Source organism: Benincasa hispida, chromosome 4 (genome assembly GCF_009727055.1).
Source record: "Benincasa hispida cultivar B227 chromosome 4, ASM972705v1, whole genome shotgun sequence".
NCBI lineage: Eukaryota > Viridiplantae > Streptophyta > Magnoliopsida > Cucurbitales > Cucurbitaceae > Benincasa > Benincasa hispida.
The window spans coordinates 60,437,007-60,509,095 of record NC_052352.1 but is presented as its reverse complement, the minus strand read 5'-3'; positions in this window follow the sequence as shown (position 1 = coordinate 60,509,095).

Genomic DNA, 72,089 nt, shown 5'->3' with positions numbered 1-72,089 from the left:
GTTTAAATTAAATAACTTAATTATATGGATCCTATCCAAATGATTAATTAGTTGAATCATATTTAAATAAATCAATTCTCCCATTATCTATTTAATTCGAACTTTTTATTTAAATTAAATAATTTATTTATTTATATAGATCTCATCCAAATAAATAATTAATTATTTGACTCATATTCAAATAAATTAATTCTCCATATTATAAAGTTATAATTTGAATCTCATTAAAAAACATTATAATAAATCATGTAATTAATTATATCCAATACTATTAATATTTTCCCTCATAAAATTTAAACATTTCAAATTGTCTTTTAACATATTTGATTCGTGTTGGTCTGTGGTGAGCTAGCAAGGGGACCTTGTGAACTTACAAAATATAAGCTCCAATAAACCAAGATTAATTAATTAAACTCTTTAATTAAATTAACCTTCATTCATTAACTGTAGGGCAAACCACCATAGACCCATAGTTGAACTCTTTTGCACTGTAGGACAAATTGTATCCATGGATTTAATTAATATAAACAAGTTTACCTTTCCCGATCTTAAATGTTTGTTTTACCCTTATAATTACCTCTTTACCTTAAGTACCACTAATTCATCTAATGAACAATTTGTTTATGTTCCAACCATAAACTAAGTGTGTCTCAGGCTAGTGAGAGGTTGAGGCCCTTGTTCAAAGACTCGAAATCAGCACTTAAGAGAACTATTCATCTACTTACCCTATGCGGGAAGAAGTGAATTTCATCTTGTTATGTTCCCAGCTCCCAATTTAGTCAAGTCTCCAAAATGGTAGACTTATTGAGTTGTCAACTTTGATCACTCTCGCTCATGCAAATCAAAAGATTGATCTCACAAAAAAATAGTTCATAAATCACTCAGGATTAAGATCGAGTCGCACATGATCATCCTATGAAATATAAATCTCATCAATTAATGGATTTACAAAGAGAGATTAAATATTTTGCAGTCATATCTTATACAAACTTGGATACTCTCACTCACATATCTTCACATGAACGATTTGAATAAAACTATTTGTAACTATTAGCAAAATGGGTCGTATCCATAGTCTCATTAAGATAAAACACCCAACCTTATCTATATACTTTAAACCTTTTAGATTATCTCTCGAATATAATCCATCCTATATGTCAACTACATACTGTTCAATACTACATATGATAACCTTAGGTTTTACTGATTAATGGATAAATTAATATGGGGGATTTTCAAAAATAAGAAAATAAGGAAAACTATTTACACAAAATAACAAAAGTTTAATCTTCTTTGATAGAGGCTAATAGAGGCTGATAGAAGTCTATTATTGATACTATGTAATAGACGCTGATAGAAGTCTATCAGTGTCTAACAGTATTTTCTTCTGCTACTTCCATAAATAGTTTGAAATTTTTTCTATATGTGAAAATTTTCCGATTAATATTGCATAATTAATAATCAAATTAATAGACTAAGTAATTGCGAGGCTTTAAGGCACAAATCCCAATAAGAAGTATATTAATGATATGCTTCAACTAGCATATATCAGCGACATACTTTTGTTTCTCTATATAATTGATAATATCGGAGATAGACTTCTATCGCTTTGTATCAGTGATAAACCTATAACTGATAAAAAAAAAATGCTTTCTCTAAATATGATAAATAAACAAACATCATGCTACTCTCCAAATCTTATGTTATAGTTGTCAGTTCTAAAATGACAAATCCAAACAAACTCTATATTCTAATGAGCTATCCTATGGGAACACCATCCCAACATTAGCAAACCCCCCAAATAGTTTGGCTAAAAGAACTATGAAAAAATAAATGGTCTCGATTCAACTCATCCGGTGAAAATAACACCAACACTATGAATGTTAGAATATGATCTACTAATACAATCACACGTCTATAACTAATTTCGAACAACATAGCCATTCAACGAAAGTGTGACTGAAAATATTACTTCTAAACCAAAAGTAGACTAGACTGCGAAGATACCACAGGATGCCTAAGCCATAAAGACTTTAGCCTCGGTCATAAGCAACATAAAATACTCTAGAACACCAAAGGAGCTAGGTAACACGAGTAATCGACTAGATTTGTACGCATATCATTCGCTATCTTACAATCAACAGGTGGTTTATGCAAATTTTTTTCCGAATAAAGACATTTTGGTATGCTATTACTCATGTCAAAGTTAATAAGTTTTAAACAATGTTTTGTTTCCTTTGATAGAAAATAATATTAGTTATTGATAAATATTTTAGATGTTTAGGTTATGCAATTATTTATTTATTTACTTATTTTTTTTGTTATATTATAAACCTTATTTAACTAATTTCTTTTATGCAATCCCAAATACCAAATCTTAGACATGTTGTATGATTGGATTTTTAAATTATAATGTTTTCAAGGAAAATTATATTAAATACAAAAACTGTTGAAAATATTTACAAATAATAGCAAAATATCACAGTTTATCTATGATAGACCGTCATAGATTATTATCTGTGTCATGATCTATCTATGTCTATCGTGGATAGATAGTAAAATTTTGCTATATTTATAAATATTTTTGTTCATTTTCCTATATATGAAGACAATCCTTTATCAATTATAGAGGACATATCTTTAGGCTAAATTATAGTTTTATTTCCCTTTGTTAGAAATGTTGGGAATGTCCTAAAACTCGTAGTTCGTAATCATGGAAACATATTCTATTTATCAATAAAAGTATTATTAAAGAATCTATTCAATAAAAGTGTTATTGAAATTGCATTATGTTATAAATTCCAATAAACGAATCCATGACTATAGTATGAATACTATGACTTTATGTAGAGACATAAAAGTGGATCAAGTTATAGAATATAGCCAAAAAGATCTATAATTATATGGATGAGATTGGGTACCTCGTTCTGGAGACACTATGGTTGCAACCTACTTTGTATATTGATACAAACGACGTGATCTCAAAATCATTCATTTGGAGACATGTGAGTGGGGGCATCCTATGCGAAAGAGTTTTTGCATAAGACCGGACCATGAAATAATCACTTTTCTTTATAACGATCGTTTACTGTTAAAACTGACTATTTTAATTTGATGACCTAGGGTAACTTGATCTTAATTCTGAGCTAACTCTAAACTCCTGTTTATTTAGGATTATCCTTTGATCTGCATAGGTGAGAGTAGTTCAATGACACTACTCAACAAGCCTCCCATTTTAGGGATAAGACCGGATAGATAGCTAGGGACATAGTCCTATAAGATGAAACTAACTCTTACATATTTTAAGGTTAGCAGATAGGTTGTTCCCTTAAGTACTAATTCCTGGTCTTGAACAAAAGGGTCTCGCCCTTTCATGGCCGAGAGGGACATGGTTTATTAGTTGGACTATTAACCAATAGTTCAATAGAGGATCAGTGGGAATTTAAGGAGCAAGATGTATTTACAGGGGTAAAACGAAAATTTTGACCTAGCTGTAAAATATGAATGACCTGTTGTGATCGACTTACTGGTTATGGTTAAATCAAGTTGATAAAAATATATCTATAGTGAAGAGAGTGCAACCATCGAACTATAGTGGTATGTCTCAGTGGTTAATGAATATTGATTAATTCGGGTTAAAGAGTTTAACCGATTAATCTCAAATCGTTGGAGGAGCTCATGATATGTATGGACATCTTATTCGTCTGGAATCATTAACATGAAACTTCGCCATATCTAAAAACTGGGATACTCCTCTCTACTCCACTGATAACTTATTCCTTAGTTTAATCCATTCTTTATTCATCCTTAAAAATAAATCTTTTCTGACTAACTTGTAATCCAAAACAATAACTTGGATTAGAGGATAAAGTACAAAGTCTTTAATAAGTATGAATTTTTATTAATTTAATAAATAATTCCAAGTTTGCTCGGAGACTTTAAGAATTTAAATAATCTCTAATAGGTGATTTGACTTTTTTTTGCCCCTAAACTAAGTCCAAAATTAAGTAATAAGTAAAAAGATCCTTTTTTTGCCCCTAATGTTATTGATTTGATTTGAAAACCAAAGTATTTTTAGGGATATAGAGTTTATGGGTATAAAGTTCAATTTTCCTTCGTTAAGTTAGTTGAATTAACAAAGGTGAACACTATGTGATGTATCATTTTACTTATACATGTGTCAACACCGCACAAACATCATAGTAAATTTGAAATATATTTTTTAATTAGTTTTAGTCAAGCAAGTCACTAAATCCCTAACCTTAAGAATTAAAAGGAAAAAAAAAAGACTCAATCCACCAAATTGCAAAAATTGTAACATCCATAATCCACAATTCACAATAAAATCCACAATCCATAATTCATAATTCACAATAACATCTATAATATTAATTACATGTAACATCCATATTCCACAATTCACAATAACATCCATAATCCATAATAACATCCACAATCCACAAAATTGCAGAAATTGTAACGTAATGAAATGGGTCAATATCAATTAGTGCAACAAGGAAGGAAAAAAAGCCATATGCTAGAAACATTAGATTTAATTTAAAGAACAACAAATGAGATAGATGCTAAATGACAATAAATCAAAGCAATAGTAATCGGATTTAAAAGACTAATCGGATTTCAAATTCATGAGAAATTAAACAATGGCATGAATTCGAAAAATAAGAGAAAGGAAATGAAAGAGATGTGAGCGAACCTGTTGAAAGCATGCGAAGGACACCGGAGAGGCAAACGGCAAGCAATGGAATGACGGAGGAAATGGAGAAGAGATGTGAAGAGAAAAGGGGTTTTTAGTTTGGGTTAAATGAAAGGGTTAATGGGGAAGAAGAGGCCGCCGGCGGGCGGCGGGCTGCAGCGCGAAGAGGGAAGGGGAAGGGGAAGGATGCGGCAGTGGCGCAAGGGGGAAGGAAGGAAGGGGAAGGGAAAGGGAAGGGAATGGGGAAGGGGATCTGGCTTTTACCAGATGTGATCTCCCGACGCTGCCCAATGGACGTCGAGAGTTCCTTAGGAACTCCCGACAGTCCATTACATCGTCGGGAAGACCCTATCTCCTGACAACCGAGCTTCTAACGATCGATTTAGGCATCGGGGGAGCTCCTTTTTCTTATAGTGCTACTAGTTAGTAAAAGATTAAATTTTGGATTAGAAAATTGAGTGAATTTGAAGTGTTCAAATTCGAAATTAGGGTTTTGAATTTGAAAGGTTCAAATTCAATTTAGGGTTTGGATAATTATATATGATATACTTAACGTTTAAATTTATTGAAATTAAACGTGTTTGGAGAGTATAATGTACTTAAATATTGATTTAAATATTGATTACATGAATAGGGATGCATGTTTTGGATTAGGTGTTTTATTAATTTAATATTTGATATTAAATTATTATTATTTAATAAAATAAATAAATTTTTTTAATTAATTATTTAAATTAAATTAATCTCAAATTTAAAATTCGGTCTTAGAAATTGAGTTTATTATTTAAATTATTTTCAATTAATTTAAATAAAATTTGAAATTTAAGTTGTTATGGAAAATCTATATTTCGAGTTCTTTAGTGGTTTTTTTCCACATTTTCACACCCGTCCCATTAAACTCAAATAGAGTTTGAAGTGTCAATGTGCTGATACATAGTGCTTGCATGGATTGACTAAACAAAAGCTTCAAATTATCAAAGTATTGGAGTATATGCAATCTGATTTTATGAGTTTTCATGCATAAATTGTCTTTGCCTTCGAACTCTCTCAAACTCCATCAATCTCTCTCAAGTCTTTGTTTCCACCACTCAATCCAAGACTGAGAATAGTAGAGAAGTTCCTCTTGGTAGTCTACTAAGAGTTTGAAGATCCAATTCGTGGTTTTCAGCAAGGAATTGAAGTGAATCTACAAAGGTATACACTGTGAAATCCTCTTTTCTATTGAAACTGTTTTAAGCATGCTTTTAAACTCAAATTAAGTGTAATTAGAGTGATTACCTGGTTTATTCTATCAAGAAAAATAATATTAGTTCATGGCTTTTTTTTTTTTTTTTTTTTTTTTTTTTTAATTATACAATAATAAGAAGAAGAAAATTTGATGTTATCTCCCACTCTTAATGTTTGATTAATATAATTGATGGAATGCATTTTTTATATCGCAACAATCATTCACATATATATATATATATATATTTGCTTAATGCTTTTAATATTTTGGTAAAAGAAAACTTGATGGTTAGAATTAAAGTTTTAGCTCGAGAGAGTAAAATATATATTTGAACATAAATGCATAACTATTAGCTTATGGCACATGAAATATGCACAAGTAAACAATTCAATATAAATCTTCAAATTACAATAAAAATACACTATTTAATGAATTAATTCCATATGAAAAACACATAAAATATAGACAAATTATTAACACATTGAGTTTTGTTCAATTGGGAGGAATAGTGACTGTTTGGCGCTCGGATTCAAAAACACGATTTCTATAGATCCTGTCGATGTAATCTTTGGCCTTTCTATCAATACCAGGTTCAGCAACCCATTGATGAGCTCTGTCCTCATCACTCGGCCACACCTTGCTCGATCTCGGAATATCGTCTCCTTGCCCGCCTTTTCGACCCCTTCTGGATTTGAAAAAACTAAAGATCGAAAAAGATGAGTGAGCTTTCTTGTAGCTGTTGTTTCCTCCCATGGTGTAGATTAAATAGTTAGATATGTAAAAATGAATTTGGAGCTGTGAGTGTTGGTTTAAAGAGAGGGATGAGGATGATCTTTTTATAGTGAAATAATTGAAAGGGCATCACTGTTGAAAAGACAAGTCAAAGAATCTTTAGATTCAAGCTATGTATAACTATGCAAGAAACATAAATGTTTGTGTGTAGGGTAATTATTCAATAACTTTTCATTTCCTCCATTGCTTTAACAAACATGTTGACTAGAAGAATCATTTCTTAAGACTTGGTATAATTCCAATTCCACAACTGTGTTTTCCTCCCTTCTGCACATTTTGTGGGGGTAATTTATTTATTTATTTTTTTAAAGATATTGTAATTAAAGTATGGGATTGGAGAATCGAACCTCTGATCTCGAGATCGATAGTACAAGCACTATGCCAGTTGGCTACGCTCATGTTGGCTTTTGTGGGGTAATTTAACCATTCTCATTAACACTACTTTAATATCAAAATAAATTAGCATTATAATGTTAAAAAAGTTTTAATTAATCTAATAGTATGCTTAAAATTTTAAATATAAATTGGGAAAGTAACTAATTAAATATATTAGTTTGTGTAAAAATAGCTAAAATAATGAATGTATAAGATGGGAGCCTATATTTTGTTTACCACAAATCAGTTCTCAATCCGATGCAGTAATTAGGGGTTTGGTTTGAAAGAAAAATAAAAGACTAGAAGATAAAATAATTAAGGTAAAAGATTGAAAACCCGATAATAATCTATCAAACGATGTAATTAAAGTAAAATAATCATCTAACTACAAATTTGATTACAAGAACTCTACTCTAAATGCACGATCATAGGCCTACAAAACACAAAAAAAAAAAAGTCAAAATGAAGTGTCCAAATTTATTTGTTAAGAATCTTAATTAAACTAAATACTCAACTAACTGAGTATGAGAAGCATTCCATGCAAATTAAACATGTAGATTAAAATCTAAGAAGATGCACATGACTATTAGCTAATTAAAAAAGCCTAGTTGTCTATTTTCTCTATTATTCTAAAATTGGTCATTCTAATATGAATCTACCAGCCAACAAACATACATGCACAATTTAATTCTTGCTAATGGTCAGTTGAAAACACAATGACTATGTATTAGCGCGTCAATCTTATTATAAACACATCTTTAAAGTATTAAAGTCCTGGTTAAACATATTTGAAATCAAGATATCAAAATCAATTCAAATCCTTGCAAAAAAAAAAAAATATAATTTAGAAAACGATTGACCTCCGGTTCTCGAGACTATATAGTCAAGTCTCATCATTGTTCAACTCTATTACAAAGGAAAAAAAATTCATAAGAAAAACTAAAATTAGAGAAAGGACGAAAGAAAAATCGATTATGAGGACTTCAACCCCAAATGAATTTACCTACAAACAAAAAAGAAATATTTATATTACAGTTAATAACTTAACGACGCCCTTAGTAGCATTGCAACGCTTCCAAGGAAAAAGTTGGTGCATCGCAGTGTTGAGCAACGCTTTCTTGATCCTTCAACTCAAGAGTGTTGCGACACCAACTTTATGTTTGCAAGCATTGAGCGCAGCATTAAGGCAACATTGATATGCTATTAATAGAGCTACCATTGTGTTCTCACTCCATTCTTGCTAAGATTTGTTCTAATGGGCTCAAATAGTACTCTAATTTAGCACGATCTCAATGCATGAGCCTTTTGTACCTTTGAATTGCTCGATTTTCTACAAAACAAAAATTTATGATTTAGACATACAAATCACTCTAAACTTTCTGGACTTAGGCTAGAAAAATAGCATATTTAATGTGTTATCAAGTTCGTTTTGAAATTAAAGTTATCTAACACACAACTAAGTGTGAGTCTTTCTCTCACCAAGATGTTTATCTTTCCTCCTTCAGATAAAGAACACTCTGCTTGATGAACTTAGGTTTTCCCTGAGTTTGAAAAACTCTTCCCCTGATGAAGAAGAACAATTGAAAAGGATGATCTAGAAAACATTAAGATCAACAACAACACAACCTCCACAATTTCAAGATTGACACGTAATTGTGTGTTTCGAAACAACAACAAGAACAATGGCTCTAATATTCTTTAGATCAGCCTACCCTAATATGAGAACCAAATCTTCTTAATTATGCACGAAAGAAAAGAGGAAAGAAACAAAACAGAAGAATAAACAATCATGATTTTCTAGATAAAGTAAAATATTCTACAGGATCAACATTTTAATGAACATCACTATGCTCAGAACGACAATTGTTGGGATAACCTGAAGGATAGTCCAAGGGATAGGTGACAAATAACTTAGAGAACATCTGCAATAACATCCTTAAACAAATATTGTCACATCAAATCTATAATAGGTTTTATAATTACATGCAGACGAAAATATCCTTTCCTACCAACATTTTCGAGTTTCAAAACTAAAAAAATTATAAGATGACTCGTCATTCTAAGTACGGATGTTAAGTAGAAAGCAGAGACACGCATTATACCAACAAATAAAACTAACAACATGAGAGAAAATAAAGGCACATAGAAGTTGGTAACCCAATTCGGCGAAATCCACCTACGTTTGGGGGGCAATATTCCTAGGAAAGATAATTCACTAATATTAAAGAGGCAAGATATTACAATGTAGTACTTATCTGTAATTTAACGTCTACTATAGTGATTCATGTAGAGGCCAATTCACAAGTTAGCTAGGCTCCTCCTAGATGTGAGACTCTATCTCAATTGTACTTAGGCTCCCCCTAAGTGTGATAATATTAATGCTTAACACTTCGACTTCCAACAATATGTGAGATCGCTCTACTTGATTATCTTCCTCGTAACTCAGTGAACTCTCTTCACTGACGAATCTTAGTCCTCCCTAAGATGGAGAAATCCTTCTCGAGAATGAAGTCTTAGGCTGCCCCTAATACTGAGAATCCCTTCTTTACAGTGATGCCTTACGCTCCCCCTAAGACAGAAATATCTTCTAGTTCTTGAACATTTCAATCAATAAAGTTGCACAATGGAATACACTGAGTAAAGATCAAGAACACAATGTTGCACAAATCAGCCATCAAGAACAAAAGACTCTCTTCAAAATGAACAATTGCGGCAACCCTAAATGAAAGCCATTATTCTTCTTTTAAAAATCGTGGCCAATTAAGGAAAGAATTTCTAAAAATATTTCTCCTTCAGTCAAAATAAGTTGCAACATAAATAAGGAAAATATGAGACAATATACATCTGCTAAGAATTTCCATATTAGAAAAGAAAAAATATTCGGTAGGAAATAGTATTGTTTGAGGCAAATGTTAAGACATCATTTGTGACAACGTAGAAACCACCCTAAGATGCCTTAGAAAAAATAGGGAGCGGATGAACAAATCTCCAACAAAAACCACTAACCCAAAACCTACAAAGAACTAGAATCATAAACATGAAAAAAAATTGAAGTTTAACAAAAAAAAATGTAGCAATATTGAATTAAGTCTAAATATGTAAATTAACATTGTTTAAACAAAAACTCTATTCTCGATATTGCAAAACAAAATACTACAATAAGAGAAAAAAAATCAGCAACAACAATTACGCGCTAACTAAAGTGATTAAAATGACCATAAACTACATAAATATTGACATCTACCTAAAAGCATATAGGAGAACAAACATCTACACTGAATTTCCCAACTCAATTTAAATGTGTAAGGACCCATTAAGTCTTATAGGAAACATTATACAAAGTGAGAAATACCAATATAATATATGATGTACAAAGTAATCAATATTAACAAATACTTAATTTTTAAAGCTATATACTTATATTTTTTTTGAAAGAGGATAATTTGATAATTGAATGTAGATAACAATATGTGCTAGTGGTAGGATGGGACGAAAAATCATTGAAAAACTCACCTAAAAATACGGTAAATAGGATAATTTGAAAAATCATTTAATCATTATATTCTTCATTTTGTACTTTTTATCTTTTGGCTATTCATCCAATTCTCCAGTTAAATATTGCTTAATTTTAAAATATATCTACAATAGTATCAAAAATGTACTATCTTGCTCTGCTTAATTTGAGGTTGCTTCTAGAATTTATGTGTTTATTTCATGATTTTGTAGGTTTTGAACACCTAAGAGGTAAAAAGAAACGTTAGAGCAAAAGAAAGATAAAATTGGCAAAAATGGAGCTTAAATGCATCAACCGAGAAAGTGAAAGTGAAATTACGATTTTACCCCTGATGTACGACGTAGTTGTGCTGCTTAAGCGCCATCCTTGAGACTTTTTCTCGAGACCCATGTTTCCATGAATTGCAACTTGCGTCATGACGTTTCCCTTGAGCGTTGCAATACTCCGAACATGAATGCAGGCGTATACGCATTGGTGGCACTGTGGCAATGTGCTCCGATTGAAGGCACCAATCAGCGTCGCGGTGCATCCCTTTTTCTTTACAAATTGATGTTTAGATTGGCACTGCACGATGCGCTCTGATTCAGGGCACCAGTGCCACGGCGCTGAACCCTAGCACCATGGCACCATCTTTTTTTTTTATAAATTGATGTTTAGCCACCTAGGGTTTTTCAGATCCGATCTCAATAGATTTCTACAAGTTTTCTCACTATTTTATTTTGTTTCTTGTTTATTGAATGTACTCAAATGATTCATTGATGTCCATCATTAAAATTATAGGCTAAGATACTTGTTTTAGCTTAGGCATAGTGTCACACCCCTTTCCAGATTACACCTTAATTCGAAGAGAGATGTGAAGACAACAATTGCCAACCCTCTTATAATAATTACTTACAAAATACTCATAAAAATCTATGTCCTTAGCTCCTGTTAAACCCGATTAGTAATTTATAATTTTCTAGAACTCAACATATAATTCCAGCAATCACTTTAAACATATAGTTTATTGCTAGTTAGAAATATCAACATGAAAATACATAACATATTTAGAAACCAAACTTATATACAATACAAACTCCATTATGTTCTCCTCCTAACATGGATATGAAACTTAAATAGAACGTTATGAGCCACCTAAACTGCAATCTTCCTAAGGGTCTGAGGAGTGATTGATTGGTAGAACCGCTACGCCTCGGGACGTCGACCACTACCTGGTGAGGAAAATATTTTTAAAGAGTGAGTTGGAAATCCAAGTGACTGACTATCTTATGTAAAACATACTTTAAATCATAATAACATAACCATGCCTGTCAAGGAAAACATTTATAAAATCTTAATCAGGGTTTGGGAAATGGAACTGAAATCGTAAAATACATCATGTAGAACCCTGTAATAAAACCCATTAACATCATTCTGGAAAACTCCACTACTCCACTGTTTGAACATGTGGGAGAACCCTTTTGCTTAATCCTTAATCACCTTAGTTGAGAGAGAGCCCTTTTACTCAATTTCATGAACATCGATAATATAGTCATACGTGCATGTAAAACTAAAATGGATCCTAACCACCTTACTATACCTTCGATGTCAAGGATCCCTAGTATCATTGAAATCTGGATACCTTACCATACTTTCGGTAAGAACATTGGAGTAGGTTTTGTACAAGGAACAAACATTTAAACATTTAAGAACAAACATAGAATATGCATATTGAAAATAATCATTCCTCATGGTTTTTCATCAACGCATATTGCCTTGTAAAACATAGAGTATACTTGATCAATTTCATCATATGATAAAACATGGCATAGGCTACTAGAAAATACATGCTAAACTCTTAAATAATTTCATCATAAACATAGATTATGCGATCAACATTCATTTTCTGGCTTGCGTTGGAGAAAATCGTAATATAATAGCTTCATATAAAATGTCTATGTGTTGGAAATCATTCATAAAACTTGCGTTAGAAAACATTTATTAAAACTTGTCACTCACTGACTTAAGCTACTTATCCAAGGGTTTGTACGCCTGTCTTATTTGAAGAAAATCAGACATGAGGATTTTTATGAGCAGCGAAATGATCGTTTCAAATTCCATTCAAAATTGAACACGAACAATTACAGCCAAGAAATGAAAACTTACAGGCCATGCACAATATAAAATTACAGCATGCTTTATAAGATAATCAAGGGAAAGATTATGCATACCGCTGAAGACTCATTCTTCAAATTCCCTTGATTACGAACGCTCTTTTAGTCTCCGAGACAGCAACACACGAACGCTCGAACACTACGACCGCAACACAGCACGATCAACAGCAACCACGAACTCAACGATCTCCAAGATCATGAACATAACGAACGACCTCCAAAACCTTGACTCAGTCGAGTTGAGTAAGACACTACCACAATGGCTACCTTAGTATTCTTGGTATGAGAATCTAAAAGTGTGGGCTCTGTGTGAACTTGGTTAGAGGAAGAGACCGAAGGAATAACAATCGTGTAGACGATTGAGCAAGTGGGAGATATGAAGAGTCTATTATATAGACGAATGATCAATTGTTTAGAAGAAGTCAAAAGCCCTGTGATCGTTTAGCTACGACCAGTTGAGTGAACTATCGTGTAGTATCACTCCACGATCATTGAGTCTCTCTTTCAGGTATCATTTTGTGAAAACAATTCTCATTTGACAGAGATCCGTGAGTTCCTTTCTAAGAATAGTAACTCTAACAAATCTCAAATCTACTAAATTTAGAAAATATCTCATGATTATTATGAAACTACCAATAACCTCCCACTCAACTGGTTATTTGAGAAAAAGATATAATTATCCAATAATTAATATTATTAAAAATATATATGATAACCAACTTACCATATTATATTTATAACTTATGGTTTTAATATTTTATCTCATGAAACATATATAACATAGTTCTTTTTCTATTTCATTGTACTTAATATAAATCTCATTTACATTAATCCTTCACTTGGTGTATCTCATACATCACACCGATCATATCATATATAATCGAATTTTCTCTTGTCAATTTGAACATTGCAAATCAACACCAAGAACTGATTCTCAACTTGAATCTATTGAGCTACCAAGGGGATCTTATGAACCTGTAGCTTGAAGCTCTAACGGTATGTGAGTAATTGACTAAACTCTTTAGTCACGAGATCCACCATCCGTTAACTGCCAGGCACTCTACTAAAGAATGATAGTTGCATTATCCTTACTACATATATATTTTGTGTCCATATAAACCAATCAACGGTGCGAAAACCCTTCACAGATCACTCGTAAGTACAGTTGGGCCAATAGTTGTTATGCCCATGTAGGTACATCTAACTTCTTAAGCACCAATGATCCCTCTAATGAACATAAGTCATAGTCCTACTATGACTGAGTCTTCTCTTCCAAAGAGAAGTTGTGACCACTATGTTCAAGACCCAAAATCAGCCCTTAAGAGAGCAGTCTATCTACTTACCCAAACTTCGGGGAAGGAGTGAATTTCATCTTTTGTAATTGAGTTCCTAGCTCCCAGATCAGACAAATCCCCAAAAAGGTAGGCATGATGAGTTGGCAATTTAGCCATTCTTACCCATACTAATCAAAGTACTGCCCTCAAAAGCAGGAGTTCTCAAAACACTCAGGATTGAGATCATGTCATCTATGGTCATTTAGGTAAGATGTAAGTCTCAAGTATCAACGGCGTTATATAAAGACACGAATCATCTCATGGTCCGATCTTATACAAACTCTTTGTATAGGACACCCTCGCTTGCATGTCTCCACATAAATGGTTCGGATCTACCATCTGTAGTAGTTCAAAATATTTGCAAACCTCTACAAAGTGGGTCGTATCCGTAGTGTCATCAGGATCAGGTATCCCTCCTTAATCCTTATACTACCGACCTTTTGAGGTTATCACTTAAGACATGATCCACTTGTATATCTCATATACATGCTTAAGTTTACATACAATAACCATGGAGCTTTGATTATTGGATATGAGTAAATGCCAAATAAAATAACTCTTATTTTATTCATAACAATGTGTACATTTTACAAACAACGAGACTCCGGGAGAATTAGGATATGAATCCCAACACTATTGCCCTGAAAAGGAAAGGTCCCTTGTTCACTATACTTAACTCCCTTTTGAGCTTAACACATATCTTAGCATTATCACATATTTATGTTTATTGCATTATAGCTAAGTTCAACGCATCAAAAACATCCTTAATGCATGGACTATTCCTTAGTCATCTTACCTTATAACTTAAATGACAATTGGGAATCCCTTCTCATGATGCTTGGGTAAGCGTTGAAACACTTCTTAGCCTATGTGATGTACTCAGGTTGCCTTCGTTGTGGATTTTCTATGTTGTATAGTTAATGCATAACCTCACCGAGTCAGCTGCTTGTTTATTCTTTGTATGTAGCTGCTTGCTTATTCATCCACAACATCATCTCAAAATCAAACTTCCAGATTTCATAACTTTAATTCCAGCATTCGTTTAACTAAATTTCCTTTAAAGAAATGCTCATAAACATCTTTGCTTACCTTAGAATTTGATTATCATTACTTCCAAAACCGATAAGAAATTCCTCAAATTTTCCTTTGGTTGGCCGAAAATTCTTCAACTTTCAAATTCTTCAGATGACAGCAACTCTACCTTACTTAGGCATTAGGAAAATTTTGGCAAAACAGTCTCCTTCTTGGTTAAGCCTATTTATACTTGGGCTTGCATGAATAGTTAGCTTAATAAATTGCCACCTGTTAAGCTTATCCCTTTATTGACGCTTGCAAGGCTACCACCTGGCTTACTTATTCGTTAATTAAGTTGAATCCCTCAGCTTAAACTTGATCGCATAGCCTTGCATCCATTTAAGGCTTCTCTCTTCAACGCATGATTGTCTGCCACATCACTCGTCAGCTCAATCCTCATCAATGGCATACAAAGTTGGTCACAAAAATCCTTCATACCATTTGTCGTATTTAGCCATAACGTCCCCCTTCTTGGATCTCTGGCTGCATCATTCAACTAGGTTGGCCGCATGGTGCCTTATAGTTCCAATGCATGGAACCCTCTCCTCTCTAGGTGTTAAATTATTCCCACCTCACCTGAGAATCCAACGTTCCATGCTTAATATATTTTCTTTCCCTTTTCCGGCTTACCATTAATAGGTTTTTCCAACTCTCTACGCGTTAACCATGTAACATCCTGAACGCATATAGTTATAACACTTAGAAATTTTTTCTTCTCTTACATTTCAGACCCATCATTCACTATACATACTTAACTACATTTTTTTTTTTGACGTTAGCACACATCTTAACTCATAATCAAGAAGATTAAATTTAATTAACTAATAAAACAAGTTCAGGGGTTTACACATAGAGTAGTTTTCCTCATTTTTGCACACTTCGTGAGGTTTAGATCGTTTCATAACAATTTATTGTATTATCTTTCAATTCTTTCTTTGATTAGGAATGTTTTTTTTTTTTTTTTTTTTTTATTGTATCTCTTCTTGAAGATGTGTGATTATTAGCTAAGGCTTAATTTGCAATACGTGACACTTAATTGGTGATCAATCAACAAGTAGCGACAAGTAATATTAGTTTGTAAGTTGTGAATTGACTTCATAGAACGTAGATTAATTAATCTAGGGAAGAATTATATTTAATGACTAATTAGGCGCTTCCTATTAGAAACTCATCTTAGCAAATTCGTTAATCTTAATACGATTAGTCAACTAATTAGGATGCATCTGATCTATTGGCTAATTGGATAATTCGGACTCTCACTTAGCTTTTCTAGGTGAGTTAGCTAAGGTAGATGATGTAGGAATTATCTGATGGATTTATGATCGAGTTACAAATTGGAGAATTAACTCAAAGGCTTAGGTTAGATAATTTAATTATTCGAATTCAATCTCTCTTTAATTTTTCTGCAATTTACACTTTTGTAACCAACAAACTCAATCTTAAATCCCCCCCTCCCCCCGTTACATTGGGATTGTAAATAGTTTAATAGAGAAACTCAACGGTTTCTTGAGTTTGACCCGTGCTATCACCTCTACATTTTTTGTAGAAACTGTTAAGTTATTTGATTTAGATTTAGGTGACAAATTCCATCGATCAACTTGTAAAAAGTTTTACTTCCTTATAAATAATATAATAGTTTATTAAGATGATCTAATATATATTCAAAAATGATTCTTTAATCCATACATGAGAAGAATAGTTAAAGCTAATTTTCAAGGTAGAAAATTACTTAGATGCACCCATCCCATCCTATTATCCCATCACAAATTGTCACATGGCAGCATGATCTTTTTTAAAACATAAATAATTTTTATATTTGTTTCCTAGCGAGTGAAAGGGATGATGGTTGAATCCAAATATTACTCTGCAACGTATAGTCGAAGAGTGTTAGGCTTCTATCATCTATGGACCATTTTAATATAGTCTATTACTCATGACAAACAATTTTTTATCTATCGATAATAAACCATTCTACTTTTATAATTGATAAATGTTATTCACTTATCTATCATTTGTACGTCTATAATAGACGAACAATTTTAGTGTATATTATTGATAAATCATTACTATATATGTCCATTAGTTTTATTGTTGATGGACTGTTTTTATATTTATTAACTACCATTTTTGTATATTTGATAGACGATTTTTATGTCTATGTCACTCATAAAAAATTAAACATTTTCATGTTTAGGATTGATATATCATTTATATGCCTACGAAAGTGAACGGTCATTGTGAAGATTATCAAGTTTCAAGTAGAGCATTTCTTCTATGGCCGATACAAATATGTTTCGATTCTCATAAAGAAGTTTAGCTCATACTAAAAGAAAAGAAAATACACAAAATTAACACATAAAGACATTCATGTTAGAAAGATGAATGAAAAGAGTAAAAATTATACTTTAAAAAATATGTAAGGAACTAAACTACTAGTAATATAGAGAAGGGCATAAATGAGAGACTTCCATTATTCGAAGATCGTTTAGTGACAGTTTTATAAACTCCATATAGATCCTAAAAAAAAAAAAAAATAAATAAAGAAATCACTTTTTTAATGAACTAATACCGTATGAAAAAAAGGTAAAATATAGATAAATTATTTATTGGAATGCCTTGAATTTGTTTATTGGTGCTTTGAACAACCAAATATGGGGGTCTCGCTTTAACATATTTAGCATTCGGAATTATTTACGATAAACCTATTCAGAATTTGAGGCGCCGTTTGATGTAATTTTCTGAAAACATTCTTTCTCCCTCTATCCGTTAACGTAGCTAACATACTGTTAGTGAACCACATATATCTGTATGTCGATCTTCCCTCTCTCTACGTTCCTTTCTTGTGTTCCTTAATTGTCAATTTCGTAACATTATTTACACATTAGATTTTGTTCCATTGGAAGATATAGTGACAGTTTGGCACTTGGATTCAAAAATACGAATTCGATAGATCCTGTCAATATAATCTTTGGCCTTCCAATCGATACCAGGTTCAGCAACCCAATGATGAGGTTTGTCCTTATCACTCGGCCACACCTTGCTTGATCTCGGCATATCATTTGGCCAAGAGCCACCATGGTCGCACTGGTTGCCTTTCGACCCCTTCTAGATTTGAAAAAGCTAAAGATTGAAAAAGAAGAGTGAGCTTTCTTTTGCTTATTGTTGACTCCCATGGTGTAGTTGAAGTAATAAGATGTGAAAATGAATGTGGATCTATTAGTGTTGGTTTAAAGAGAAAAGGGATGAGGATGATCTTTTTATAGTGAAATAACTAAAAGGGTGTCACTTGTGAAAAGAAAAGTCTTGGGAAAGCAAAGAATCTTTGGATTCAAGCTATGTGAAATAACTATGCAAGAAATAGAAATGTTAGTATGTAGGCTAATTATGCAAACACTTTTCATTTCCTCCATTGCTTTTAACAAACATATTGACAAAAAGAATCATTTGCTAACTCTTTGAATATTAATTCCAAATTTATACATGTTGTGGGACATTTTAACCATCTCATGAACCCTACATAAATATCAAAATAAAGTAGCTTAATTATTGTAATGTTAAAGTTTTTAATCTACTAACATGTTTAAATTCTTAAATATAAATTTTTTATTCTTATTAAAAATATACAAGTTAAAGGTTCCATTTCCTAATTCATCATATACTACACTTTTGCAAACTTGATAAAAGAATAATAAAAACTACTTTTCCCTACCTAAGTAATTATATCAATGTTGTTACGATTTGTTTTGCTCTTTAAATAATTAAGTCTAACTAAAATTAGTATTTATTAAAGAAAGATATTAATATCCGAACAAAAAAAGATATTAGTATTTATTAAAAAGGTTGTAATGCCTTGAATTTGTTGTATGACATATGAACAGACAAGTATAAGGTCTCGTTGCCTCGAAACCTATTCAGAATTTATATTTAATATATTTAATTATTTATAGTTATTTTCGATTATGACCCTTGGGTTTACAAAAATGTACTATATAAACTCTCTAACGCATGTGACATTGTTCTGTATTCAAAAAACATTATCTCTAATAATATTATTCTCCCTCTATCCACATGTTTGGTCCTTTTTACATTTTTTTGTATTCTTTAATAGCCGATTTCATAACAAACAAAAAAAAATATTAATTTTACTTAATAAAATGGCACAATAATAAATAAAATGGCACAATAATATTATTGTGCCATTTTATTTAATAAAATTAAATTTTATAATGAGATATTTGAGAAGAACTTAGGTTGGGAATAGTAACCAAAACATACTTTTCTGTCAAAGTCACATATGTTATAATGGTCTAGAACTAGCTAATTCATGTTATTTAAGTAGGGTAATTGTTTTCGATCAGAAAACCGCTGGAAATATTTTCTAAAATATAATAAAATGTCATTATCTATCATTATTGATCATGGATAGATAATGACATTTTGTTATATTTATAAATAAGTTGACTCATTTTCTTATATTTGAAAACAACCCTTCTAAATAAGAAAATTAACTACACTTTCTTTCTTTTCTTCTTCTTTTTCTTTTATTTTAATATATATACAGATTTTGCACTATGAAGGTGAATTATCTAAGCAAAGCAAATAACTCCAAGCCTTTATTTTGAATTTTGAATGAATTGCAAATTCTAAGAAACTCAGCTTCATATATGTTTGTGTGGATCTCTATTCATTTCTTCTGCTCTGAAGATGAGATTTTGTGGAAGAAGAATCACTTGGAGTTGTGGAATGTGAAATTTTCCCATGCACTCCCCATATTGGTTTCCTTCTTGTTGTTATAATGAGTTCTAGAACAGATGGATCCATTGAAAGTTCTTCAAAACAAGTTCCTTCAAGAATTTCTTGTGTGATCACAACTCTTGCTGCTCCTTTTCCTGCCTTTATTGCTAATTCTTGTGTTATCTTCCATTGCTTTCTCTATTGGAAGCAAAGATTCTCCTCAAGAAAGCAATGGAAGATAACCAGTTTTCAAAATATTTTGAGAAGATGTATTGAACTAAGAAGATAATGAGAAAAAAGAGGATTCAAATTTGCTTATGTCCATTGTGCATGGAAGCTACACTTATTCTCTTCTTTTAGGGCATTCATATATTTGAATCCTAAAACGAGGGTAGTTCACACAATGAATGAAAGTGGAGACAAAGTAGTAAAGGAGGGTAATAACATAGTTAAAATAGAGAATTAAGACAAGATAATAGAATAGCTAAAGTTTAAAATGACGAGTTTTCCTTATTTATGATCTACTGAATTTGAATGAGGTTAACTTTTCCTTTCTTTCCACTATGCCTATTTAAGCACAAGATGTTGTCTTGCTAGGATTGTCGCTTTTGTATTGTGAGTTTAGTATAATTGTGTATTGTGGTCGAACAACAAAGTTTTTTTGTGACTTTAGAGTTCGTGAAGCAAGAATTTTAATCAATTTTTAATGGCAAACTGTATCATTATTCTTGAGGTGTTTGAATCAACATTGACGAGAGATCCTTGACTTTAGGAGGAATCTAAGGTATCATTGGTTGAGAAGGGATTCTCATGCTTAGGAGGATCTTAAGGTAACATTGACAAAGAAAGTGTTCTCAAACTTAGGAGGAGCCTAACTCTATCAAGTGGAGCAGTCTCCATTTGAAGGTGGAAAGATAAAGCATTGGAAAGAGAGTGTCTCATAATTTAGGGGAGCCTAAGTGATTCTTCACTAATATTCTCATACTTAAGAGGAGCCTAAGTTCAATTGAAAAGGAGTCTAACATCTAGAGGGAGCCTAAGAGATCAACAATAAGTTAGGCTCTATTTGTGTCATTGCAATTGTCATTACTTTACAGTTAAGTACAACGTTATAAACGCTTGACATTTCATATTAGTGAATTTACTTTTTTTGGGCACATTGCCTGTTTTCTCCCTAAATGTAAGTGGTATATCACCGAACTAGGTTACCAAACTCTGTGTATTATTTGCATCATTTGTTGTTGGTACGATATTTATTGATTTTGTGATTGTTACGACTTTCTATGGAACATTCATGAAGTGTAATAGATCACCTTTAATTTCATATACAAACATGATATAGTTATTTTGTGGTTACCGAGTAACAAAAATAAATAAATAAATTACACTAGTTTTGACTATTATTCACACAATGCATTAGTTTATGGCAGTTATATATATTAACTGCCTAATAAATTTATGAGTTAAAATTATAACTTAATAGTAACTATATATATATATACACACTCAACTTTAGAAAATATCTAATAAGTATGAATTTTTTATTTTGTATCTAATAAATACTTAAAACATCATATTTCCATCTAATTTATCTTAGCTACATTAAATTTAACATTGAGCTTAATAGATACGATTAGATGTCTTAAAATTATTGTATTAATTAGCTGCAAAATTCAAAATTTAAGGTTAAAATAGACCCAAAACTATCTTTTGTCTAATAAAATGGTTACTTTTTAAGTAGTTTTAGTATTTATAAGTTCTCTTAGATATAAAATTAAATTAATTAGTAGATTTATTAGATAATTTTAATGGACTAGAGTCAAAACAGAAAGTTTAAGTATTTATTATTCGCAATTTTCATATTTTAGAGACTAAAATTTTAATTTTTAACAATTATATAAAAAGAAATTTTCATAAACAAAAAAAAATGTTAAACTATTTACAGAAAAAACCAAAAAAAAAAAAAAAACTAATAGACAATGATAGATTTCTATCCACATCTAACAATGATAGACTTTTTTCAATTTTCTATCACTGATAGACACTGATAGACTTCTATCAGTCTCTATCAAAGAAGATTAAAATTTTGCTATTTTATGTAAATAGTTTTCCTTACTTTTCTATGTTAGAGAATTCTTGTTATATAGATATGATTTTCAATGCATTGATATATGATATTTTTATTAAATAATATTAATTACAAAATTATTATAAACTTTTATTGAATTATTTACTGGATAATACATCAACACAAAAATTATTTAATCGATTTTTGTCAGATAATTTTATAAGTTTTTATGATTTGTTTCAAGTGTTCTAAAAAACTAAATATTACATTTTTTTTCCTCAAAATATTAATTTAACCATAAGTACTAAACTTTTAATTTAAGAATTTATATCATTTTTAAATATTAAGAACTAAACTCTTAATTTAACCATTATATAAAAGCAATTTTAAATATACTGATATTAAAATATTATAAATATATATAATGAACAATAAATGTCAACACTTATTAATAAAGTTAGGTCCTATTTGGAATTGCTTTTTTAATCATAAAACAGGATTATATTAGAATCTTAAAGGCATAAATTGTTTGATAAAAAACTTATATATTAATCTACCCATAAGCACTTTTAAATTTGTTTAATGTGCTAAAGCTATTCCATGAAGCTCTTAGATTTTAACCTTCCTAAAAAGTTGGTATTTTCTCTTACCCATCTCAAAATTTATCATTATATTAGTTTATTCTCTAACATTTATTTCAAATATTAATTGGTACGATTTTTTTATAACAATTATTTAAAAAAATCTTTTATAAAAAGTTTTAGACTAAACAAAATTAGTTGCAATTCAAATTATATAATTTTCGAATAATTATATTTTAATAAATTATAAACTAAATATTAATAAAAACTAATTGAAATAATAATCTACTTTTATTCTTATAACTAAATTACACAAACTTAGTATTAATTTACTAAGTACCATATCTAGTTTTTTTCTAATTTAAAATTAAAATTTACCAAACATTATTTTACTTCTTCTTATAGCTATTTTTTCTAAAAATACAGCTACGAACAATTATTTTAAAAGAAAGATCAATCCCAAACTAAGTCTTAAATTAATATATAAATATATGCATTTAAAATTTAAAAATAAAAAGAAATTGACCAACTTAAAGATTGATCATATAAACGAAAGACCAAAACGAACTTAGCTTAATTGACATATAGTTCAATTGTTTTAGTGAATAAGAGGTATGTAATTCAAATTATCTCACTCTTTATTGTACTAAAAAAATACAAACGTAAAAGGATAACAAAAATATTACAAACACAACAATGGGAGGACATAACTCAATTGATATATGAATGTGTTAATAACCAAAAGACACGTGGTTTGAATCCCTCGACTTTTATTGAATTTTTTTTTTAAAAAAAAAAAAAGAAAGAAAGAAAGAAAAAACTTGTACAAGGAGGAATAGTAAGGTGGAATTATTCAAAGTCTTAGGAAATGATTCTTTTATAGTTCACATGACTTTAAAGCAATGGAGGAAATAAAAAGTTATTGAATAATTACCCAACATACTAACATTTGTATTGTTTTCTTGTATAGTGGTTTCACCTAGCTTGCATCTAAGGATTCTTTGCTTCCCCAAAGCAAATTAAAGTTGTCCTTTCATCTCATGCCCTTTCTTCTCTTCATGCACTTTCTAATCAATTCATTTTTCCATATCAATTTAATGGTAAATCTCCAAAACCAACCCTTTTGATCTCATATTCATCTCGATTCTGTTTGGTAGCTATTTCGTTTTTAAAAATTATACCTATTTCATTATAATTTCTTACAAAAGATTGCAACTTTATTTAAGTAATGGAGTTGAACTTTTAGCCAAATTCTAAATTCCAAAAAAAAAGTTTTTAAAAACTATTTGTTTTTAGTTTTCACAATTTCGCTCAACTTTTATAACATTAGTTAAAAATAAATAATAAAATAATAAATTCAAAGGTAAAACGACTATTTATAGGCTTAATTTTCAAAACTAAAAGCCAAAAATTAGTTTCAAATAAGCAAGCCAAATTTGAGAAAACTAAAAACAAATATCTCAACCAACAAATCTTTAATTATAAATTTTTAAAACAAAAACTGAATGAAATTAAAAGATAATCAAAATATATGAAATACTAAAAACAAAAACGAAAAACACTAAAGAAAAATAAAAGTCCCTATTTGGTTCATGATTTATCTTTTGTATTCATACATTCAAAAACAAAAAACAGAACCATGAAAACATTTTTAGTATAATTATTTTTAAAAAAATCCAAAAACAACTCCTAAAGTAGTGTCTTTTAAAAAACTATGAATTTTCTTCTTTTTTTTTTTCTCTTTTTTTTTTCCAGAAATTATGAAGATACAATTTGTGAAATACGTGTTTTCGTTGAACAATAATAGATTAAAAATTGAATATTACAATTACTTCTCTTTTTATCCTCAAAGCCAAGAAACTCGATTCTACCTACAAATTATATCTTTCATCAATTTTTAATGAACTTGTTTTATTATAAAATTAAAAAAATAATAATAATAACAAAGATCAACGAAACGAAGTAACTTAACATAGATGATGATGATTATATTGCTAATTTAAGTGATGCAACATCATATAAATACTAATTCTACAAATTTTCAAATCTTCCCTTTTGATAATTGATTTCTTTTCCTCTATCTTGTTGGAAATGATTTTTTTCTCTTGTTAGAAAAAAATTTTCTTTCATCTCCTATACATTTAATCACTTGAATTTCAAGAAACAAAAAATCTTTTCTCCACAACATATTCTCTATCCAATGTCTCTAGTATCTCCTTTCCTTTGCTAGCAATATAACAAGTGAGTTTATCATAAGTAAAATGGCTATATTAAATTATTTTTTGATTTACTATCTTGAATAATGGATTTTACCAAACATAAACTAATTTTCTCTTATATTTCAAATTCACAACTAAACAAAAACTATTTCGTATTCAAATTTCAAGTTTTAAAATTGAAACTAAATGTATATTTAGGTATAGTTAAAAAGAGAATTCACGACGACTGAGTTTAGGAGGGTACATGAACGAACCGAAATCACACACATTTAAATGAGAGAGATCCTGAAAATATGAAAATATGGTTAAAAAATACTTAAAAAAATTGGAAGTTACTGTCTATACAAATAAGGTGAATTTTCCTTTTTGATGGTTGAACTACATAGTTAAGTGTGTTTAGTTTGAAACAATTTTATGTTGCATGACTTCTTGGTAATTTTCCTCGGAAACATGTGAGTGAGGATAAAAAATGCTGAAAAGACCCATGTTGATTTGTAAAGATAGTCTTCACTCTTGAAAGTGGTTTAAGATAGTTGTATTCATTCTTGGAAGTAATTTAAGATTATTAAAGATGACATTGCCAAGTCACAAGGGGTGCTGAAGAATGTCAAGCCCATCAAGTGGTGGAACTGGATTTCAAATTTTGAGTCTAGGGCATTACATAACTTGTTTTTGTTTTAATGAATTCTTTATTTTTTTAATACAAATGTTTGGATCATGAAGCATATGGGCCTTAATTATCAACACCAAAAAGTAAGAATAAAACATAATCTAACATAATCCATAGAAAAAAAATAGATACAAAACAAATTGATTGAGTGGAAGATTACAATTATGCCAAATATAGTTGTAGAGGTCCACGAATACACTTTCTATGTATATAAATATATTTTATTCAGGAAAATAGTGAGATATAGTACGTTTAGATTTTCAACTTACAAAACTAGCACGTTTTTTGATAACTCGTAAAAAATATTTTTCTCGGTCCATCTCGGACGAGATCGGCCATCAAGAATTAGTTAGTTAAAAAATCAACTTTTTCCAACTTTATCGATTGTTTTGGGCCTTCTCAGTATATCTCGTCTGATTATATATCAAGATTTGCTTCTTTTTTCCTTTTTTTTTTTGCAATCTTCCTAAATCTTATACCAAATCTTATATTATTTTCAATTTTTTCTCCAAAGTCGATTATGTTTACAAAATATTATATCAAATTATTATGTATTTTTTAAAATTTTTTTAGCATAATTTATGTTTTCACAATTATATGAATTTCCAAATTTCAAATGGATTTTTTAATTATCAAATTAGATTTTCCAAATTGATTCAATATTTTTAAATTTTGGGAAAGATAAAATTTTTCCAAAATTTGGGTAAGATTTGGGATATATATAGAATCTTAGTGTTGATCCTGCCCAAGATTCCACAAAGAAAGCTCAAATATATGAATTTCGGTATTAATTATGCTCAGGATTTGACCCATAAAGCTTCTCGATGTTATTTTGTCCGAGATTAGCACCAAGATGCACATAATCTCGGTGTATATTCTGGCGAGATGTATCGGGAAAGCCTCAAACAATCGATACTTTAGAGAAAGTTGATTTTTTTTAAACTAAAATCAAAGTTGTTGAATGAACTATTTTCCTACTTAGAGTATCTACTACTACATTTGCCTTACCCGGATGATACAGTATCTCATAGTCATAGTCTTTCACCAACTCCAACTATTTGCGCTGTCTCATGTTTAGCTCCTTTTAAATGAAGAAGTACTTCAAGCTCATATGGTCTGTGAAGATCTATATTTTCTCCCCATACAAATAGTATTCCCAAATCTTCAAGGCAAAAATCGTAGTTGTCAATTCCAAGTCATCAAGATCCCCTACTAGCTCGTAAATGGATAAGTTTTATGGTAGCTTGAGAAATTAATTTGAAATGTTCAAATTAAATGGAACAAGAGAACATATATTTAAATATGGTTTAAATATATGAAAATGATTATTGTGCAAAAATTAATTTAATATTTGATATTAAATTAATTAATATTTTAAATTAATTTAAGAAAATCATTTTTGTATTAAAATGGTTTTAAAATCATTTTTTGTTNAATATTTTAAATTAATTTAAGAAAATCATTTTTGTATTAAAATGGTTTTAAAATCATTTTTTGTTTCAAAAGAAAATGAAAAATGGGTTTTGCATGGTGGCACAAAATGGATATTCAATTTTCTCCATTACCTTCATCTTCATGCTCACACAAAGGCATTTATCCTCTCTACATTGATTCTCCAAGCATGAGCTGCAAGCCATGCACTCCATTTCTTTGCATGTTCATCTACTATATATAAAGAAGATTGGAGTCATTTGAGGTGTAGCAATGCATAATTTTTTAAAGAAAATTTTCTGTGAGAAGAGACTGTCTTCTTCTTATTGGCTGTTGTGAACTCTTCTTGGGTCTTCATATCTTCAAACTATTCCTGAGTCCTAACACTCTGCCTAAAGCTCCAAGAGGATAGTAGAGAAGGCTTTGAGGTGGTTCACGGTGATATTAAGTGAAGACTACTGCTGTACACACATTTTTTTGGAGAGTTCATCAAAGTTATGATCTGAAAATCCACTTTTTAGAAGAGCATGCTTTAGTTTTTGCCAAAATTAGTGAATTTGAATGCTTATGGATCCTTGATACTTCCGCTGTATGTTATTTAACTCATTCATTACCATGGTTCATAAGCATATATCCCATCCTTTCCCCGATGCATCATTGTAAATCACAAAACTCTTCGATCCATTTGGCATTGTAAAAACTGAGGCAGAAACAAGTTTCTGCTTAAAGTCCTGAAAACTCTCCTTACAAACTTTACACCAAACAAAGGGGGTTCCCTTTTTAGTCAATTGCATCAAAGGTGTAGCTATGCGAGAGAAATCTTTAACAAACCATCGGTAATAACCGGCTAACCCTAGAAAACTATCTCACTAACTGTAGTAGGCCAAGACCAACTAGTAACCGCCTCAATCTTTGCTGAATCCACAGAAACTCTATATCTAGACACCACATGCCCTAAAAAAATAACATGCTTTAACCAGAACTCACATTTGGAAAACTTGGCATATAGCTTGTTCAACCTTAGGGTATCCAAGACTGTACGTAAATACTCATCGTGCTCCGTCTTTTCTTAGAATAGACCAAGATATCATTAATAAAACTATAACAAAAGTGTCTAGGAACCCCTTGAACACCCTATTCATCAAATCCATAAATACTACAGGAGCATTTGTCAATCCAAGCGACAATACAATAAACTCGTAATGTCCATATCTAGAGTGAAATGTAGTCTTGCCAATATCACTATCTTTAGTCCTGAGCTGGTGGTATCCCGAATGTAAATCGATCATAGAAAATACTGTGGCCCCCTACAACTGATCAAACAAATCGTCAATTCTAGGAAGAAGATACGTGTTCTTAATAGTCACTTTGTTCAACTCCATGTAATCTATACATAAACGTAACAAGCCATCCTTCTTCTTTACAAACAACACTCGTGCACCCCATGGGGACTCGCTCGGTCGTATGAATCCTTTATCAAGCAATTTTTACAACTGTAACTTAAGTCATTTCAATTCGACCAGAGACATTCTGTACGGAGCTTTAATATAGGAATGGTGTCTAGCTCCAACTCAATCACAAAATCAATCTTCCTTGGTGGTGGCAAACCTGGATGTTCCTCTGGAAACACTTCAGAGTATTCTCTCACAACTGGTTCTGAGGTTAAGGCAACCTCAATTTCTCTTATGTCAACTACACTAGCCAAGATACTTCAGATACCTTGGTTAAGCAACCTCTTGACCTTCACAACTGAAATTACCTTGGCAAGACCACGATCCCGGCTCCTTTGAACTCAAAACTAACTTCTATAGGAGCATTAAAAATCACCTCTTTATGAGAACAATCTATGCTGGCATGGTTGGCAGCCAATCAATCCATGCCCAGTATCACATCAAAGTCACGCATGTCCAACACTATTAAAGTTACATCAAGGGTACAGTTCGCTATTACTAACTGACATGCTTTTATCTTTTTGTTTGTTATCATAATTACTTCAGACGAATAGAAACTGATAAGACAAAATTCAAAGGCTCTAGAACTAACATGACATGTTTTACAAATAATGATGATATGAAAGAATGCGATGATCCAGAGTCAAATAATACCAAGGCATAATTTCCCAAAATTGGGAGCGTACCTGTCACTATTTTTCCAGACTTTTCAGCCTCTCGACGGTTGGTGCCATAGACCCGACTGTGTTGTTGTTATTGTCTGTTCGTATTGTGTTGGGCATTCTATGGCTGATTCTGACCACTTTCAATAGGAACACTGGGGCATTTATCTACCATATGTCCCTCATGCTTACACTTAAAACATACTCTCGTGCCAACAAGATATGTGGGACTTCCCGCATGATCTACATACAGGTTATCCTTCCAAGCTTCTTCCGTCTCAAGATTTCGTTGTTGATACTGTCGTAATGGTCAAAACATTCCTGAACCTTTTTATGGGGGCTCAGGAGCCTTCTGCTTTGCTTTTCTCTTCTGTCCTGATGAGGGTCTTGACCCTTAAGGTCTTGGGCATTCTCCCTCTTCTAAGGAGTCCATCTCCATTGCTAAACAGAGTGCCTCTGCATGAGTAGTCGGCTTGAAGGCCCACACAAAACCACATATCTCACTTTTTAGGCCCTGGAAAAACCTTTCAGCCCTCTTAACCTCCGTGGTAACTAGTTCTAGAGCAAAAGGAGACAAAATTTCAAACTCCTGATCATACGCATCGACCGACATCCAACCCTACTTCAGATCTAAGAATTCCTGCTCTTTAGCATTCCTCAGACTGGCGGAGATGTACTTTAGATAAAACTGTTCTTTGAATTGTTCTCAAGTTATTGCTCTAGATTCATCACCAATCATCCTTTCAGCGGATTGCCATCAGATGGTAGCATTATCTGGAAGCTAGAAAATCACACACTGTACCTTCTGGTTGTCTAGGCACTTCACCTACTGAAAGATTATTTCTATTGAAGGTAACCACAACTCTTCCTTGGTAGGGTTCTTCAATGACCTACTAAACTTGTAGGAATTATACTTTCGGAAATCCCTAAGAGGTTTAGCCTCAACAGATAGATCCTGCAGATTCTCCTATGGAGCAGGGTCTTGAGGAGCAGGAACCACCTGAAGTGGTTCTCATTGAGCTAATACCTCTAACTGAACTGACATTGCAGTGAGGTTCGCCTGGGTGACGGGTGCATCAGGAGGTGGGTGTACTGACATTTGTTCCTCATTATCTATAACAATTTCAATGGGTAGGTTATGTTCACCCCTCCTACTATCCGCCCTTCCTTCTCGACTACCCCTATATGCACTTCTTCATGGCGACATTTCTCATCATTCATAATCAATATTCTATAAATTTCTCAGTCAAAATAAATAGTCTAATACCAACCTCAAAGAAAACAGGAAATGTCATGCATATACAAGTTTTAGAACACCTCAACTAGAAACATACCTAGCGAAGACGAAGGATTCGTAGTTAGCCATAAGGGACACAAAATCAAGACTTACATCATAAGTCAGCCTATAGAACCTAAAACTTAGGCTCTGATACCGATTGTAATGATCCGACCTTTTGAGTATTTAGACAAGAGCCGTTGTGACATAATGCACATTCTCATTCAAACATTTTGACCATTATAACGTAAATACAGTGAAAAAAAATAAAATAACCATTATAAATTGAAATATTAATTTAATAATAAATCTAATAACCAAAATATTTAGCCAGGATCCGAAATAAAATGTTTACAAAGAAAATAATCCAAGGAAAATAAATGGAAACATGTCATTTGACAATGTACTCAAATGAAAGGAATAAGAACCATAAGAATAAAATAAAACATGTGTGGAAGAGTTTTATAATGTCCCCATATAGTTCTATCACAAGTCATAAACATGATCCCGATGGAACATGCATAAGTCATAATGTGTAACTCGAAGGTACACAAATCAGTTGTAAACATGAACCCGAAGTAACATGCACCAGTCATAGCGTGTAACACGAAGGTACATGAATCAGTTGTAAACATGAACTTGAAGGAATATGCATCAGTCATAGTGTTTAACACGAAGGTCCACGATCAGTCATAAATGTGCACATATACAATCATATTGTACACCTACCTAGATAAGAAAAAACTAACAAAAACCTTATAACTTAGCAGACATCAGTTGTCATATAACTTCTGTGTTATATTTTACAGTCGTTTATCTTAGGGATAAAATTTTCAGTATATCCTCGGTCAACAGTACATTCATCGTGGTCAAAATAGTCCAATCCAATTAGTCTCTACCATTAAATCATGCAGTTCAACCAGTCATAAATTATTAGTCCAAACAGTCTAGAATAATCAGTCAAGCCGGTCTTAACCGTTTCAAGAAATAGTCCAAGTGGTAGGGACGACTGGTTTGCAAGTCACTTACCTCAAATTGTAAGTCCAAATATTATTCTCCAAGCAAACAATCGGTAACCAACTAAAGAATGTGAAATAGAACCTACAATACAAACCCAAATTTTTAACAAATCCAAAAGAGCCCCAAATTCATTCATCAATTCCCGTAAACAACTCTAGATAACTTACTCAAAGCGAAACTTGATCAACAATCACTCCCAAAATTTCAGCCTCTAAAATCTCCACTAAAACAGATTTTAAGTTTCAGTGGACAACATCTAATTTCCTTCCAAAAACTCCAACTCCAACCTTTAAAATAAAACCCAAAAGATTTTAGGCAAAGAACTTGAGGAGAATTAAAGAATTCCAAGAGAATCCATAATTTATAAGTAAAACCCCCAAAACACAACCCAAATAACCATAAAAAAGGGTCCAACACCTTGAATGCTTACCAAAAGTCACCAAAATCACTCTTTAACGTTGTTGGATAGTGTCTTAAAACCTCCCAAAACTTCAATCAAACATTAAAATATGATGGGTATCAACCAACTGGAACAAGAAATTAATGGGCAACAAATTAGTCCAAGAAATTCACCAAAAACGCGAAAAATATTACCCAAAACACTTACCCAAACCGGCAGAACTGGGACAATGGCGTGAGACTTGGCAATGACGAACCCTGAAACCAAGCGGCGAAAAGATGCAACGGCTCTGACAATGCGAATGAATTGGATGAGCTTGGCTACGATGGCACAATGCAACGACTTCAATGGACAGAGGAGGCTGTGGCTGAAGGCTTCAGATCCGACGGCGTGAGGGTCGAACGGTGGCGTGCACTAGGGTTGGGGAGTGCCGGCGACAGCTGGTTAGGCGGGGTAGCGGAAAATTAGTACTTAATCACATAATAAATCAAGGTGTTACATTACTGTGTCTTTAATAAACAAATCCGCACTATAATAGAGTCCATTAATGTTGTAATTGATGATGATGTTGCCTTTTTCGGATCCTCCTTTATTGTGAAAGAAAATTCCTACTGTACTCTTCTTGTCAATACTGATGTCCCTAATATTCCATCTGACATGTCGCCTGACATGGTTCTAGATGGTTCTATGGAGAATAACTTGAATGTTCTTGAGCAGCGAGGATAGATACAAACAACCTTCTAGCAGGGTTCTTAAAATTCATCCTTCTAGTAACATAATTGGTGATCTTGACGTAGGAGTGACTATAAGAAGGAAGGACAGAGTATACTATCTTAAGATGATCAACAATATTTGTTTTATTTCTCCTTTTGAATTGTAGAACGACAAAGAAGTTCTAGAAGATGAATGCTGGGTCAATGCAATGTAGGAAGAGCTTGGGCAATTTGTTAAAAATGATGTATGGACTCTTGTTCCTAAACCTACGGCCATGAATGTAATTGGGACAAAGTGGACCTTCAAAGAGCAAGGCATATGAAAATGGAAATGTGACCAGAAATAAAGTCAGATTAGTGATTTAAGGCTATACTCAATTAGAAGACGTCGATTTTGATGAAACTTTTGCCCCTATTGCAAGATTGGAAGCAATTAGTGCTTGGCATATTAGGTCTTTTGAAATTTAAACTATACCAAATAGATGTAAAAGGTGTGAATTTGAAAGATGTAGTCTTGTCTGATATTGACCTTGAAATTAGTAAACAGAATCCTGAAGAGTTAAACGACTCAGGGATTGTGACCACATTATTACAACCGTACTGCACTTTTCTATTATGAACCATGTTAAACTCCTATTCATCCTTTGTATGTCTACGATTAATCGAAACATATATTAATACATTCAACTCTTTAGTTTTAAAGTGTGCTTTATGTCTAATTTCACATGATGTCCTATTTTTTATATTCATGGTATTGTTTTAACCTTCTTAGTATTAAAACTCAAGGAGTGTGTTAACTCAAGTGGTCATGTTAAACTAACAAGATAAATCATAAAGTCAAAAAAGAAATTAAATAACATAAAGTGGGTCAGTGCAATGCACTTACATCTCTAGCTAGAAAGCTAGTTTATCCTTTTAGGCCATCACAAAACTAAATCATGAAGAGATGTGTGAACTACACCAACGAAATATGGATTAAAACAAAATGTTAAAGCTCGAAAATGGAGTTCCTCAATCCTAATGAAAATCTCTGTATTCGCTTACAACTTTATTTTAGAGGTAGAAAGTTGAACTAAAAACTCTCAACTTTCTGAGAAACTTTAATTCTAGAAGTGTAACTTGTGTCTCTCTTTGTGGGAAGTATATATTAAAATTGTCACCAAGGCTCGATTTCTTAAATTGATGGATGGAAGGGCATTATATAGGACATCAAGGGGATGAGTTGTTGCAAATATGTTTGTTCTAAATTGACCCAAGAAGATTCTGAGTGGGTTAACAACTCAGAATCTGAAAATTAGATTTTTTTTCTCCTGAAATAACAATATGATTGCTAGCTCTTAGAAATCCACAAATAAAGATAAGCATAAAGATGTATATATATACACATAATATATATATATTGACAGCTATAAAGCGTCAATAAAAACTTATATTAAGTTTGCACAATAAACTGTTAACTTTAATTCCTTTGTTGATGATTCTTTTATAACTTTCCATCAATTTTGGCGAGCTTTGCATTTTCACATAGTTGTGACGATTTTTTTAGCCATAACTAAACAGTTTTTAACGATAGCTAAAAACTGTCAAGAAAGTCGCTTATATATTATTGACTACAAAAACCGTCAATAAAGCAATGTTGTTTTTTAATAAATAAAAATGTACCAAAAATATATGAAAAATGAAAATATTTCCACACATATTTATACAATATATAGGTATATATGTAATTATTATGCATATCTATATACAAACTAGAGCGAAGTAAGAGGTATGATTCCCCACTACGCATATTGTAAAAAAAAAAAAAAAAAATCAAGAGACAAAAAAAATTATTAAAAAATACAAATAAGTTATTTACACGTTGGACTTATGTCCATTGGGATGAATAGCGACTGTTTGGCGCTCGGTTTCAAAGACACGATTTCTATGAATCCTGTCGATGTAATCTTTGGCCTTTCTGTCAATACCGGGCTCGGCAACCCAACGGTAACCTTTGTCCTCATCGCTTGGCCACACCTTACTTGTGCTTGGTACATCCTCCCAATTGTTACCATACTCATAAAGATCTCCTTTTCTACCTCTTTTGGATTTGAAAAAACTAAAGATGGAGAAGGAAGAATGGGTCTTTTTTTGCCTGTGGCTGCCTCCCATGGTGTAGATAAGAAGTAATCAGATGGAAAATGAGTTCAATTGTGAGTGTTGGTTTGGAATGAGGAAGTGGTAGGAATCCTCTTTTTATAGGAGAAGAAAAAGTGCTAAAGAAGGAATAAAGAATGTGAGGGATGAAACATGAATGTGAGTTTGTGGGGTAATTATTCAAATTTTTGGGAAACAACACTTTTCATTTCCTCCATTGCTTTGTTCCATTGTTGACCAACAAAGAATCCCTTTGCTGAGGCTTTGAATAATTCCAAATTAATTACACTATTGTCCCTCTTTTGCTAAAATTATACTTTCTGTCACTCAAACATTTCTAACTGCACATGGATGGAGCCTTCAGTCTTACTAATGAAGAATAGAACTTATATTGTTTTTCATATATTCTAGGCTATTAACCTGTTTAATGCATGCATGCACAACTTAATTATCATTAGTAATTTACTTGGCATATTATTGAAGTTTTGATTAAAATATAATATGATTCAATGTTAAAAAATTTTAATTGCTCCTATGACGCTCTACTATCTGAGTTCCAATTTTTAAGGGCATGTTTTGTTAACGTTTTTGTTTCCTATTTCTTGTTATTTATTTTTTAAAAAACTGACTTATTTGATAATCATTCTTGTTTCTTATTCCTAAAATTTGAGAAATGTTCTTAAAAATGGGACCATAAGTAGTTTCTCTTGTTTCTTTACTATTTTATTTAAAGTTATTTCTAAATTATATCAAAGTATAGACTTTGCTAGTTGATGAGAAAGTATGCCCTAAACATTCCTTATCTAGGATCAAACCTTGTGTTAGACCTTTTATTTATTTTTCTTTATTTCTTTTATATTCTTTTTTTCTTTATAACTTTTATATTTCTTTTATAAATTTACATAAGAACTTATATGTATTTGATAATTTAAATATATGATAATATAGAAAAATGAACCAAGTTATTTAAAAAATAAAAAATATCACTATGTATCAGTGATAGATACTGATTTATTAGTGTATTTATCAATGATAGACATTGACACTTGTAGATGTCTATCAATATTTATCATTGATAGACAGTGACATTTTGCTATATTTAAAAATATTTTTAGCAATTTTGCTATTTACAACAATTATCCTATAAAAAAATCTAAATTAGCATATCTAATTTGGTATCGGATTTATATTTGAAATATATATTTTAAAACAATCATTTAGTCATCTAGAGTTTAAGATAAAGTTGTTTTTATTTTAAATCGACTATGATTTTTTTTTAAATATCCGATTTTTCCTTAGATATCTATCTATAAGCAGAGGTATTTGAGTCTACCAATTGATTACAAAAATACTAAATTATATAAAATAATTTTATACTTTTTACTTTATATCCCCTTAACTTTTGAAAGTTTCAAAAATACTTTCAAACTTTGGAAATGAGTTAAAAAAAATCTTAGAGTCAGTTTTGGATGGAAACTATTAATGTTTCAAAAATACCTTTAAGCTTTCAAAAATTTTCAAAATAACCATAAATTTTTTTAAAAAAAATTAAAAAATACTCCTACTATTAATATATGAATAGAAATCTTTAATACTCACTGCAAAAATACTTCTAAGCTTTTAATAGTTGCATGAATACTCTTATTTAAAAAATAAAAAAAATATTCTTACCATTTATTTAAACTTTATTGCCTCCGTCTTCTATTTTCCATATCTCCTCTCCTTCAATCTATGACCTAACATGTTTATCTATTATCTCTGTATTTTCTACATGTTCTCTTTTTAATACCTTCTTACTCTCCTTGTTAACTAGTTGACATTCTTTACCTAGAACAAGCGCAAAAAAATAAATAAATAAATAAAAAAAAAAAAAAAAATTGTCCCCTTCAGATAGGTATAAAGACTACAACATGAATAACCAGAGAATTGAACCACAAAGGGACCTTACGAATTAAATGTTTTAACAAGGTAATACATTATTAACTGAGTGTGTGTTAATAAGCAAATTCGTCATATCTGTAATTGGCTATTTATCATTTTGACGAATTTATTAAGGGAAATTTTTTATTTTGGGATATTCCGAGATTGGAATTTTATGCTTTAACTTCAAGTTTTATTTTATATTTGATTGCTGAGAGAATTGGTGTAAGAATTGGAGAAATGGGAGAAAAATGAGAGTATCGGTTGGGATTGGTGTCCTAATTCTCCCAGAGTCTCGTAGTTTGTAAACTTTATACACATTGTTATGAATAAAATAAGAGTTATTTTATTTTGCATTTACTCATATCCAATAAACAAAGCTCTATGGTTATTATATGTAAACTTAAGCATGCATATGAGATATACTAATAGATCATGCCTTAAGTAATAACCTAAAAAGTCTGTAGTATACAGATTGAGGAGGGATACCTTATCCTGGTGATACTACGGATACGACCCGCTTTGCAGAGGTTTACAAGTGTTGTGAACTACTACGGATGGTCTAATCCTGACCATTCATGTGGAGACATGCGAGCGGTGATGTACTATACAAAGAGTATATAAAACTAGATCACGAGATGATTCTTCTCTTTATATAACATCGTTGATACTGGAGACTTACATCTCACCTAAACGACCATAGGTGACATGACCTTAATCCTGAGTGTTTTGGGAACTCCTGCCTTTGAGGGCGGTCTTTTGATTAGTATGGGTGAGAGTGGCCAGATTGCCAACTCAACAAGCCTACCTTTTTGGGAATTTGTCTAATTGGGGAGCTGAGAACTCAGTTACACAAGATGGAATTCACTCCTTCCCCAAAGCAAGGGTAAGTAGATAGATTGCTCTCTTAAGGGTTGATTCCGAGTCTTGAACATAGTGACACATTCTCTCTTTGGAAGAGATGACTCAGTTATAGTAGGACTGTGACTTATGTTCATTAGAGAAGTCAGTGGTACGTAAGGAGTTAGATGTAACTACAGGGGCAAAACGATAAAATGGCCTAGTTGTACTAACGAGCGATCTGTAAAGGGTTATCGCACTATTGATTGGTTGATATGGACACAAAATTATATCTGTAGTGAGGAGAGTACAGCTGTCAGTCTTTAGTGGAGTGCCCGACAGTTAACAGATGGTGGATCCCTGACTAAAGAGTTTAGTCAGTTATTTATGTACCGTTAGAGCTTCCAGCTACAGGTCCATAAGGTCCCCTTGGTAGCTCAATGGATTCAAGTTGAGAATCAATTCTTGGGGTCGATTTGAAATGTTCAAATTGTCAAGAGGAAATTCAATTATATATGATATAATTGGTGTGATGTATGAAATATATCAAGTGGAGGATTAATGTAAATATGATTTACATTAAGTACCATAAAATAGAAAAAGAACTATAGTTTATATGTTTCATGAGATGAAATATTAAAACTATAGGTTATAAATACAATATGGTAAGTTGGTTATCATATTTATTTATAATAATATTAATTATTTGATAATTATCTCTTTTTCTCTAATAACCAATTGAGTGGGAGGTTATTGGTGGTTTTTTTTGTAACTCTGAGATAAAAGGAAAAATGTTTTCCTAAAATTAGAAATTACCTAATTCGGAAATTACTCATGGTAAAGCTATCAAGTGAAAGTGTTTCACTAAGTGATAGTTAGTAGAGAGACTAAACAATCATGGACATTAACTATACGATAGTTCACTTAACTGGTCGTAGCTAAACGATCACGTGGCATTGTCTATACGATAGGCTGCCATCTTCTACACGATCAAGCATATCGTCTATACGATAGACAACATACTTGTTAGGGCTGATGCCCTAAAGTCTTGTGTCCTGTAGTTTGTAAACACATTTTGTACGAACGCTTGTGATGTATAATATAAACTATTTACTTCACTTGTTGACTTTGCACATTGGATGTTTTATTTTCTTTACCACAAACCAATAAACTTAAAATCCCTGGTTGTCTTTATGTGACTTATGAAGGAAATCGAACACGAGAATTTCCATGAGCAGCGGAAGGATCATTCCAAATTACAATCGCATATGAACTTTACAATTACAATTGCAAACAGAAACATACAGTTATGCAAAATATAAATTACAGTATGCTATACAATTGATCAAGGACAAGAGTAACACACATTTGTCGACTCATCACAAAGCTCCTTGATCACAAACGCTCGATCACAGCTACATAGCAACACACGAATGCTCGTCCAACACAACCACTACACAACAAGAACACCACACACTCGAACTAAGTGATCGCCTTGGTCATGGACACCCCGAACAACACGAACGGCCTCCACAGAACCTCGATAGTGTCGAGTTGAGTATGACACCACCAAGAAGGCTACCTTGGTACAGTGTGAGAATCTAGAGGGTGGGCTCTGTGTGGACTTGGTTTGAGGCAGAAAGCAGAAGGAAACACAATCGTGTAAACCATTGAGTAAGTGGGAGATGGAGAAACTATTGTATAGGTCGATGCCCAATCGTTTAGGAAAAGCTATGCGATCGTTTAGCTTATCGCTTAGCTGAGTGTCTATCACCTACTAACACTCCACGATCGTTTAGCTTATCCAAGCTGTCGCTTAGTAAATCCAATTTACTTGACAACTTCCTGTGAGAATATTTCTGAGATTGGAAAACATAAAACAACAAAATTTTTTATTACTAAAATTAGGAAAACAATTTTTCTTTTATCTCACGGTTACCATAAAGCCACCAATAACCTCCCACTCAATTGGTTATTAGAGAAAAAGAGATAATTATCCAATAATTAATATTATTATAAATATAAATGATAATCAACTTATCATACTATATTTATAACCTATAGTTTTTAATATTTCATCTCATGAAACATACAAACAATAACTCTTTTTCTATTCCATGGTACTTAATGTAAATCTCATTTACATTAATCCTCCACTTGCTGTATATCATACACCACACCGATCATATTAAATATAATCGAATTATCTCTAGTCAATTTGAATATTTCAAATCAACACCAAGAATTGATCCTCAACTGATTCATTTGAACTATCAAGGGGACCTTATGGATCTGTAGCTCGAAGCTCCAACGATACGTGAATAACTGACTAAACTCTTTAGCCATGGGATCTACCATCCGTTAACTACCAGGCACTCTACTAAAGATCGACAACTGAGCTCTTCTTACTACAAATATATTATATATCCATCTTAACCAACCAACAGTGCAACAACCCTTCACAGATCGCTCGTAAGTACAGCTCGGCCAATAATCGTTATGCCCCTTTAGTTATATCTAATTCCTTAAGTACAACTGATCTCTCTAATGAACATAAGTTATAGTCCTACTATGACTGAGTCCTACTTCGGGAAGGAGTGAATTCCATCTTGTGTATTGAGTTCCCAGCTCCCAAATCAGACAAGTCCCGAAAAAGGTAAGCATGTTGAGTTGGCAATCTGGCCACTCTTACCCATACTAATCAAAGAACCGCCCTTAAAGGCAGGAGTTTCCAAAACACTCAAGATTGAGGTCGTGTCATCTATGGTCGTTTAGGTGAGATGTAAGTCTCTAGTATCAACGGCGTTACATACAGAGTCTAGTCATCTCGTGGTCCAATCTTATACAAACTCTTTGTATAGCACACCCCCGCTCGTATGTCTCCATATGAATGGTTAGGATCTACCATCTGTAGTAGTTTACAACACTTACAAACCTCTACAAAGTGGGTCGCATCTGTAGTGTCACTAGGATCAGGTAATCCTTATACTACAAACCTATTTAGGTTATCACTTAAGGCAAGATCCATTTGTATATCACATATACATGCTTAAGTTCACATAAGATAACCATAGAGCTTTGTTTATTGGATATGAGTAAATGCTAGAATGGAATAAAAATTATTTTATTCATAAAACAATGTGTATCATTACAAACAATGAGACTCCGGGAGAATTAGGATACTAATCTCAACAATCTCCCACTTGTCCTAATGCATCGGGAGACTAATGTACAATACACTATAAAATATGTACAATATACAATAAACTAGGGTATACCCCAGTATCATCTCCCACTTGCCCTAGACCCATACTCTCCAGGTGACCCTCGAACACTTTAGCTGTGAGGGCTTTTGTAAAGGGATCAGCAATGTTTGTGCTCCGACGTGATCTTCGTGATATCACATTCACCGTGATGACACAATGCTCCTGATCAAGTGATATTTTTCTCTTCTATGTGCTTTACCTCGACGATGAACTTTCAAGGTTCCTTCGAATTTTTCACAGCCCCGCTGTTATCACAAATACAGAGTGATAAGCAAATCCATATTTGGAACGAACTTCTAAATCTGAAAGGAATTTCCTCAGCCAAACAGTCTTACTTAGTTGCTTTAACAAGCTACTACGTATTCAGATTCCGATAGTGGAGTCTGTGATGCAATCCTTGCTTTAATGCTTTGTCACACTAGAGCCCTCCATTTAGAGTGAACACTGATCTTGATGTCGGATTTGCAAGAATCTCTATCAGTCTGAAAGTTGAAGTCCATGTTATCCTATAGGATTTAGATCCTATCTCCATACATGAGGATGTAGTTCCTCGTTAATTCGAGATATACTTGAGGATCGTCTTGACCGTCGCGCCCAGCTGGTCAAATCCTGGATTGGACTGATACCGACTGACAATCCCTACTGCATAGCAAATGTCGGGTCTGGTACACAACATTGCATACATTAAGCTTCCTACAGCTGAAGCATAGGGAATGCGTCTCATCTTCTCAACGTCATGAGGTGTCTTAGGACATTGATCCTTAGACAAAATGATTCCATGCCTGAAGGGTAAGAAACCCCTCTTGGAATCCTGCATCCTGTACCTAATCAACATTTGATCAATGTATGATGCCTGAGACAGGGCTAACCATTTGTTCTTATGATCCCGAAAGATCTGGATCCCTAGAACAAACTGTGCCTCACACAAATCATTCATTTGGATCTGGGCAACTAGCCATTTCTTAATATCAGTCAGATACCCTACATCATTCCCAATGAGTAGGATATCATCCACATACAGTACCAGGAAAGCTACTGAGCTGTTGATGATTTTCTTGTAAACACAAGGCTCATCAACATTTTGGTCAAAGCCAAACGACTTGACCGCAGTGTCAAATCTGATGTTCCATAATCGAGATGCTTGTTTCAGCTCATAAAAGGATCTATTAAGCTTACAAACTTTTTGCTCTTGATTTGAAACTATGAACCCCTCTGATTGAGTCATATAGATGGTCTCCTCAAGATTACCATTAAGAAAGACAGTCTTGACGTCCATTTGCCATATTTCATAATCATAAAATGTAGCTATGGACAAGAGAATCCTAATAGACTTGAGCATGACAACAGGTGAGAAAGTTTTCTCATAGTCAACTCCCTCAACCTGGGTATAACCCTTTGCCATGAGTTGAGCCTTAAAGGTTTGCACCTTTCCATCTACACCTCTCTTTCGCTTAAAGATCCACTTACACCCAATAGGTCTTACCTAATCAGGTGGATCAATAAGCTCCAAGAAATTATTGAAGTATATAGACTCCATTTCCTAGTTCTTGGCTTTAACCCATTAATCTTTGTCAACATCCTCCATTTCTTTCTTAAAATACAACGGATCCTCGACCCCATCATTTGAAATGATGTTTTGGGCTTTCGTTAAACCCATGTAGTGATTTGGTGGGTTCATAACCTTCCCACTACGTCGAGGAAGTCTCAACTCTTGAGCTGTTTGACTAGATGTTCCGACCTCAATAACTCTTGTTGATCTGTTGGCCTGTTCAACAACTCTTGTTGAACCCTCAGTAGTCTCAGTCTCACTGGAAATCTCACGTAAAACTAGCTTACTTCGTGGCTTATGATCCCTTATGTGGTCTTCTTCGAAGAAGATAACATTTGTAGAAACAAACACTTTGTTCTCACTCAGATCATAGAAGTATCCACCTCTCGTTTCCTTGGGTAGCCTACAAAGAAGAAAACCTTTGAACGTGGTTCCAACAACTTTGGGTTAGTCGCTAGCACATGTGCTGCCAAATCCTGAAGTGACGTAAACTACCTTTACGGCCTCTCCATAGCTCAAAAGGTGTTTCAGAAACACTTTTTGAGGGAACGTTGTTCAGAATATAGCATGCAGTCTCCATTGCAAAACCCCAAAACGAGTCTAGAAGATGAACATAACTCATCATAAACCGAACCATGTCCAACAAGGTTCTATTCCTCCTTTCTGATACACCATTCTGCTGAGGTGTACCTGGGGTCAAGAGTTGGGACGCAATTCGATGTTCTATCATATAGTTTTGGAATTAGAGGTCCATATAATCTCTACCACAATCAGATCGTAGTGTTTTTATCTTCTTACCTAACAAGTTTTCAACTTCAGCCTTATACTCCTGGAACTTGTCAAGGGCTTTAGACTTACGTTTCATTAGGTAGAGATACCCATACCTTGAATAATCATCTATGAAAGAGATGAAATATTCATACCCACCTCGAGCTCTAACATTCATCGGACCACAGAGGTCTGAATGTATAAGCTCTGGCTCTGTAACCTTTTGCAATAAAAGTTCGTTTGGCCATCTTGCCTTCGAGGCATGATTCACATACCGGCAAGGAGTTTTCTTCTAAACTCTTTAGAAGTCCACTTTTCACCAACTTCTCAATCCTATTGAGGTTGATGTGACCTAACCTTAGATGCCAAAGATGTGTGTTTTCCTTAGGAGAAACCTTTGTTCTTTTTGCTGTTGTGGCCGTACTGAATACTTCAGTGTTTAACAAGGCTTTTATGAATAACGACCTTAGCATATATAAGTTACTTTCCATTGAACCATAACTAATCTCCATTCCATTCTTGAAAATAAACACTTTATTCTCACAAAAGGAGACGATATACCCTTGTTCAATGAGACAAGAAATCGAGATAAACTTCCTCTTAATATGATAAACTATGAAAACATTATTCAGTAATAGATAACATTTCTTGTCAGCAAATAACTTTAGCCTACCTACAGTAATAGCTAAAACAACCTCACCAGTGCTGACTTGAAGAGTCATCTCTCCCTATGGTAACGATTGCCAGGAACTGAATCCTTGGTAAGAGGAACTGATATGGTTGGTAGCACCCGAATCAAGGATCCAGGCAAAATCATCATTCTCTACCAAACACGTCTCCAAGACTAATAAATCAGATTTATTGTCTTTCCTCCTCTTTTGGAGAGTAGTGGGATCAGTGTCAGAACAACTGACACTACTGGTAATGTCATCCATCCTTTTGTGCTCGAAAAGTAAGAACTGACGTTCAAACAAATTGCAACGAGTCCATGATCTCGCGAGCAATGACCACGTTCTCAACTCTTTTGGCCAACACATCAGGTATGTTAACCAAAATGTGAAGTCTGGCCAATGAATTAGCCTTCATCCACACCTCATATGTATTGCGAACACTTCGTGGTGCATCAAGGGTCGGGACTTGAGGACACTCCTCAACCATGACAAATTCGAGGTTGTTCACCACGAAATACGTTTTACACGATTCTTTCCACTGTATGTAATCGGTCATTTTAAAAGCACTAAATGGAAATACTAATGAGTTGCTGAAAAGAAGGAAAAATTGACCTATGTTAGGTTTTAAGAAAATACCCGTTGTATAAGAAACAACATCCAATAAGGTTTTAGCAAAACTAATATGAAACCACGTGTGACATCTAGTTTCCCAATGACGCTTCAAAGGTTTAGGACAAAAGCCGCCGAAGGAAGTTCAATTATAAATTCTCTGAATTGAGAAGTTTTCAACCAGTCATTAATACAAGAACAACTCTTGCTCCTATAACGACTAGTCATCATTGATTTGGCCAAGAGATTATTAACTTACTTAACAAACTCCCATAAGTGTGTTCCACCATTTTAGGCCTAGAGATCCACCCCAAGCAGCCAATCCAAAGGGAAAAAATCTGATTGGGGTAAAACCTAAAGCGACCCTATCCATTTTGGGAGTTCACCTTGATCTTGACCAACTGCACAAAACCCATTCGAAGGGGGACGCTCCCAGGGTGCCATGAGGGAGTACAGAATGATCTCACAGTGTGAACCAATGACAGAGACTATTGGACGTGTTAACACACTCCCTTCACCATTTACTATAAACATTATCCCGGTCCACCTTGATATTGACTCATGAAAACACGATCCAAAAGGGGATGCTCCCAAGGCACCACGAGGCCAAACATGAATCTCATGGTGTGAATATTTAGGGAGGAAGGTAAGTGGAATCATAGACATATCAGATACATCTCTTCCTCCCACTGAGTATTTTATATCCTAGGGTTTAGCTTAGTTAGAAAAAACACGGCTAAGGATTTTAACTAAGTGATTTTTAGGTTTTCCCAAGAGTAACTTTTACCTTGGATAGTTAAACAACACTTTGATCATGATCCATTAAACTATTTAACGGAGTCTTTGACCAAGTATATCACATGCTTGTTGAAAATGTATCAAATTCACCTTTCCAGGTAGGTTCCCAGGTAGGGGTGTTACATTTCTGTCAACTTAAGAACCCCAGCGTAGACAGAACCCGCCTTAGACAAAAGGTCCCTTATAGATAGATTTAAAACAAATTTAATCTTTTATGCCAATCAATTTAATCCTATTAAACTGATTTTAAAAGATTAATCTAGGTTACTAAACTCTTTAGAACCAGTGAACTTAGGTCTATCTCAATCTAATTTTAAATCCCTTTTGAAAAAAGCTTGAGGTCACCCTAAGTTTGCATGCAACTCTTTATTATCGATACCTCTTGTCAATTTGAACATTTCAAATCAATTCCAAGAACTAATCCTAAACTGAATCCATTGAGCTACCAAGGGGACCTTATGGACCTGTAGCTCGAAGTTCCAACGGTATGTGAATAATTGACTAAACTCTTTAGCCACAGGATCCATCATCCGTTAACTGCCAGGCACTGCACTAAAGACCAACAACTGGACTCTCCTTACTACAGATATATTATGTGTCCATCTTAACCAATCAATAGTGCGATAACCCTTCATAGATCGCTTATAAGTACAACTCGGCCAATAACTATTATGCCTCTGTAGGTACATCTAATTCCTTAAGTACCACTAATCCTTCTAATGAACATAAGTCATAGTCCTACTATGACTGAGTCCTCTCTTCCAAAAGAAGCTGTGGCCACTATGTTCAAGCCCCGGAATCAGCCCTTAAGGGAGAAATCTATCTACTTATCCCTACTTTGGGAAAAAAGTGAATTCCATCTTGTGTATTGAGTTCCCAGCTCCCAAATCAGACAAGTCCCCAAAAAGGTAGGCATGTTGAGTTGGTAATCTGGCCGCTCTCACCCATACTAATCAAAGAACCACCCTCAAAGGTAGTAGTTCCCAAAACACTCAGGATTGAGGTCATGTCACCTATGGTCGTTTAGGCAAGATGTAAGTCTCTAGTATCAACGAAGTTATATACAGAGTCTAGTCATCTCGTGGTCCAGTCTTATACTAAATCTTTGTATAGGACACCTCCGCTCGCATGTCTCCACATGAATGGTCAGGATCTACCATCAGGGGTAGTTTACAACACTTGCAAACATCTACAAAGCGGGTCGCATCTGTAATGTCATCAGGATCAGGTATCCCACCTTAATCCTTATACTATAGACCTATTTAGGTTATCACTTAAGGCATGATCCACTTGTATATCACATATACATGCTTAAGTTTACATAAGATAACCATGGAGCTTTGTTTATTGGATATGAGTAAATGCTAGAATGAAATAACAATTATTTTATTCATAAAACAATGTGCATAATTACAAACAACGAGACTCTGGGAGAATTAAGACACCAATCCCAATAACTTAAGCATGTATGTGGTGACATACAAGTGTATCATGTCTTAAGTGATAATAAAAATGGTCTGTAGTATATGAATATAGGAGGAAAACCTTATTTTGGTAACACTACGGATGCGGCCTGCTTTGTGGAATAGTTACAAGTGTTGTGACTTGTCACAGATGGTCTGATCCTGATCATTCATGTAAAGGACATGCGAGTGGGGGCGTCCTATACAAAGAGTTTGTATAAGACCTAACCACGAAGTGTTAACGTCTCGTCATATAACCCAATTCATGATAGAGACTTCACTTCATTAGGATGACCATAAGTAACATGACCTCAATCCTGAGTGAGTTGAGAACCCCTGCCATTGAGGGCGGTCCTTGGATTTGCATGGGTGCGAGTGGCCAGAGCACCGACTTGAATCTATAACTTTGGGGATTCGTCTGATTTAGGAGCTAGAAACTCAGCTACATAAGATGGAGTTCACTCCTTCCCCGAAGCAGGGGTAAGTAGATAGATTGCTCTCTTAAGGGTTGATCTCGAGGCTTGAACAAGATGGCATCACACACCATCTCATGGCACGAGTGGTGTTCACACATAGTAGGACTATGTTGTATTGTTCATTAGAGGGATCAGTGGTACTTAAGGAGTAAGATGTAACTATAGGAGCAAAAAGGTAAATTGGATCAGCTGTACTTACGAGCATATGTGAAGGGTCATCGTACTAATGATTGGTTATATCGGATGGACATAGAAATATATCTGTGGTAAGAAGAGTTCAGCTGTCGGTCTTTAGTGAAACGCCTCGCAGTTAACGGATGGTAGATATCGTGGCTAAAGAGTTTAGTCAGTTATTCACGTACCCTTAGAGCTATCGAGCCATAGGTCCATAAGGTCCCCTTGGTAGCTTGGATACAAGTTGAGAATCAGTTTTTGGGTCAGTTTGAAATGTTCAAATTGACAAAGGGGAGTTCAATTATATATGATATAATTGAACTCGTTAATTATATATGATATTATGTGTGAGATACATTAATTTGGAGGAAATTGGATATAAATATGATTTATATCTAGTGGAAGAAAAATACTATGGTTAATATATGATATAAATCCATAGGTTATGAATATAATGTGATTATATTTATTATTTATTTATTGGACAGTTATGAGATAATTGGCCGGCGTCTCTTCTGTTTTCGTAACTGATGAGTAAGATGAAGAATCGTTTTTTAGACGCTTAAATAGCTCACTGTGTGTTGCGATTCGAGAAGGTCATCGCTTAGTAAATCAGAGCATATACGATAGTGTTGTTTACTGAACGATCTTTTACACCTAGAGCATATACGATAGTGCTGTTTACTGAACGATCTCTTACACCTGCACGTGCTACTTACTAAACGATCGCTTATCTTTTACTAAACGATTGTTTAGCGCCAGAGCTTTTCTAAACGATCGTATAGATGATCGCTTACCTTTTCCTACATGATTGTATACTTCACCTAAATGATCAAACATTTTGTCTATACGATAGACGAGTCTTTCTTCTACTTGCTTGATTGTTGTATATGATCTCTTGTTCTCCTCCCCTCTACCGAATCCGAATAAAGCCCACCCTTTGGATTCTCACTCCGAGAATATTGAGGGCTCTGAGTGGTGGTGTCATCCCCGTTTCCTTCTATTCGTGTGGAGACTGTTCGTGGTAGACGATTGGGTGTTGCTGAACGATAGCTTGTCATTCTAGGGAAAGCGAGATTTGTTGTGATGAAAGTCTTCAACTAGCATGTTCTCTCGGTCTCTCATTTATTTATCCTTTAAGCATGCCAGTAATTTAGCCTTTTTGATGCATATCTGTATGTTTGAATGTATATGTGGAAATTATATCACAATGGATTGGAAAGATCCACATCCACTCAGAGGTACTCTTGCTTCAATTGGTATTAGAGACCTCAGTTTCTAATATTTCAATTTCATTGCTGCAAAGAATTCCATTTACATTCTCGGTGGGTGCAGCATGTCTACTCTCTGTTTTAATTGTTAAATCGTTTGTGGATGTGTGGATTAATGGAGTTTTTTGGGATGAACCTCGGTTTGTTAAATTCTTTTACATTTCCAGTTAATTGTAAAGGCCCCAACATTTTTGGGCATAATTGATTGCTATCGAATCTATAATTTCAAAGTTGTGTGAGTCTTAAGTCGTTCGTGAAGAAGTTCGAAGCAAGGGTTTCTATTCTTCGAGGAAGAAGACGATCAAGCGTTAGTCGGGTCGTATAGAAAATGGGGTAGACGGTCGCTAAGTATCGGATGCTCGGGTGTTGTTTAATGCGTGCGTGCACTAGGCGATCGTATAGCTCAGTAAGCCTCATCGCTTAGTTACTGACTATAAGATTGCATAGTAAATGCGTGGTAAATCGTTTATCTTTCGCGTGTTGAGTGATCGTCTAGACGATCAGGCTTCGTGGCTTTGTTGTCGTCTATGCGATCTTTTAGCTTTCGTGTTATCGTCTAGTGTGCGCTACACAATCGTTTACCTGGAGACGTTTACTAAACCAAGGAGCTTCGTCCAGCGATCCAAGACCCCATTCACTTGTGAACCAGTTTGCTTGTTGGAAAATGTAATATATAGAATTTTCATTCCAATTTTGTGTTGGTTCATCCTGGTCCATTAATTTATGGTTTTATATATGTGATGTATATATAAAAAAAATTTTGTCATATGGTATGCACATATAGAAAAATTCCACCTTAGGTTATGCATTGGTCATGCATATTCTCTTTATTATAAGTGTTATGATTTAGAGAAGCATGATTTAAATTACGTAAGTGCATGCTTATGCATCATATAATATAAGAGTTATATTTATGCATGCATTATTTATTTAGCGTTATATTTATAAGTGTTACAAATACCTCATTATGTGACAATGTATGTTTTAGTTGTTTCTTTTATAAAGGTTATAAGATGAAATTAGAACTAAAATTATTAATAACAGGTTAAAGTGTAACAAATCTATCTATAAGGGACCTTTTGTCTAAGGCAAGTTCTGTCTAGGCTGGGGTATTTAAAGTGACGGCAACGGAACACCCCTACCTGGGAACCTACCTGGAAAGGTGAATTAGATAGATTTGATGCATGCATGCAAGTTAAGAACAATCCATTAAAGTGTTTAAATGTGACTACTTAAACTCTTAGTGTTGTACGTAGATGATATACTACTCATTGGGAATGATAGGTCTACTGACTACAGTTAAGAATTGGCTACTGACCCAATTCCAAATGAAAGATTTGGGAGAGGCTCAGTTTGTTCTGGTTATAAAAATCTTTCGGGATCGTAAGAACAAAGTGCTAGTGTTGTCTTAGGCATTCTATATTGATAAGATCTTGCTCAAGTAATCGATGTAGGACTCCAAAAGGGGCCTACTGCCATTCAGGCATGGAGTCAATTTGTCTAAAGACGTGTCCTAAGACGCCTCAAAAGGTTGAGGAGATAAGATGGGTTTCATATGCATCTGTCGTTGGAATTTGATATATGTGATGCTTTGCACTAGGCCAGACATCTGCTATGCTGTGAGAATAGTTGGTAGGTATCAGTCTAACCCAACCCAAGGTCACTGGACCGTAGTTAAGAACATCCTTAAGTATCTTCAGAAAATGAGGGACTACATACTCGTGTATGGGTCTAGGGATTTGATCCTTACTGGATACACGGATTCTGAATTTCAAACTGATTAGGACTCTCAGAAGTCCATTTCAGGGTCAGTTTTTACTCTTAACAGAGGAGCTGTAGTGTGGCGGAGCACTAAGTAGGGGTGCATCGTCGACTCCACGATGGAGGCCGAGTAAGTAGTGGCTTGTGAAGTTGCTAATGAGCCCTTCTGGCTCAAGAAGTTCTTAACAGAGCTGGAAGTTGTTCCAAATATGTCTAGGCCCATTCCCCTCTATTGTGACAATAGTGGTGTTGTGGCGAACTCCAAGGAGACCAGAAGTCACAGGCGTGACAAACACATAGAGCCGAAGTATCATCTGATCCGCGAAATAGTGCATCGAGGAGACGTGATCGTCACGAAGATTGCCTTGGAGCACTGACCCATTTACGAAGGCTCTCACGGCTTCAGTGTTTGAGGGTCATCTTCAGATCATGGGTCTATGGGACCGCTCGCGGCTGGACTAGGGCAAGTTGGATATTTTTTTGTACTGGATTTTTATGCCTTAGTTTATTGTTTTGTACTTGTTTTTATACACCCCACTTCGCTTTAGGACAAGTTGAAGATTGTTAGGGTTGATGCTCTAAAGTCTCGTGTCCTGTAGTTTGTAAGCACATTTTATACGAACGCTTGTGATGTATAATATATGATATTTACTTCACTTCTTGACTTTGCACATTGGATGTTTTATTTGGTTTACTTTAAACCAATAAACTTAAAATTCCTAGTTGTCTTTATGTGACTTAAGCATGTATGTGGTGACATACAAGTGAATCATGTCTTAGATGAGAACCAAAATGGTCTGTAGTATATGGATATAGGAGGGAAAGCTTATCCGGGTAATGCTACGGATGTGGCCCGCTTTGTGGAATAGTTACAAGTGTTGTGACTTGTCACAGATGGTCTAATCTTGATCATTCGTGTAGAGGACATGCGAGTGGAGCATCCTATAGAAAGAGTTTGTATAAGACCTAACCACGAAGTGTTAACGTCTTGTCATATAACCCCATTCATGACAGAGACTTCACTTCACTAAGATGACCGTAGGTAACATGACCTCAATCTTAAGTGAGTTGGGAACTCCTGCCATTGAGGGCAATCCTTTTATTTGCATGGGTGCGAGTGGCCAGAGCGCTAACTTGAACCTACCACTTTGAGGATTTGTCTGATTTGGGAGCTGGGAACTCAGCTATACAAGATGGAGTTCACTCATTCCCTGAAGCAGGGGTATGTAGATAGATTGTTCCCATAAGGGTTGATCCCGGGGTTTGAACAATGTGGCGCCACACACCTTCTCATGGCCCGAGAAGTGTTCACACATAGTAGGACTATGTTGTATTGTTCAATAAAGGGATCAATGGTACTTGAGAAGTACGATGTAACTATAGGGGCAAAACGGTAAATTGGCCCAGCTGTACTTACGAGCATCTGTGAAGGGTCGTCGTACTAATGATTGGTTATATCCGATGAACATAGAAATATATCTGTGGTAAGAAGAGTTCAGCTATCGGTCTTTAGTGGAATGCCTCGCAGTTAACGGATAGTGGATATCGTGGCTAAAGAGTTTAGTCAGTTATTCACGTACCCTTGGAGCTTCAAGCCATAGGTCCATAAGGTCAATTCGTAGCTTGGATACAAGTTGAGAATCAGTTTTTGGGTCAGTTTGAAATGTTCAAATTGACAAGAGGGAGTTTGATTATATATGATATAATTGAACTAGCTAATTATATATGATATTATGTGTAAGATACATTAATTTGTAGGAAATTGGATATAAATATGATTTATATCTAGTGGAAGAAAAATACTATGATTAATATATGATATTAATCCATAGGTTATGAATATAATGTGATTATATTTATTATTTATTAATTAGACAGTTATGAGATAATTGGCCGGCGTTTCTTTTATTTTCGTAACTAATGAGTAAGATGAAGAATCATTTTTTAGATGCTTAAATAGCTCACGGTGTGTTATGATTCGAGAATTTCATCACTTAGTAAATCAGAGCATATACGATAGTGATGTTTACTGAACGATCGCTTACATCCGCATGCGCTACTTACTAAACAATCGCTTATCTTTTACCAAACGATTTTTCAGTGCCATAGCTTTTCTAAACGATCGTATAGACAATCACTTAGCTTTTTCTTTAGCACCCGAGCTTTACTAAACGAACGTATAGGCGATCGCTTACCTTTTCCTACACGATCGTATACTTCACCTAAACGATCAAGCATTTTGTTTATACGATAGACGAGTCTTTCTCCCACTTGCTTGATCGTTGTATACGATCTCTTTTCTTTATCCTCTCTACCAAATCCGAACAAAGCCCACCCTTTGGATTCTCACTCCGAGAATACTGAGGGCTCTGAGTGGTGGTGTCGTCCCCGTTTCCTTCTGTTCGTGTGGAGACTATTTGTGCTAGACGATTGGGTGTTGCTGAACGATAACTTGCCGTTCTAGTGAAAACAAGATTTGTTGTGAAGAAAGTCTTCAATAGTATGTTCTTTTGATCTCTCGTTTATTTATCCTTTAGGCATGCCAGTAATTTAGCATTGTTAATGCATATCTGTATGTTTGAATGTATATGTGGAAATTATGTCACAATGAATTGGAAAGATCCGCTTCCGCTCAAAGGTACTCTTGAATAAAGGTTCCTTCAATTAGTATAAGAGACCTCGATTTCTAATATTCCAATTTCATTGCTGCAAAGAATTGCATTTACATTCTCAGTTGGTGCAGCATGTCTATTATCTGTTTTCATTGTTAAATCGTTTGTGGATGTATGGATTAATGAAGTTTTCTGGGATGAAACCTTGGTTTGTTAAATTCTTTTACATTTCAGTTAATTGTAAAGGCCCCTGTGTTTTTTGGCATAATTGATTGCTATTGAGTCTGTAATTTCAAAGTTAGTTTGAGTCTTAAGTCATTTTTGAAGAAGTTCAGAGCAAGGGTTGCTGTTCTTCGAGGAAGAAGACGATCAAGCGTTGGTCTGGTCATATAGACGATAGGGTAGACGATCGCTGAGTATAGGATGCTCGGGTGTCATTTAACGCGCGTGCATTAGACGATTGTATCTGTCTCTTATACACATCTAGATGTGTATAAGAGACAACGATAGGGTAGACGATCGCTGAGTATAGAATGCTCGGGTGTCATTTAACGCGCATGCGCACTAGGTGATCGTATAGCTCAGCAAGCCTCATCGCTTAGTTACTGACTATATGATCGTAGAGTAAATGCGTGGTAAATCATTTATTTTTCGCGTTTAAGTGTTAAATACGTTTGTGGATGGTTGTTGATGCATGTTTATGGGTTAATTCCCTCTGTTTAAAGCTTTCTCTTCCATTACAAAGTATTAATTTGTAAGGACCCCTGTGTTTTTTGTCATAATTAACAAACAATCGAGTTTGTAATTCAAAGTGTTTGAGTTTGTTGAGTCATTCGTGATGAAGTTTTGAAGCATGAAAATGCGGTTCTCATCGAGGAAGAAGACCAAAGGTTGTTCATATCATGTAGCCTAAGGTAAACGAGAGTTGAGTTTTTACTAAACGATCGTGTAGAAAAGTTCTGCGTGATCGTGTAGTATTTACTAAACAATTGTTTAGCTAATGCTAAACGATGGGGTAAAAAGTTTGCTCTATCGTATAACGTTGGTTACCCGATCGCATGGACACTGGAGGTAGACGATCATATAGAGCATTTGATGCTCATCGTTTAATAATAGGCGCACGCACTAAACATCAGCATGCCTCATCGCATAGTCATTGACTACACGATCACCCGGTATGCGATATCTCATGTTTGCTTAGCGATCGTTTAGATGATTGTGCTTCACCGCATCGTTGTCATTTAGTTGATCCTTTAAGGCTTGCGTTATGCGTTGTGCACTTCACGATCGTGTGCCTCATGCTTCATCCCATAGTCAAGGTACACGATCATTGCTAAACGATCGTTTAGATCAGGAAACGTTGGTAAACGATTGAGTAAAGAGTTTACTCTTTCGTGTAGGTGATCACAAGGAGTTTAGTACACGATCAGTGGAGATGCATTTCTTAGCCCGGACGGTTCAAGACCCGGTTCGCCTGTTTGAACTGAAGATTCTTTGCTATTTATAATAGTTAGCTTTTGTTTTGAGGATTTTAGGGCTAATTATCCCGGTTCATCAACTTTTGCTTAATGTACATGAGATGTATATGGTTTTTATGGTATAGTGTATGACATATAGATTTAAAACCCACCTTAGGTTATACAATTATTCATGCATCATGTATTATAAGTGTTATAATATGGCATGATGAAATTACAAGAGAGCATGCGCATGCATCATGAAGTGTAAGAGTTATATTTATGTATGCAGTAAGCATATTCATGCATCATCTTTATATTATAAGCGTTATAGTATAAGGGTGAATGGAAACATGTTTGTTTGGTTCATTTCTTTGTTGTTTAAGTGTTATATAAATGTAGCAATGAATGAACAATGCATGGAGCATGATACTTAGGCTTATTTATAAAAGTTATGAACGCCTTGTATGTGTTTGCTTCTCATTGTGGATGGTTTCGGTTGTTTCTGTTATAAGCGTTATAATGGAAATTAGAAGTAAAATCGATAAGAAAGAATTGCATGCAAACTTAGGTGAACTCATGTTTTAAAAGGGTTTTAAAATTTGATTGAGATAGACCTAGGTTCAAGGTTCTAATATGATTAGAAACCTAAGTTTAATCTTTTAAATCGGTTTAATAGGATTAAATTGATTGGCATAAAAGATTAAAATTGTATTAAATCTATCTATTAGGGACCTTTTGTCTAAGGCGGGTTCTGTCTAGGCTGGTGTACTTAAGCTGACGGAAACGGATCACCACTACCTGGGAACCTACCTGGAAAGGTGAATTAGATAGATTTTCTGCAAGTATGTGACAGTTGATCAAAGACTCTATTAAAGAGTTTAATGGATGATGATCGAATGTTGTTCAACTTTCCAAGGTAAAAGTTACTCTTGGGTAAACCTAAAAAGTCAGTTAAAATTCTTAACCGTGTTTTTCTAAGTAAACTAAACCCTAGGTTATAAAATACTCAGTGGGAGGAAGATGAATATGATATGTTAATAATAACACTCATGTTTCTCCCTGAATGTTCACGCCGTGAGATTCATGCTTGGTCTCGTGGTGCGCTGGGAGCATCCCCCTTCGGATGTTATTTCCATGAGTCAATATCAAGATGGACAAAGAGAGTATTTATAGTAAGTAGGTGAAGGGTGTGTGTTAACGCGTCCTACAGTCTCCTTCATTGGTTTGCACCGTGAGATCATTCTTCCACTCCATCGTGGCGCCCTGGGAGCATCCCCTTTCAGATGGGTTCTATGCAGTTGGTCAATATCAACATGAACTCCAGAAATGGATAGAGTCACTTTAGTTTTTGCCCCAATCGGATTTTCCCCCTTCGAATTGGCTGCTTGGGGCGGAACTCTAGGGCCTAAATGATGGGTCACACTGACAGAAAATTGTTAAGTAAGTTAATGATTTCATGACCAAATCAATGATGGCTAGTCGTTATAGGAGCAAGAGCTGTTTTGGTATTAATGGCTGGTTGAGAAGGTCTCAATTCAGAGGAGGGATAAATTGACCACCCTTCAACGACTTTTGTCCTAGACCTTTGAAGTGTCATTGCGAAACTAGATGTCGTACGGGGTTCATTTCATTTTTTTCTAAACCGTATTGAATGTTGTATGTTTTTTCAACAAATATTTGCTTAAAACCTAACGTAGGTCAATGTGTTTTTTTCTTTAGCAACATGAATGTTTTTTCGTTAAATGCCTCTAGTTTGACCGATTTCATACAGCAGAAAGAGTCCGTTAAACATATTTCATGGTAAACGACCTCAAGTTTGTCATGGTTGAGGAATGTCCTCAAGTCTTGACCCTTGATATACCGTGAAGTGTTCGTAATGCATACGAGGTGTGGATGAAGGCTAATTTGTTGGCCCGACTTCACATATTGGCTAGCATACCTGATGCTTTGGCCAAAAGGGTTGAAAACATGGTCATTGCACGTGAGATCATGGACTCGTTGCAAGAATTATTTGAACATCAGTTTTTACTTTTCGAGCACAAAAGGGATTGATGAGAATACCAATATTGTCAGTTCCCAAGATAACCTCCAGAAAGAGAAAGCAAGTTTTGCTGACTCTGTTAACATTTATTGATGAGAAGTGTTCTCTAACATGGAACTTGAAGCTTATTTAGGTTCTGATACTGATCCCACTACTCTCCAAAAGAGAAGGAAGTCTAAAGACAGTAAATGTGATCTATTGGTCTTGGAGATGTGTTTGGTAGACAATGTTGATTCTTCCTGGATCCTTGATTCGAGTGCTACCAACCATGTCAGATCTTCCTACCAAGGATTTAATTCATGGAAAAAGTTGCCACATAGAGAGTTGACTCTTCGAGTCGGTACTGGTGAGGTTGTTTCAGTTGTTGCTGTAGGCAGGTTGAAGTTATATTTGGACAAGAAACGTTATCTGTTACATAAGATGGAATTCACTCCTTCCCCGAAGCAGGGGTAAATAGGTAGATTGCTTTCTTAAGGGCTGATTCTAGGTCTTGCACATAATGGCCACATCCTCTCTTTGGAAGAGAGGACTCAGTCATAATAGAACTATGACTTATGTTCCTTAAAAAAGTCAGTGGTACTTAAGGAGTTAGATGTAACTATAGGGGCAAAACGGTAAATTGGCCTAGCTATACTTACGAGCAATCTGTGAAGGGTTATCGCATTATTGATTGGTTGATAAAGACAAAGAAATATATCTGTAGTGAGGAGAGTGCAACTGTCGGTCTTTAGTAGAGTGCCTGACAGTTAACGGATGGTAGATCTCGTGACTAAAGAATTTAGTCAGTTATTCATGTACTGCTGGAGCTTCGAGCTACAGATCCATAAGGTCCCCTTGGTAGCTCAATGGACTCAAGTTGAGAATCAGTTCTTGGGGTTGATTTGAAATGTTCAAATTGACAAGAGGAAATTCAATGATATATGATATAATTGGTGTGATGTATGAGATACATCAAGTGGAGGATTAATGTAAATATGATTTACATTAAGTACCATAAAATAGAAAAAGAACTTTGGTTTATATGTTTCATGAGATGAAATATTAAAACTATAGGTTATAAATATAATATGGTATGTTGGTTATCATATTTATTTATAATAATATTAATAATATTAATTATTTAATAATTATCTCTTTTTCTCTAATAACAAATTGAGTGAGAGGTTTTTGGTGGGTTTTTAGTAGTTGTGAGATAAAAGAAAAAACGTTTTCCTAAAATTAGAAGTTACTCAATTCGGAAAGTACTCATGGTAAAGCTATCAATTGAAAGTGTTTCACTAAGCGATAGCTAGTAGAGAGACTAAACGATCGTGGACATTAACTATATAATAGTTCACTCAACTGGTAGTAGTCAAACGATCGTGTGGCATTGTCTATATGATAGGCTGCCATCTTCTACACGATCAAGCATATCGTCTATAAGATATATAACATATCGTCTCCCACTTGCTTCATCGTCAACACAATTGTTGTTCCTTCTGTCTCTTCCTATAACCAAGTCCATACATAGCCCACAACTCTTGGATTCTCACAAAGAGAATACAAAGGTAACCATTGTGGTGGTGTCATCACTCAACTCGATTGATTTCGAGGATCTGGAGACTGTTCGTTGGATTCGTGGTCGTTGTGTTCGTTGTGTTTGTGCTGGTGATCGTGTTGTACCAGTCATTGCGTTTGAGGGATTCGTTCCTATTCTTGGACGCATTAGATTGTTTGAGGGAGTTTGAAGAATGGTTCTTCAAAGGTACGCATACTCTATCTCTTGACTCTCTCTTCAAGCATGATGTAATTTCTTGTTGTGCACGACCTATTTGTTTCCATTGATTGACTATAATTGTTAGTGTTTAATTTCGAATGGAATTTAGACAATCCTTCCGCTGCTCGTGGAAATCCTCAAGTCAGATTTCCTTCAGTATCAGTATTTTTTTAAAAATGAGGTTATCTAGATAATATGTTTTAAAATAAGCTCTTTCCAACTCAAGATAAATTCAAATAAATTGATTAACTATATCAACAGTGTTGGAGTATTTTTAATTTTCTTATTAAAGTTTATGAATATAAATACAACTTTTCAAAAGTCAAGAATATTTTTTAAATGAGGAATCAATAGTTTACATTAATATAATAACGATAAGAGTATTTTTAAAAAAAAAAAAAAAAACAAAAGTTTAGAGGTATTATTGAAACTTTTAAAAATTCAAGAGTATTTTCGCGACAAAGTATTAACGGTGATCTCCAGCCAAAATTGATGTCAAGGATATTTTTGAATCATTTTTAAAGTTTGAGAATATTATTGAAACTTTTGAAAGCTTAGAGGTATTATTGGCAGAAAGTACGATATTCAAGGTTATTTTCTATAATTGAGTCTTAAAAAAATGTAACGTTTTGCTATTAGCCTACAAAGCATAACCTAAATTCAGCCACTAAAGTGTCTTAAAATGTATAACTTCCCACACATCTTTATCTTAATAACCCACTGACAAAAGTAACCTGAAAAACGTATATATATACTAATACAATAATCATCTGTCATTTCAATAAGCTAATCAAGAGTTTGTAACCACTAAAGAATAATTATAGTTCCACTTGAAGTAGTTAGATGTAATAGTATTAAATTCCTATGGACATGTCGATATTTCCATGTTTTCATGAATTCGATATCGACATGAGGGATGAATGATTATAGAAAAATCCACGAAACATAATAGTTAAGCAACAAAATATCACTATTGTATATATAATATAAATGATAAGCATGTTAACTTGATTAAAAATGATTTAATATTTATTTACTAATTTAGATTTATTTTTTTAAATATTTTGTTTCTATAAATTTTCTAGAAATATCTATCAAAATCGAAATCTTATCGATATTTCTATTAAATTTTTTGGACCTCGATATTCTCATCGACATCGACATTTAAATATTCGATGTAGCTTGTTGCGTTTGCACTTTTGAAGAATGTTTGATTATGAGAATGATAGTGGAAAAATGAACGATCTATCTCTTGGTGTGAAGATAATGATTTGCGTCGGACAGATGATAGATTAATGTTCAAACATACTTTGCCAGTTGCAAATTTTCTTAAGATAGACATAAGTATAAATCTAACTTAAGTGTCTTGGTAAGCCCAAGGTTAAGCGCAGGAAATCTGGTATAGACTAACATAAGATGGTCTACTGGTTTATTTGCAGTGTTTTACTAATTAATTGTATGCATTAGTTATGTATACTAAACTAACTTAGCACGCTTGCAGGAGGAAGTAGGAGTTCAAATAAAAGGGAAGATGGTACATGGATGAATGGATCATATGTTAGATTGTATGCGTTGATTCCTTAGTTATATCAACAAGCTATGTGAACATAGTAAAAATGAGGTGGGATGATAAAGATACCGGCTAGAATCTAAGTATATGTGTGTGATGTGTTTAGAGTCTGTTCTCTAATTTGTGCTCAACACCTTCCGATGTGCCACATTTATCTTATCTCTAAGATGTGTGTGTTGGTCAAAATGAACAGAAAAATGGCATGAATAACATGACTCTAAAATTATTCAATGCCCTAGATTGATGAGTTCCACAAATACTTACTCTCTCAAGTAACTAAATGCACTTCAATCAATTGATCAGGTGGATTTAAGCAATATACTTCATGTAAATATCAAGCAAGTAAACTTCACATACACAACTTAGTAATTCAACAGATGAAGAAGTAGAAATAGTTGAAATTGAGATTAAATTGAAGAAATATATTTTGTTACATAGAATTTTTGTTCAATAAAGCAAGAGAGTGAATGAAAATGCTAAATAAGGGAGAATAGTTAAGCTGCAGGGTTCAATCTCCTGTTTTCTTTGGATCGTTTTTGTGCTTGTTGATGACAACTAAGTAGAAGAGAGGTAAGAGATGTCTCTCTCGAGCTTTTCTCTGGTAGCACTTTGTTACCAACAGTCGAAAATGACAATCGTTCCTCCTCTTTCTTTCTTGCAGTCGGCAGAGATGAAGAATTTACAAAAGTTCTAAGCTCCTAAAATTTCTAAGTGTTTAACTGTCTAACTCTCTAACTTGCCAACTGTTTCATTTGTAGGTAGCTTCTCCTTATATAGGCAATCAGCTCAGCCACTTGGTGACGTGACTACATTAAATTCCATACCTTGAGTCAGCCACCTGCAATTCTACCTCGATCCGACGTTTCCAATCAGCTGCCTATGTTTGCATGTTGAATTTGACGTTGATTACACAAGCCAAATGTATCCACCATGCGTCGAATTAGCTAGTCGCATGCTCCTTGAATTGGCTTTGTCTACAACACTTAGTAAATTCTCCTAATTCCTACATTCAAGTGCGTTAGTGATGCATTTTCTACTTAAAGGTTACTTTTGCATGAGTTTATCACATATATACAATTCCATGCATTTTTCCTTTATTATGAATGTGTTTACATCATTTTAATCCTAATTATTCCAAGTTGTTAAATAAAAAAACTTGGTAATTTTTTTATTTGGTAATTTTTTTTTTGCATAATAAAAATATTGTTAAATATAAGAATATTTGTAAAATAGTTCAAGTTAAGAATATTCTTACCATTTCCTCGACAAGATTCGCATAACCTCTTATGGACATTCGATGATTATACTTGTTCTTCTTTCTTCGTGCTTGTTGTTGAATTCTCACTTTCTATATAAATTTAATAGTTCAAAATTAAAAAAAAAAAAAACAAAAAAGTAACAAATATTGATGTTCTTAATGAAAAGTTTAATACCTCGAACTCCAGAGATAATCTCGATTTGACAAACTCTTGCCAATGATGTGTTTCAATTATATGGGAGTACAAAGGTGGGTGTAACAAAAGTTGGGGTTCATCTTTAAAAGGGATAATATATTGTGTCATTAACCAAGACTTGAATTGGCGAAATGCAACGTCTGCAGTTTTAAGAATAGCCTTCTTACTTCTACTATAAATTATGAAAACACCCTAAACATTTGAAAAACTTGATTATTACTCTTCAAGTAAAATATTAATATAATATATCAACAAAGGAAAATATACATACCTCAACAATATTAAACTGTTTTTTCTTTAAGTCAGTTGGTACACACTTCCAAGATGTATATGTAATTGGGATATTATGATGCGCAGTAGATCCAATGAACGATTTTAACTTATATCCATTGTCTCCAATCAATACTCCATTATTATTATATTCAACCAACTTTTGCTCTCCTACACTCCTAATTTTTGTTATGCTAATAGTCGATCCTTGCATTCGCCTTTTCTTTTTGTTTGGTATTTCATCTTGTTTCAGTTCCATATTTTCATTGACATTATCTAAACCAAGTTGCAAGTCCTCATCACTTGCTATGTCCATGGTGTAAAAATTATCTTGAAAAATAGAATAAAATTTAGTTAGGTGTCAGATACGTCAAAATTATAAAAATTAATTAGTAAATGAAAACCCACGCGTACATTTATTCTTTAGGAATCCATGTGCCTTCACAATCAACTCGTATATATTTTGAAGTGTTCTCATCCAAATCAATTATGGATTCAATATCTAACATAGTTTTAGGCATTTCTTGACAATGTATAGTAGTATCTCCAAGTTCATCGTCATTGTATTGATCCTCAAAATCTCTTTGTGGTGGAGTAAGAACAATAGGCCATTGACCATCACTTGGATCCTCAACATAAAACATTTGTCTTTCCTGGGACGCCAATATGAAAGAATCATTCTTGTGGCCTATTCTATTTAAGTCAACTAACACAAAACCAAGCTCATCAGTTTTGATGCCACCACTATTCTCCATCCAATCACATTTAAAAATGGCAACCTTAAATGTATTATAATTTAGTTCTCAAATCTCTTGTATCACTCCATAAAAGGACATGTCTCCAATTATAGGATTTTTATCCTTTGAGCTTGATACTTACATTGTTTTTGCAATTAAACTAACCCTACTATTTTGTACACTTTTATTTTTGTCATACGACTTTGTGTGATAGTGACATCCATTATTAACATAGCTATTGTATGTAGTCACAATTGGATGGGAACCATGGGCAATCCATCTCAAGTTATCTGATACCTCCACATCTTCCATTTCAAGTTCATTTCCAACCTGGGAGCCAAAAGGCTACATAATTAAAATATTAGTGACAAAAGGTCATGTTAAATAGTACATTTAATGTTTTACCTTTTCTCGTAACCAAGATATGAAATTTCGATTATGTTCATCTTGAATCCGTTTATGGTTTTTTGATCTACTTGAGAGTTGTAAATCCAATGTCATCATATGTTTCCTTATGAAAAAAAAATGTTCAAATATAATTATTTTAAAATTCATGTATTTAATGAAATAAATGGATCCAAATCACAATAACTTACTCTATATATGGTTGCACATCAATTATATTCTCAAAGACATTGATCAGCTTGGTATAAGAAATCTCGTTTAGGTATACAAGGAACTCCACTTGATAATGGTCTACCAATTTCTGAATTACTTGAATTGTCTCTTAACTTTTGACACCCAAGTCCAATAGGATCTACTCCACATAAAAAATCCGAATAAAATTTAACAGCTTCTTTTAATATACAACTTTCAGCAATACAACCTTCTAGATGATGCCTATTCCTCACAGAGTTTCTAATCACTTTCATGATCCTTTCAAAGGGATACATCCATCGCAAATATATAGGCCCACAAAGTTTGACATCTCTAACAATGTGTACTGTGAGATACACCATTATTGTGAAGAATGAGGGAGGAAAATACTTCTCTAATACACATAATGTAATCACAATGTCTTCTTGCAGCTTCTCTAATTGTATAACATATAGGGCTTTGTTATATATAGAATTGAAAAAAATACACGAGTTATCACATATCAAACATGTTTTAGTAGTACAGATCTGATGGCAATAGGGAGCAATTATTATAAGAGCACATGACAATCATGAGATTTTAGACCATTGAGTTTTAAATCTTCCATTGAAACAAGTTTTCTAACATTGGAGGAGTAACCCTCAAGAAACTTCATTTTTGACATTATCTTCAAAACACAACGTTTTTCTTCTCTAGTAAGAGTATAACAAGTAGGGGGAAGGAAGATTTTTTTATCCCCATTAATAGGTGCAAGCTCTGGTCGAATTTTTAAATAAGCTAAATCACGTCTAATATTCAATCCGTTTTTTGTTTTTCTTGGAATATCAAAAAGTGTACCTATGATATTGATGCAAACATTTTTCTTGATATGTATCACATCTAAGCAATGTCTAACATGGAGATGTTTCCAATAAGGGAGTTCGAAAAAAGCAGATATCCTATTCTAACAACCTTTGGTACTTCCTTTTGTGATATTTCTTTTGTTCTTTTTTTTTTTTCCTCTTTGAAAATTAAGATATTTAGTTTTTTTCAAATACAACCTCCCAAGACAAAGGTTCTGGAATACTTCAGAGTTCTCTCTGACCAATGATTTCTTTTGACGTCAAAAAGGATGATTTTGTGCTAGAAATTTTCGATGGCCAAGGTATGCCCTTTTTTCCTATGTTTCAGTCTTAATGAAGTTATGTTATCTCCACAAATTGAACATGTCTTATAACTTTTGACACTACATCCACTAAGGTTTCCATATGCTATAAAGTCATTTATTGTCCACAATAGAATTGTTCTTAAGTTGAATAGTTTCTCTTGATAAGCATCATAACATTGCACACCACTTTCTCACAAAAGTATTAAAATCAATGGCTCTAGTATATCCTAATGTCATCTCCTGGTTGTTTTGGACCTAAAATCAATATTGGTAACATCATAAGCTTTCTTTTCATACACAACCATGGAGGAAGATTATAAATGACCACCACAACTGGCCAATAACTATACTTAGAACTCATATCACTATGTGGAATTATTCCATCTGCTGACAATGCTAAACGAAGATTCCAAGGTTTAGAACTAAAGTCTGACCACATGGTGTCAACTAACTTCCATGCTGGGGAGTCTGCAGGGTGACGTAATTTATCATCCATTTCTCTCTCATTAGCATGCTAAGTCAGGTTTTTAGCACATTCAACACTTCTAAACATCCATTGAAAATGTGGTATACAAAATTGGGAGTCAGAAATACAAAATCGAACGTAGAAAGAAGAAATCGCGAGCAGAAAAGCTCAGAATCAAGCGATGAAGAATGGAGAAGATGTACCTGAAAAATGCACATTAGCTCGACCAAAAAAAAGATGAAACCTCAGAAGAAGAAGCGGCACTGTGGAAAAACACAGGAAGAAAACGAAAACGATGAAGAAGAAGGGGGACGATGAAGCCCCACTGTGGAAAAAATACAGAAAGAAAGAAAACAGATAAGTCGTACGATGAAGAAGAAGGGGCAAACAAAGGTTATTTAGGAATTAAAAAAAGAGAAGGTAAACGTATTTAAAGTAATTAAAAAATAATTTATGTTTGTAAATAGTTTTAAAAAGGGATATATATTTATTTATTTTTAATAAGAAAAACACCTATTACAAATTTTCCTATAATATATAGAGATACATTTAGTTTTCCCCTCCATCAAATCAATCAATCTCTTACATCCACTTAAATCTCTTCTTTAATTATATATATATATATTGTCAAGAATCGACCACAAGGGGCCCTGCCGTGTTCAACAGAACTCCCACGTAACCTAGGGGGTACGGGTAAAGAGCGATGTCAAGTTGTGACATTGCGGAGTGGAAAGACTGTGGCAGGGGAGAAGAAGAAGCCTAGTCGGACTGCTCCAATTGTGCTGGAACCAGAGATTGCAGTGACTCGAGAAGAAACAAAAGAAAAGGAAGTGATGGAACATGAGATTGCGTCCACCTCGGAGCCAAAAGAACAGGGGACCGTAAGAATTCAGTTGCCACCATCCCACAGAGACTTAGAAAGAAGAAAAATGATGAGGTACAGTACCAACGCTTCATGAATATGTTAAAACAATTGCATATTAATATTCTGTTCACTGCAGCAATTGAGGAGATGCCTGCATACGCGAAGTTTTTAAAGGATATGGTGACAAAGAAGAGAGGCACTGGTAAGTTCCCCACGGTGGCTTTGACGCAGAGCTTAAAATCTATAATCCCACTGAAAATGCGCGACCCTAGGAGTTTCACTATACCTTACTCCATTGGAGGATTGTACATTGGGTAAGCGTTATGCGATCTTGGAGCCAACATTTACCTGATGCCTTTGTTAATTTTCAAGCAACTGAATGTGGGGTAACTTATGCCCACGATAGTGACTCTCCAATTAGCGGATAGATCTTTGGTGCATCCAGAGGGGAAGGTGAAGAACGTGCTGGTTACAATCGAAAAATTTTTATATCCATCAGACTTCATCATCTTGGACTACGAAGTAGACAAAGATGTACCCATCATCCTAGGGTGACCATTTTTATCAACTGGTCGTGCCCAGATTGATGTGCACAAAGAAGAGAGCACCTTGAGCGTGAATGGACAGAAGCTCTGGTTTGACATTATCCGTGCCATGAAATATCCTGATGAAGAAGACCTTAATGAATCTAATGATGAACAGGGTTTAAATGAAGAAGAGAAGCCTAAAGATGAAAACGAAGATGGGGATGCGATCGCATCCATTGTTGCATTCAATGCGATCATAGAAAAAACAAACAAGGAAGATGAGATGATTAAAAACCAAGAAGATAATCTGACAGTGAACGAAGAAAGAAAAACAACGCGACCATCCTTAGAAAAACCACCAACAATAGAGCTGAAGACCCTTCCTAACCACCTGAAGTATTCATTTCTGGGGAAAAATGAAAAGCTACCGGTAATCATTTCCTCTGCACTTAATGAAAACCAAGAAAATGTGTTGCTGAGCATTATGAGAAAATATGTAAAAGAATTGGCTGGACGCTCGCAGACATTCGAGGAATTAGCCCTGCATACTATATGCATAGAATTCGTCTCGAAGAGAATCACAAAGGATCGATCGAACTTCAGCGCAGACTCAACCCTGCCATGAAGGAGGTCGTAAAGAAGAAGATAATCAAGTGGTTAGACATGGCCATCATCTATCCAATAGCAGATAGCACGTGGGTCAGCCTCGTGCAGTGCGTACCAAAGAAATGAGGGATGGCGGTAGTCCCTAACGCAAATAACGAGTTGATACTGCAAAGAACCGTCATCGGATGACGGATTTGCATGGACTATTGCAAACTAAATGCGGCAACAAAGAAGGATCATTTCCCGTTACCTTTTATTGACCAAATGCTGGATCGTCTAGCTGGAAACGACTTCTACTGCTTCTTGGATGGGTATGCCGGTTATAACCAGATCATGATCGCTCCTGAAGATCAAGAAAAGACCACATTCACCTTCCCGTATGGAACATTTGCTTTTTGCCGCATGCCGTTCGGCCTCTGCAATGCACCAAGCACTTTCCAAAGTTTATGATGGCCATCTTTTCAGAATATCTCGAAGCCTCTGTAGAAATATTCATGGATGACTTCTCTGTATATGGGCACACATACGAAGTCTTTCTTGAAAACTTGGAGAAGATATTGAGAATATGTGAGGAGACGAACCTCGTGCTTAATTAGGAGAAATGCCATTTCATGGTGAAGGAGGGCATTGTGTTGGGGCACAAGGTCTCTAGGGATGGGTTGGAGGTGGACAAGGAAAAAATTGAAGTGCTTGAAAAGCTCCCACCTCTAAAAAGTGTGAAGGTCGTCTGGAGCTTTTTGGGACATGCTGGATTTTACAGACCTTTTGTCAAGGACTTTTCAAAGATAGCACGACCGCTGAGTACGTTGATGGAGGCCGATAGAAAATTTGACTTTGATGACAATTGCTACAAAACATTCATGATTTTGAAGAACGCATTAACGATCGCGCCCATGTTGATCGCACCAGATTGGTTCCCTTTGAATTAATGTGCCACGCAAACGGGTATACGATGGAAGCAGTGCTGGCGCAGAAGAGAAAAACAATGCTACATCCCATCACATATGTGAGTAAGACTTTGAATCCTGCTCAAACTAACTACACCACCATAGAAAAAGAGTTGTTTGCGGTAATATTCGCGTTGGAGAAATTCAAAGCATATTTGTTGGGAACAAAAGTACTCATCCACACGGACCACTCGGCGATCAAATATTTGATGACAAAGAAGGATGCGAAGCCGAGGTTGATTAGATGGGTTTTCCTCCTCTAAGAATTCGATATGGAAATAATTATCGCAAGGGGACGGAGAATCAAGTTGCGGATCATTTATCCAGATTGAAAAATCCTGAGGTTGACCACAATCAGTCAGAGGTGAGTGCAGTGTTCCCAGTCGAGTAGCTATTTTAGATTGAGGAATAGCCATGGTACGCAGACGTGGTAAATTATTTGGTTTGCGAGCAATTTTCCAAAGAGTATACCGACCACCAAAAGAGGAGGCTCAAACATGAATGTAGATCATATTATTGGGATGAGCCAAATTTGTATAAGAGAGGGTCAGACCAGATTTCGTGATTCTGTGTACCGGATGCTGTTCACCAATGCATATTATCGCAATGTCATGATTCACCATATGGCGGGCACTTTGGAGGCTAGCGCACAACAACGAAAGTATTACAAAGTGGGTACTATTGGCCAACACTGTTTAAGGATGCAAGAGAGTACACGATGAAGTGTGACCGATGCCAGTGCCCGAGTAATATTTCATGGAAACATGCGATGCCCATGAACATCATTTTAGAACTGGATTGTTCGACGTCTGGGGTATTGATTTCATGGGACCATTCCTACCTTCGAATAGTCACAAGTATATTTTGTTAGTTGTCGACTATGTTTCCAAGTGGGTAGAAGCAGTAGCATGCGCCGCAAGCGATGCAACAGTAGTCTCCAAATTCTTGAAGAAAAATATTTTCACTCGTTTTGGCATTCCACGTGCCATAATAAGTGACGAAGGCTCCCACTTTATCAATACCCTGTCTCTTATACACATCTAGATGTGTATAAGAGACAGGCGGTATCGTGTGCTGCAAGCGATGCAACAGTAGTCTCCAAATTCTTGAAGAAAAATATTTTCACTCGTTTTGGCATTCCACGTGCCATAATAAGTGACGAAGGCTCCCACTTTGTCAATCATACTATCAAGGAGCTGCTGCTGTCTCTTATACACATCTAGATGTGTATAAGAGACAGGTATACAGAACTTCCTACAAAACACCGATAGGCATGTCTCCGTATGTGTTGGTGTTTGGTAAAGCATGTCATTTACCACTGGAGCTGGAGCATAAAGCACTGTGGGCGGTGAAGAAGCTTAACTTTGACTTAAAAGCAGCGGGGGAAGCAAGAAAAATCCAATTGGTCAAGCTTGATGAGTGGAGAACGCAAGCTTATGAAAATGCCAAAATTTACAAAGAACGGGCAAAACGTTGGCATGAAAACCGGCTATGCGGCAAAAATCTTCACGTCGAACAAAAGGTCTTACTTTTCAATTCACGGTTATGGCTCTTTCCCGGCAAATTAAAGTCGTACTGGTCCGGACCCTTTATAATTAAAGAAGTATTCCCGCATGGTGCGATTGAGCTGATTAATAAGGAAGGGACCCATACATTCAAGGTTAACGGGAAAAGAGTCAAGGCATATTGCGGGGGTGATTTTCATCGAGAAAAGACCTGTGTAGACCTGAGAAATCCGAAATGAAGAAAAATCGAGTGGCCCTTGCGCTGGCATGCGACAGAAAATCATCTGGGGCGCAAGTCTTTTGGAATATCCTTTTTCTTACTTGTGATTCATGAACTCTCATTACTCTGATGCTATTTCAATTATCGTTTATCTTTTTTCAATTGAAAAAAAAAGAGAGAAAAATTTTGTAAACTTCTTTTTTTTATTATTATTTGACCCTCTCAATGGTTTTTTGCAACGATCGAGGTGAACGATTGCGGAGGCGATACACGAAGATGAAACTACTTTATTTCGCCCCCGCAATCCAAAGAAAGTAGATTGTCGCAAAGCAGGATGCGTTGATAAAACAATGCAGGATTGCGTTGATAAAAATATACAATATTGTGTCCAAAAGCATTAAGTTCACAACATTGCGGTCACATGCGTCAATCGCATTAAAACAGTTAACTTATGTAATTTTGTGCAGAATATGCGTTGACGCAAGGCAGAAAATGCGATCCAAAGAAATCAACGACCGAGTGCATCAAAAGATTGCGTTAACGCAAGGCTATGCGATCATTTGCACTCGCAAATATCTGCTCAAGAAGGTTGCCGCATAGAGCCGGTGCATCTTGGTGGGCACATCTGGGTGAAAAAGTGTAATAAATCATGATGGGACAGAAAGCTGATGACGGTCGATTCCGAATTAAGTTGACAAGCCATTACGACCTACTGTAGCAAGTACACTCAACTTTTCGGTGAAAAATATTCGGCGCTTCAGACAGATAATTAATGTCATCCCATCAGTACAATCATAAGAGAGAAGAATTATTTCACCCCGAAACTCTATAAATACCAGAGGCCACCTTCAGTGAAGGAGTTCGACAATTAGATAATTTTTCCCTTTAGATAGAAGTAGCCTTGTTCTTAGTTTTCTTTACTTCGAAGGCGGAAGCGAGTGAAGGGAGATTATACCAAGAGATCGTTTCGGTGAACTTGGAAGAGTGCCGGAAGCATCGAGATTAGAGAGAGGGCCAACTCCTGCAGAAGCAGAAACATTTTTTTAGCAAAATAGAGTTAACCGTGTAAAAGCCTTGGGAAGCAAGGAATTGCTACCAGGCTCTCTATCCTTATCTTTCATTGTCATTTGTACTCTGAACTAATTTATAGAAATGGAATATACATCTTTATATCTGTTCACTCTTTGTATGTTACGCATGAGTAGCTAAATTTGTCGAATGGGTTGAGAAGTACTTAGCTAGCACAACGGGAGATCTTCATTCTATGCGATTATCTTGTATTATGTATGCGTCATTCGTCCATTAGAGATACTCGGGAGGGTAGTCTAAGGATAGAATATAGGCTTGGAAAAGTCAATTTAGAATCTAGGCTCGGGAGAGTCAGATTAGAAATGCATAATCAAGAGATAAAAGCTTAGGAATAAGCGCTATTTTCTATTAACGCATCGCATGCATCCTAAAGATTGGTTATGATTGAATGCGGTCACCTTGTCCTTGTGTGCATCTTGCATCATCGCATAGGCAAGAAGTAGAGACTTAGGAATAAGCTTTATAGACATTATCGCATGCGTCCTAAAATTAGAAGCTACTGCATCTGCATTGAAAAATGATTTGTTGTCGCATGAATGTAGCATGATCGCATAGTTTGATGCATTCTCTAGAAATGCTAGCTAAAGACCTTCTCAACCCATTCCGCCGCATACTTAGTGTATCTGTTGTATAATCATTCTTATCTCAAATCCGCTGCATACTTTTTATACTTCAAACAACAAACCAACCAAATCATTAATGTATTGGTTACCGCAAAATAATCTAAAAATTATTGCCACATACTGTTTTCCTTAGTCCCTGAGTTCGACCCTAGACTTATTAGGAAAATCAGTAGGATTTATACTTGGGTCCTACTGAGAAAACTTGTTGCACAACGCATTTTCCATCACCGCAATTCCTTCCATTATTTCACCGCATAAAATAACGCATCACCACTCCACAACGAAGAAGCATATGAGTGGACATCTGGATGTCCATATCTCATTACCATCGAGACAGTATGACGACAATAGTTGGATAAGATGATTATATGGCTCCCAAATAATCTGCATGCATATGTGTCAAAATATGAATGAACCAGAAGATTGAAACATTATGAATATATGATATATGAATGAATAAAATATTACATGGTTAGGAATACGTGTAACTAGTATATGCCTATACTGTACTAAAACATGTGTCGGTGCTCTAATTATAGAATAATTATCATTCCATCTACAACAATCACAAGTTGAATTTTAGTTATTAGTATTTCATAATGAACACAACAATAATGAGGTAAATATACTTATCGTACTGCAAGTGGTCTATCACCTAAGTTGTTCTCGTATTGATGGAGTCGTTGAGGCATTAGAAGAGGAAATCGATTTCATGCCCAAATTTGCAGCAATAGAAGTAGGCCTGCAATGTCTTTTCCATCTATAACTACACCATTGCATAGTTGCCTATACAACCATGCAAGACATCTAGCGCCCCAACTGTAAGTCCCAATAATATCAAAATCTACCAAGAGAGGAAGATACATCAGGTGCACTTTACTGTTGAATTTGTCGAGAAATACCAATCCTCCAATCAACGTGAGAATATATGCTCGAGCATATCGTTGCAGGTCCTTTTCATCTGCATTATCTGATAGATTGGTGAAGTTGTTAAATTGATTAGCTAACTATGGCAGGCTTAGAAGACCTCCCTTAAGAACGGTGTCATTCGTGGTTACGCGTAAAAAAAGGGCACAAAGTTGTTCCTAGTCATAATTTGGTGACCGATCAATGGTCTTCCATTAATCGGGAGTCCAAATTGCATATCTACATCTTGAAGTGTAATTTTACACTCTCCATGCAACATGTGGAAAGTGTGTGTCTTTTGCCACCATCGTTCCACTAATGTCGTTATCAGATGCCAGTCTAGTTGTATAAATTTTATACAAGAGACTTCGTAAAATCCTGTAGCTCGTAGATAGTTAAATATACGAGGGTCTGTGTTCTCGTACCTTCGAATAACAACCCCTCTTCGTCGACAATACATAGCATCGATATGCTCGTCTTCCCAAACAGCCTTGGATCTATGGTTGCTCTGTAAGTACAAAACCGAGTCATTGTATGGCTCTGTGGTAACATCCTCGTCCATCTGATTCCATAAAAATAA